At 53.9% G+C, this 69,304-nt stretch overlaps 2 protein-coding genes across 4 annotated transcripts; both read left to right on the forward strand.

The window, feature by feature from the left end:
- The first annotated feature begins 11,802 nt into the window (after positions 1-11,802).
- On the forward strand, positions 11,803-18,668 carry Nudt14 (nudix hydrolase 14). Of its 2 annotated transcripts, none has more exons than XM_038337053.1 (5): positions 11,803-11,948; positions 14,564-14,607; positions 15,193-15,257; positions 15,463-15,700; positions 18,346-18,668. In XM_038337053.1, the coding sequence occupies exons 1-5, from the start codon at positions 11,868-11,870 to the stop codon at positions 18,584-18,586; spliced, it is 669 nt and encodes a 222-aa protein (XP_038192981.1). In that variant the 5' UTR covers positions 11,803-11,867; the 3' UTR covers positions 18,587-18,668. The 2 variants fall into 2 exon arrangements, with proteins under 2 accessions (XP_038192981.1, XP_038192983.1); XM_038337055.2 differs by having other exon boundaries at positions 15,499-15,700.
- Positions 18,669-23,480: 4,812 nt separating this feature from the next.
- Jag2 (jagged canonical Notch ligand 2) lies at positions 23,481-43,613 on the forward strand. Of its 2 annotated transcripts, XM_038337279.1 has the most exons (26): positions 23,481-23,546; positions 23,725-24,075; positions 30,517-30,574; positions 32,008-32,259; positions 32,349-32,409; positions 35,540-35,670; positions 35,752-35,871; positions 35,989-36,102; positions 36,430-36,543; positions 36,694-36,807; positions 36,893-36,939; positions 37,054-37,227; positions 37,952-38,102; positions 38,179-38,331; positions 38,407-38,520; positions 38,734-38,847; positions 38,947-39,060; positions 39,170-39,286; positions 39,715-39,742; positions 39,828-39,913; positions 40,348-40,461; positions 40,555-40,670; positions 41,012-41,260; positions 41,499-41,630; positions 42,803-42,959; positions 43,117-43,613. In XM_038337279.1, exons 1-26 carry the CDS (start codon positions 23,481-23,483, stop codon positions 43,611-43,613), a joined length of 3,744 nt encoding a protein of 1,247 aa, XP_038193207.1. The 2 variants fall into 2 exon arrangements, with proteins under 2 accessions (XP_038193207.1, XP_038193208.1); XM_038337280.1 differs by lacking the exon at positions 36,694-36,807.
- Positions 43,614-69,304: the final 25,691 nt, after the last annotated feature.

The raw sequence follows: 69,304 nt of genomic DNA on the forward strand, positions 1-69,304 counted from the left end.
CATCATTGAAGGAAGTCAGGGCGGGAACCATGAGGGAACACTGCTTACTATTTTGCTCTCCAAAGTTTGTTCATCTTGCTTGCTCAGACAATCCAGTACCATTTTCCCAGAGATGCTGTGGCCCACAGTGGTTTGGGCCTTCCCACATCAAACATCAATCAAGAAAATGCCCTACAGACACGCTCACAGGCCAAACCCGTGGCAGCAATTCCTCAGTTAAGTCAAATGATTTGTGTCACATCAACAACTAACCATCACACCTCCCCTCAGCATCAGCAGGCAGAGACAGAAAGCCCTGAGGGCTGGATTGTAGATCTCACAGGCAAGGGACTTGATGGTTAGCACAAGCCCTGTGCAAAGGAGAACAGTGTTTCCCTGTAAGCAAGAGCCCACCCAGACAGCCTTTCCTTCCCCCATTTTCCACCAGCCTTCTGGACGTAAGGGCCAAGGGCACTCTGGTCTCCCCGACTCCAGCTCCCATCTTTACACACAGCAGGTCCTGGAATGTGCTAGTAAAGGGTGCGCCGTGGTGAAGGTGAAGGGTCAGTTTTCCCTGGCGGGGGCAGGTAACATATCTCAGGGCTCTATTAACAGTCCACTAATGCTCAGAGACAAGCCCATGAAATGCAGGCACTCAGGGTGGAAAGGAACTTGGAGAGCCTTCCTGAGGCCCTAGGGTGGGAAATGTATACGAGTTACACTGGGACATCTTCCCAGAGCCATGCCCAATCAGGGCACAGTCTTGAGTATCTAGAAGAGGCAGGTCTCCACATACTTGGGGCCTGAGTGGCAACAGAGAGCATGTAGGGGTAAGACTGATGAAGACGTAGGGTGTGGGGAGGTGTAGGCAGGACCCATGACCAGGAATGGCATGGGTATGCTGTATCTGTGTGTAAGATGTGCACAGAGATTGGGGTGTCACGTTTTGCAGAGCGGAGCAACTCAGCAGAGGCAAGCTCATGGCCCAGAAGCAGAGGTGTGCCCTGTTGTGAGGCTCTCGGAGAAGAAGCCAGCCTTGTTGTGAGACCTAATGGCTAGGCACAAGTGCTGTGAAGGTAGGCAGAAGGACATAGGGCCAAGGCGTCCTCATGCTGGGCGCTGGGTGAGTCACCACTGACCCGACGTCCTGGCGCCAAGGTGGGGGAGCAGGCCACTTTTACAGCAGGAAGCCATGAAGGCTGATAAAGGGCAGGGTTGGAAGCCAAGGGCTTCCCACTTCCTGAAGACTGAGTGGTAGGGCCAGGAGACCTGCAGGCATCTGCCTTTGTAGGCCCAGGTGTCACAAAACAAGACACATTTGTCCCATGGCTTGTCTAACTGCACCTTTGGACAGTGTGACAAGAAATGACCTTGTGGGTATACGGTATCTCACGCAACTGCTCGGAGAAGGCCTTCGAGGTGGGGGAAGTGTGCTGACGGTGAGCAATGCTAGGCCAAGATGCAAAGAAGAGTGGGGCAGGTGTATCGGCCTAAGCAGGCTGCGTCAGGAGGGCACAGGCACCCAGGAGATGGGGCACTCCCGGGAAGGACACACTCACTGAGTCTTTGATGTGACTCCAGATGATGCTTACTGAGAGCCTCACCCAAAAGCCTGTGGTGGTGTCCCAGTGCTGCCCAATGAGTGCAGCACTCTGCCATGCTATGGCGACGACCTCAGCCTGTCCACCAACAGAGCCACAGAGGGACTGCTTAGCCTGACCCTTGTGTTAGCAGGGCCACACACCTGGTTGTCTTCCAGGCACTACAGTCTTAGTCACTTGCACCCAACTCTTGGGGCCCTGGCAAGTGGTCACCACATACATGGGCATGCTCCCTCATAGGGCTGGCCTCACCAGGGCTGCCAACATAATGATCTCAAACAGTGCAAGAAGTAGTGCAGATGGGCTAAGGGCATCCTATCAAGCCCACTAGCACTCTGACACCCTGTGCCACTCCCGTGTGCCACCCTTTCCCCAATGCCTAGTTCTTCCCTGGCCCTAGTCTACGTTGCTGCTGCTGTTGCATCTCTTCTGCAAAAAGCCTTCCTTACTCTCTTCCACCAGAGCTGAGGGCTTCAGCAGTCTTTGAGGGTCCCTCTGTCCCCACCCGCTGCATTCTGCCCTCCCAGTTTAGGGTTGGGATAGGGGAAAAACCCGCCCGTAGGCCTGAACCTGTTGGGGGAGGGGCTGCTTGGTCATGGAACCTAAGCAGGAAGTGCTGTGAGCAGTACAGTGCCAAGGGAAGCAGACCCTTCCCTGCGCCATCTGCCCAGGGTCTGCCAAGACTAGAAATGACCTGGGCCATCTCACTCTGACCAGGAATAGAAAGATCTGTCTCAGTTTCCACAGACTTACAGACTCTGCCCCTACTCCTGCCAGTTCCTGTCCTTCCCCCATGGCTCTGTCATTCTGACAGCTACAACAGATGTCTGCCTCAAACTAATCACAACTCTGTGGGCTCCCGCAGAGCCGCCCCAGGTTAGGGTGGGGACTTAGGGACTTGGGAAAAGGTTGTCTCAACTTTCCTCCTCTCTGGAGTTGGCTCCAGTGTGAGCCATCCAGGCCTCCAGAGCTGGAGACCCAAGGAGTTTTCTAGATATGGTCCCAGAGGGTGCACAACGTCTATCTGTTGGATAATCCTCAATGTCACCAGTAGGAGGAATCTGGCTTGGCTTATGATATGTCCCTATCTTCACGTTGAGGGTAAAGGGCAAGACAAAGGGGGTGTCTGTCTGGAGCAGATGTTCTCCTGCTGTGCGTCGTATATCGGTGGAGTCTAGGCAGTCCGCACAGTCAGAAAACCAGACGATTCTTACATGCCTGCCACGCAGGCACCCATGCCACCCAAAATAATGCGAGGGAAGCGTAGCCTTGCGAGGACGTTTCCCAGCACCAACACGGATTTCTTCTGAGGCTTTGGGAGGAAAAAAAAATCAAAACGTCCCACCTGCTCTTAAGAGCCGCACAGGACCGCTGCTTAGCGGTCTTAGGCAGCACCGGAGGAGTAGCGCCCTAGCTGCCCTAGGGGCGGAGCCAGAAGGGGCGGTTCCGAGCTGTGAGCTGTGCCGGGCTCTGTTGCCTCGCGCGCTCCCGAGATTGGTCTGCAAGTGGGGCTCGCCGACTCCCCATTGGTCCCCAGCCAACCACCCACGCGCAGGCCTCCGCGAGCCTTGGGCTTCTCGCCGCGCTCGGCTTCTGAGGGTTACGGTGGAGGTGCACGGAGGAGACGGACGCGCGCGCCGCTCCGTGTCCTGCTGGGCCCGGCGTGCAGGGTCTTATCAGCGCAGGCAGCTGGCGGCCTGTCTCCGCACGAGCTCCCCAGCCCAATTCAATGGCCATTGTCCGCCGGCCCCTTTGTTCAGGAGGCGGCCACTTCCTGCAGGACCGAGCAGGGTGCGGGTGGCAGGAAACCAAGATTCGGAGGCCAGCCTGGCCTGGGGTCCTGTCTCGGGGGCTCGTCTCCGTCCGAGGCGTGTTGGGTGGATGAGAGAGCCGGAATGTCTCCTGGTGAAGCGGTTGTGGGGGCTGGGTTTGTGAGATCAGATCCTATAGAGCTGGGGGAGGGGCCGAGGAAGGTCCCCAGACTGCGGTGCCCTTTCCAGGTCTGTGCCTCCTCCTGATGCCGGCCACAGGGTCACCGGCTTAGAGAAGAACCGCCATTTTGGATGGAACTCATGTCCGGACGTGTAAAATCCATTCCCATTGCCTCCCCTCAGGAATAATCATTGGGACTCAACTGTGGCATGGACTGTGTGAGTCCTCTTGTTGCTCACCTGAGCATTGTGGGGATCCGCCCTCTGGTCCACAGTCCACCGTGGTGCTTACCCAGCTACCCAGGACCACCTAATACAGAGCAAAACAGTTCTTGCCCTCCCCAGTCAACAACTGGGGTCTCATGCTGATACTATAGATGCTGATACTACAAGGAGTTGGCAATAAAAGGCTTAGGCAAGTGGGCAGAGCTGCCCTTCTGTCCAGAAAGTCAGAGTACCTGAACCTGTCCTGGATGCTATGCTATCACAAACTAAGTGGCTAGGGATATCAGGCATCCCTGGGTTGAGAAGAGATTCCCTGCACTCTCCTCAGTGCAGAGTGGGGCCAAGAATGTTAGAGGTGAGTTGGTGGACATCCAACCAGCTCCTTGCCTCTTGGGCATGTCTTGTTGTCTGTTGAGTCTTCTCTAGGCATGATGTGAAGTCAGAAGGCATGGGCGGACAGCATCCCACAGGACAGAGCCTAGTGGCCCTTCAAAAGCAGCAGGCGCTCTCAGAGGCTGGGGTCCTCTAGGGATGGAAGCCTGTGAGCAGCCAGAGGTCACAAGGGAGAGGGAAGCAGTTAGGCCTGAGCTTGAACCTTCTGTGTTCCTTCAGGTTAAGTCAAGATGTGCATTTAGGAGAGGGTAGGGTGAACCCTGCTTGAATCAGGGACCTTAGAAATGAGAGTGGCAATAGCATGACATGGGACCACAGTCAGCCCAGAAGAGGCTGGAACCTTCATTTCTGAGTATTGTGGTGCCCCTAGGAGAAGGCAAGAATTGAAAGAAAGGGAGGACTGGGCTGGAGAGATGGCTCAGAGCAGTCCTGAGTTCAATTCCCAGCAACCACATAGTGGTTCACAACCATCTATAATTTCAAAAAAAAATCTGGTGCCCTCTTCTGGTGTGCAGGTATGTGTTCCGGTAGAACACTGTATACTTAATAAATAAATTTAAAAAAAAAAAAAAGGAAGAAAGAGAGGGCTACGTGAGGTTCCAGAGGACCTAAGAGATAGGTGGTCAGGTAGAACTGGCCAGACAGGGACAATAGGCTAGAAGTGAGCAGTATGGGTCCCTTACCCTCCTGCAGACCACACCACATTAGAAACAGACCTGGAAAGGCAGCCTGGTGGGCTAAAGACTGAACCAGGAGAGTGGTCTCCTGGAGCATATTGGTATGCCGGGAGGTAAGGTGTGCTGCCCAGTGTCAGCTGTAGGCTGGAAGAACCAAGTACCCTGACATGCTGTCTTCACAGTTCTGGTCTGAAAAGACTCCCCTGCATGGCCCCAGGTTGGAGTATCTGCCAGCTCTCCTGAAGCTGTACTCACTATACCTACGTCTCCCAGGGCTACATGCCACTCACAGTGACTTGACCCTTCATGGGATCCTACCTGGCTGCTACTGTTCACCCTTCTCATGTCCAGGGATGTCCACACCCCTATGACCCTCCTTATTCTCTCTCACGCAGACAGTGGCCAGTCCTCATCACAGGGCCCCATCCAAAGAACAGTGCCCTTATCAGGATCAAGAGCCACTGGCCTCTCTTCCTCTGGTCCCTGGTAATCTATCTGCATCTCCCTCACTGGTTCCAGTAGGAATCTAGGCTTCCAGTAGGAAGCTCCCATGTCCTCTGCTAGCCCAGGTGATGCCTGGTGCTGGGATGGAACCCAAAGCCCAAGAGGGCAGGGGCTGCAGGGAAAGAGAGCTGGGGGTGGGGAGGGGCTCTGGGGCCATCTCTTTATGGGAGGTCTAAGCATGAGTCACCCTTAAGACCCAGGCACAAATGCAGGAAACTGCCATTCTATGGAACTATTTTCTCTCACAGAGGGAAAGCCCGTCACACGCAGGCATTGTTCACGACCAGGGCTTTCCGGGTGGGCTCCTGCAGAAACCAGGAGGCTAGGGCTCTGGGCTGAACTGCTTCCCTTTGAGACCCAGGGGCGCCTGGAGGTTAAGAATGTGGGGCCCTGGTCCAGCCACTAGTCTGAGGTGACAGGAGCACATCCACAAGAGGGGTGCCCTGGGCAGGGGGGCTGGATCAGCTAGGGCATTTTGCTGCTTACACATGGGAGTGGAGGTCAGGAGTGAAGGGGAAGCAAGGGCTGACCGCTGTCCCCCACACCATGTAGCTCGTCCAGCAGCTGCCCACTCCAGCAAGTCTTGCAGACCCCAGCCCTCTGATTGCTTTGGTTCTGAGTCTGAGTGGCCCCGTAATAGCTGGGGGTCGGGGTTGGGCACAAAGGTGGAGAGGGGCAGGGTAGAGTAGTGTCCTCTGGTCCTCAGATGCTCACCTGTGACTGAGGACTGCACTTCCTGACAGAGGGCCTAAGACACAAGGCCCTTCATAGGAAGGTGGGTATGCTGGCGCCCCCTGTCAACACCTTTAGGATACTGCAGTATAGAAGTAGCAAGTGAGCCAGGTGGGCTGGTCCTTTGCCCCCACACCTCTTCTCTGGCTGGACATGCTCTGGAGTGTCTGGACAGCCCAGCCGGATGAGGGATCAATCTTTTTTTAAATTTTATCCCCCAAGCTTCACTTGCAGCCCAGATCCTGGCCACCTCTACAGTATCCATGCTATCCTTGTCCATGTACGGACTGTCGGACGCTGGCTAGGGGGAGCTGGGAAACCCTGTCTCGAAAAACCTAAAAAAAAAAAAAAAAAAGATGTCAGTAGCACAAGAGCTCCTGCTCATTTTCAGCACCATACACAGACTCACAGGCTTGGCCTACCTTGTGTAGGCCTGTATATGGGCACACACGTACTCTTAGACCGCTCGGTGTCACCACATTTCCTTGGACAGAGCAACAGAGCCAATGAGAGCAGGTGAGAACTGTCCTCAGCCTGATAGCATGCAGGGAGACCTGAGGCTCCTGGTTCCCCATCTACAACACAGCTGTCTCCTAGAGACCCAGTCTACAGTGGCATGTGGGGAGATCAACTCACAGGAACAGGCGGTCACTGGACAGAGCCCAGTCCTAGTGAAGAAAGCAGGAGCATGTCCTGTGTACTGGAGGGGCCTGAAAGGGATCCTGGGGCAGCAGCATGCATTAGAAGATTAGATATCTAGGGAAAGATCCAACATGAGAGGTGGCTCTGAGGAGTGACTCAGAGCTAAGTACCTGCCCAAAGAGAGCCTTCTGGCACACACTAGGAGAATGTCCCACAGATATGATGGGGAGGCCTTAGCAGCCTCACTGTACCTCTTGAGAGCAGAGGACACAGCCAAGGGGCCACAAACAAAGGCTGTGAGATATGTTGCTCATGCCCCTTGCCGGCCACCTCTCCCTACATCTATCTCTCTGAGCTCTTCCCCCTCTCACCTCTGACACAGAACCCACCCTGCCACACACATCTCACATCCTCAATGTTGCAACGGGAGTAAAATACATGAAATACAACATTTACCATCTTAACCATTTTAAATGATTCTTAATTGAAAAAGTAACACATGCCCAGCAAAGTCAAAGGAGTGCTCTATGTGTACAGAAAAAGCACAGCTGGGGGCTCCTTCAGTCACTTCCCCACTGGTGATGAGGTCTGTGTGGTGTATACCTGTTATCCCAGCACTTGAATTTGGAAGTCTGAGGCAGGAGGATTGGTGAAAGTTCAAGGCTAACTTTGAGAGTTTTTTTTTCTTAAAGTATACCCAACATTTACTGTTGTAACCATTTTTTTTAGTTTGTTTTAAGACAGTGTCTTGTGGCAGATGGGGGCTTTGAACTCCTGCCTCCTCCACCCCTTCAGTGCTGGGGTTACAGGCTCCATTGTAACCACTTTGTTTGTTGTTTGTTTTCAAGACAGGGCTTCTCTGTGTAGCCCTGGGTGTCCTGGAACTCCCTTTGTAGACCAGGCTGGCCTGAACTCACAGAGATCCGCCTGCTTCTGTCTCCCAAGTGCTAGGATTAAAGGTTAGTACCACCACTGCTGGCCATTGTAACAATTGTATTAAGTGTATAGTCCATTGGCATTAAACTTGCTGTCATTATGCTCATTCCAGAACATTGTCATCATCCCAAGGTAAAATCTTGTCCCCACTATGCAACTCCCCAACTCCTCCCCAGGCACTCATTCTATCTCCTGCATCTATGAGTCTGACCACTCCAGAACCTCACATGAGTGGAAGCACATGGTTCTTTTGACTGGTTTATCAATAATCCACGGCATGACAAAGTATACATCTATATATTCATTCATCTATCCACAGTCATATTCTGATGCACAAAGATTTTATATTCTTCTTCGTCGTCTTCTTCTTCTTCTTCTTCTTCTTCTTCTTCTTCTTCCTTCTTCCTTCTTCATGGACAGGTTTTCTCTGTGTAGCCCTGGCTAACCTGGAACTCGCTCTGCAGTTCAGTTCAGGCTGGCCTTGAACTCAGAGATTCACTTGCCTCTGCCTCACAAGTGCTGGGATTAAAGATGTGCACCACCACTGGCCCGACAAGACTTCACATTTCATGAAGTCCATCTGACTGCTTCTCTTTGGCTGTCACAGACAAGTTAAGCGTCATGAGTCTCTGCCCCCTTTTCCACCCTTGGAGTTTTAAACTTTGGTTCTTATATCCAAGCCTCTGGTCCATTTGAATTAATTTTGTGTTTGGTACCTGGCAAGGCTCCAACTTCATTCTTTTGCTGTAGACACCCATGTCCCCTGAGATGCCTCACAGAAGAGGCCCAAACCCAATCTCCACCCCACAGCAAAATGCCACAACCTGCTTTTGCTCGTCTGGCCTCCTTCCAGCTGCTTGGGCCAGAAAACCTGGGCAATATCCTGACTCTGTGTCCTCTCCTTTTAACTCCACAGAAGCCTGCCACAACTCTCCACAGAGCCTGGCAGAGAATATGCATGCATGCCCAAGATGTGCTCAGGATGGCTGAGGTCACAGCCGCTAGTGTGGGACCTGTTCCTCTGGAAATCTGTTCTGAGGGGCTAAAGAGAAGGTTCCGTGGGCAAAGCACATGCTACACAAGTGTTAGGACCTGAATTCAGATCCCAGCACCCAAAAAAGACCAGGGTGCATGTCTGTAATCTCAGCTCTCGGAGAAGTAGACAGTGGGAGAGGAAGACGCCTAGCAACTATGAGTGGCATGTATATTCATACACACAGTGTGTATGATGGTGGCTGCAGGGGTGCTGGTGTCGTCACATAGACGACAACTATTGAGAGTCAGTTCTTACCTACTGTGATGTGAGTTCGGAGACTTAGCTCAGGTCATCAGGCTTGCAGCATTGAACAGTAAACAACTTTCTCTGCTCCGAGTCCAGTGTGGTGACTCACAACTGTAATCCCAACACTTGAGAGGCCGCAGTCAGGTGACGTGGGGTTGGGCTACACAGTAAGACCCTCAGAATCACTGAGAAGTGGGGGTGGGGTGGAATCTGATTTGGAACAAAATCAAATGCAGAAAAAGGCAGACATGTAGAGAACTTCACTAGCCTTAGTCCCACCCACCGGGGCCAGCACTGCTTTGTCTCTCTCTATCCTAGAAGTCACTTTGACTTTGGCCTATATCCCCAGCTCCTTGGCAACTCTAGCCTAGCCTCCCCAAGCAAATACACAGGCACTTGGAAGGTCTGGCCAACACAGCACACAGGCTCTTGTCCAGCAGGCAGAAGTGAGGCCCCACAAAGGCCTCAGCAGCCTATAGGTGGCTGGAATTAGCCCCTGGAGATCATCAGACAGCAAACAACCCTAGTGCTGGAAGAAGCTAATCCCAGCTAGGTTTTTTTTTTTTTTTTTTTTTTTTTTTTTTTTTTTTTGGTTTTTCGAGACAGGGTTTCTCTGTGGCTTTGGAGCCTGTCCTGGAACTAGCTCTTGTAGACCAGGCTGGTCTCGAACTCACAGAGATCCGCCTGCCTCTGCCTCCCGAGTGCTGGGATTAAAGGCGTGCGCCACCACCGCCCGGCCCAGCTAGGGTTTGTACCCGACTACAGACACCCTTCTATGTGGAATAAGCACATTCCAACAAGGGGTGCTGGGTGTGACTTCTGCTTGGAATGGGGGTGGCATGGAGAGAGCTGAGGGTGAATATTTCTCCCAGATCTGTCTGTTCTGCCACAGCTGACAAAGGAAGATAGGGGCAGGGCCTCAGCTCTGTCAGGTTACCGGAAATAAAAGGCCTTTGTGTTCCACAGTTACCTGGTCTCCCAGCCTTGACATAGTCCTTCCAGCCACTCTGTCTCTTAGAATCCTTACATTGTATGGGATTCTTACATCTCCAGAGCTATAGGCTACCTGTCACCCCATTAGAAAAACACAGAACCCTGGTAGAACCCAGCACCTACCTAGACATATCCAGGTGATGGGAACTGTCCAAGAGCAGCTCCCATCCTCAAGCCAGCAGTGGGCAGACCATCTGTGTCCTACAGCTCCCTGGGCACAGGACCTGTCCTACTGTGTGCCCGCTTTGTGTTCACATGGGGCTTAAAGTGGCAAAGAGAACTTTGTATGTGTGGCTGCTTCAAGACCCTGAGGTGAGAGTGGCCTCAGTTACCAGGGGCCCCAGATATGACTGTATTGTCCTGAGAAGCTGGGAACGCAGGGGTTAGAATGCAGAGACCAGGGGCAGAAATGGAAAGGAGGACACATACTACATACCACAGTGTGGGCCTTTTTAGGACCTGAGACACCTGAACCTTGGCCAGGGGCATCCTGAGACGACCTTGTAGAAGTCTGTCTTGCTGAAAGCCAGCAGATGTAAGGGCACGACACTGGCTCGTGATCTTGTGTCTTGTGCTATCTGCACTGTCTGGGCATGCGCTCAATGGGAGCTTTGGAACTCTTGGAAGAGGCTTGCCAGATTCAGAGGTGGCTTCTCTTGTCTTGGGACACAGGTGGCATGGTGTCTTCTCATGTCCCCCCCCCCCCCCCGACAAACCCCTCTTCATCCAGGTTCCTGCATTGCTCCCGAGGAGACTATGACCACCCATCTATCAGCAGCACTCTGGGCCCTGGCCAAAATCCCATGGACAGATGTGTTTCTTGCTCCTCCACACAGGTAACCATTTGCTGTGACCCAGGGATCTCAGAAACCCTAGCCACCTCAGTCTATACTAACAGGAAAGAGTGATTTCCCCACCAGGAGCGACAGAAGGCTCTGTGGAGTTGCAGGGTCTTCCTATTTTCCTGCAGGGCAGGCCTACGTAGCCAGGGTGAGTGCCCCCAGCCAGTGACACTAGGCCCTAACTTCCACCTTTGCCTGAACTGCTGGTGACACCGGTGAGAGTTTGTGACTGATCCTTACACACTCTAGGGAGGACGATCTGCAAGGAGGCCTCTGAAGCAGGAAGACACCTTTGGCTGGGGCGGGCTTCTAGAGGGACTCCTGGTTAGTGGTCACTCAGAGCTCCAGGGTGCTTTGTGGACAGGCTAACTCTGGAAAGGACAGTGCTTTCTTTAGAAGAGGTGTGTGTGTGTGTGTGCTCGTGTGTTGGCTAGTCTTCAAGAATGGCTCCTGTGAACCATGTACTCCATACTGTGAATTCCCTTGAATCTGGAGGAGCCTGGGACTTTGGCTCCGTCTAGATTGACATTGCGATGGAGTAGGTCTGAAGCCCTGGCTGGCTGGGTGAATGTGTGCAGTGTGGTAAGGATCAGCATGGCATCTGTGAAGAGCAACAGTCAGAGATAAGTCTCACTTTCTCTCAAACAGACGGGGTCACGGGGTCGGGGGAGCAAAGGGGGCAGTCCAGGCCATGTCAAGCCTCTGCCTGGGCTGGGGCCCTTCCTCTGGCCTTCCTTCACCAGCCTTTTCTCTGCTGACTTTTTCTGAGATAAGTCTTCTTACTGTCCCCAGTGACCGCCCTGGTTCCCAAGGCTTGAGGAGAAGGGGGTTGTTACTAACCAGGAACAGACAGGCACCCACTCATCTACCGCGTGATCCCCTTTGATTCCTACCCGTTGGAGGCTTCATGTACCACGAAGCCCTCCTCTACCCTACCCAGTTTTCACCCCCTTTATTCAGGCTTGGAGACCAGTCTGACAGCTCCTCCTTTGCGCACTGCACTCTGCAGGTACTACCTGGGCACGGCGGCCCGCCCTCCGGCCCGCCCTCAGCGCGAACTGGGCATGCCCAGAAGTGCGTAGACGAACCCGACAGCTCGGGTTTGCGGAAGACTCTCCCCTACGCCACCCATGGAGCGCATCGAGGGGGTGACCGTGGGCCTCTGTTCCCGCTCGCCCTACCTGCGGCCTCTCACGCTGCATTACCACCAGGTGATCCGCCCTGGGCGCGTATTTCCGCGCTCACTCCCTCCAAGGCCCCCACCCCGCCCCGGGCCCGCAGTGCGATCCCGCCCCCCCCGGATTAGGCTCCGCCCCCCGAGCTCACGCCTCTGCCCCGAGTGGGTTCTCTGAGCACGAGCTCCGCCTCTCTGCTGTCCGGACCGCCGGTTTTCAGACTCAGTCAACCCGGAATGACCAGGGAAGGACATTCGAGGATAACCTCTCTTCCCTCCAAGGCAGATTGACTGACCTTCCATTTCTGACCGCCCATCGATGCTTTTATGCAGTTGGACCTATTGATTACCCTGGATTTCGGGGCAGGAAGGACTCTGGGAAACCCACCTTGGGACACCCTCCTTTACGCCTTTCTTTCAGCTTCTCCTTCAAGCCTTAGCGGAAAAGCTTCTGTCTCCCAGAAGCCTCCCAGCTCGGTCAACCTTTCCCAGCTTTCAGAGCAACAGGGACAGTAGATAGCTGTCTCACTTGTAGGCCCACAGAAAACATTTGTTGAGTTTAGTCGCTGCCATCTCTCTCTTCTCCTACCCTGTGATCTTCCAGCGAGGTGGTCCTTTTCCTCTGCTCTGCCTGGCCCTGTCTAACAGACCTCTGCTTTTGGCACACTGCCTGTTTCCGTTCTCTGCGCTGTCCGATACACACTAATCAATGTAACCCTGCCTGGGGTTTCAGCCCAGGTCAAACGACCCAGGGCTTGGTGTTTGCCCAGCACCCCAACCCCAAACCTCCCTGTTACACCTGTCCCTCTCACCAGCGTGGTGGCTTTCAGCCTGAAGATCCTCTTGGCCCTCTCGTGTTTGCTGTGCACGGGTACCCCCCACCAATCCATCCCAGGACACAGAATTCCTCTCCCAGGGTGCAGCCAAGGGCAGTACAGGCTTGGAGAAGCAGTTGGGTTCAGTTGAGGGACATGGGGTCACTTTCCTTTTCCTTTTCACCGGCTGGTGACATGGAATGGGCATTGTAGCTGTTCGCACCCAGGCCCTGGGGCTCTGGTGGGCAGTTGGTGGGAGCAGGGTAGTTCCAACTAGTTCTGCAATGACTAGTGACTATGGTGCTTCCCTCACTTCCTGGGAAGTGCTGTGGGGTGGTTTTGCAGCCTTGGCTGGCAGCCCACCGGCACATTTCCGCTGATGGCGTTGGTAACCAGAGCTCAGCTGAGCAGCAGCAGCAGCAGCGGTACTCAGGGCTGGGGGCTGGGTAGCATTTCCTCAGGAGCCGAGGGATACTGAGGCTGGGCCATGGGTAGGGAACTGCAGCCTTTAACAGACTGCTGCTTCCGGCCAAAAGAGGTCTGGTAGACAGTGAGACCAAAAGCAGGGGCCCAGTGGCCCTACACAGCAGATGTCCACCGCTACATTCTAGGCCTGTCTCTCTCTCCTGGCACCAGTGTCAACTTCTCTGGCTCCCCCACGGCTCTAACAAAATGTTTGACCTTGAGTCTGTAGGGTCCTTTGGAGTGAGACTTTTCGAGGAGAATGGGGGGCGGGGGGAGTAGGCAAGACCAATTGACTGCATGCAGCCTGGGCGAGTAGCCTTCTTTGGAGCCTGCCTGGGTGGCTGGATGTCAGGCAGGCCTGGGCTCGCCTCGTGGGGTGGTGCTTCAACGGCCTCCTGGGCAGCCTGACCTGCCTAGGACATTGGCTCTCTTCTCCCCCTGGAAACCAGGCTGCTGCCACCCTCCCAGGATCTCTCTGCAGGCTCAAGTCAGTCTTTCTGATTGGGACTCTCACCCGTGAGGCTCTCCCATGATAGCAGTACCCTTCTCCACCTGTAGGCCAACAGGAGGAAGCCCTTGTGGCTGTTCCTCAGCATCCCCCCTCTTCGTTGCCGGGCCACACTCTGTCTCTGGGACCCAGGCCCCTGTCTATTTTGCAACTTGGATGGAGCCCCAGTATGTGTGGTGGGCTGGCTAGGGCTCACTGAATGACCCAAAGGTGGGCTAAACAGACAGGTTTGGGGTCTCCAGACCCCAGACAGCCTGTCTTACCAAATGACATCTTGATGATGGAATGGTGGGGCCTTCCTAATCTTGTATACAGAGCACCTTTGGCATCCATTCTGGCTGCACTATTTAGGGAGCCTGCCCCAGATGCAGGATCCACAGGACTATGAGATGTGTAAGAGATAGTCTGAGCCTGAAACAGGGTGGAGCAAGTAGCCTCCGTCCATCTGATATCACCAGACCCACAACTGCAGTGTAAACTGTCCAATGGCCCAAGGGAGCTTCAGCAGTGAACAGCTGACTTCAGCTCTGCCCATCTGGGATCCTCTCTGCCCTGCCTAAGGGTGTCACATCTGCCCTTCCTGGATCTTCCTAGTTCCTTCCCACGCTTGGTGGCAGCATAGGTCTCTGTAGTACTTTGTGCTCATGAAATGCCTTTCCTGCCCTTTGCCTAGGGTTTCTTTCTTATTCTTTCCAGAACACCAGGCTATCCTGACCTCTGAGGAAAGCTCACCCACCCCCACCTGCTGCACGGCCCCATTCCTGATGGCTATAGGCCGGCGTCGGGCCTCCCTACTGGGGTCTGTCTGGCCCATGTGCCTCCATCTGTTGCTGGCAGCCATTCACCCTACCCCGTCTCTTTCAGGATGGTGTCCAGAAGTCCTGGGACTTCATAAAGACACATGACAGGTAAGAGGGGCTCTTCTGGTCATTATGGAACCCCCCAGTTTCTGCTCTCCTTGGTGCCTTCAGTCATCCCCCACCTCAACCTAGTCTCTGGTTCTCATGTCCCTGAGGTCTGGTGGCTAAGTCATGTAGTAGCTGGGGACACCAGGGGCCTGGTGGCAGGCTAGCCCTTCTAGGGCTGAAGAGATCTCCTGATCTTACTCCTCAGGATCCAGAGAATGGGCTAATGTGGTCTGAGGGGTGTGACAGTTGGGAAACTGACCAGCAGGGGCCTCCACTTTCCCAGCTGCCCAATACATTGTCTCCCCCTGCCCCTATTCTGTGAACTTGAACTTAACAGGTCAGGCCCCTGGCCTGACTGTGACCTTCCTATCTGAGCACTGGACTGGCTGTGTGTCCCATCTGAGCATTGAACTGACTGTGTGTCCTATCTGAGCAATGGACTGACTGTGTGTCCCATCTAAGCAAGGTACCACCTTTTCTGTGTTGTCAAGGAAAGAGAGGAGGCACCATAGGAACAGGAGGATGGGAACTGGGGCTCTGGAGAGAGGGGAACAAGTCCTTACTGAACTCCGTTCTCCTGTGCAGTGTGACCATTCTCATGTTCAACTCCTCCCGGAGAAGCCTTGTGTTAGTGAAGCAGTTCCGGCCAGGTGAGACCAGCTGGCTGGGAAGGAGTTGGGAAGGGGGAATTATAGTGTGCCCTTGAAGTGTGCCTGAAAAGGCCCTTGAGCCTGAGCATCTGAATGCTGATGCTGTGGTGGCTTTAGGGGAAACTGAGGCTCTGCAAGAGGTGCTTGGCCCAGAGTAGATTACCCTGGGGTGAGCACCATGTGGCTGTCCTTCCTCCCATACCAGCTGTATATGCAGGCGAGGTGGAACGCCTCTTCCCAGGGTCTCTGGCAGCTGTGAACGGGGACCAGCCTCAAGAACTCCAGCCAGCACTGTCTGGCTCAGTGGGAGTCATGATGGAACTCTGTGCTGGCATCGTGGACCAGCCTGGGCTCTCACTGGAAGAAATAGCCTGCAAGGAGGCTTGGGAAGAATGTGGCTATCGCCTGGACCCCACCGATCTGCGCCAAATTGCCACGTACATGTAAGGAGGCTTGGCAGGGTTGGGTGCTACCAAGTGGTGTAAGGGATAAGACAGGCTGCCATCGAGTGGGTGAGAACCCTGTCCCTGAGGGTGTACAAGCATGGGACTGGAAAAGGATTGATGGACCATGCCTCAGCTCCTAGGCTAGGGTGCTTTGGGGCTGGTTCTGGAGCATGCTCAACCCTGTGCCCCTACCCTGCAGTCCCAGACATGTGGGGTTGGGCTCCGGGTGGCAGCTGCTGCCGACAGATGCCCCACTTCCTGTGGGATTAAGCACCGGGCGCTGGGGGTGGGGTGAGTCACAGCTCTGTTCTCAGCCGGTGGCTCAGGAATGAGAGGGAAGGACAAGTCCCCGAGGAGGGGGTAGGAGGAGGGGACTAACCCCTGCTGAAGCCCAGGTGCCAGAGGCCATTCAGGCTTCCCTCAGGCAGCCAACCAGGACTACCTTCCTCAAATGAGAGGCCACTCCTTGCCTCAGGATGTTGTGTGGGTCCTTGACAGCTGAGCTCTTAGGGCAGAAAGAGGGTCTTATGGTGCCTGTCACCCCAAAAGGTTGAGCACCACGTTCTGACCACCTTTACAGGGGCCTGAGTCCTCCTTCAACCATGAAGGACTAGAGTCCTTGTCCCCTCTCTTCTGGCACACTCTACACAGCCAGGGCTGGACCTCACCCTGTAGCACCTAGCTGTGGTTGGACCATGTTGGATCCAGTGTTGACCATCTTGCCTCTGAAGAGTTGGTCTGTCCCCTTTTCTGTGTCCTCTCCATATGGACAGCCAACGATGCCTGGATCCTTCAACTTCCAACATGGCAGTGTTTAGGACAAGGGAATCTAAGGAACCTGATCTTCATAGGAGTTTGGCTAGTGTGTGGAGCTGACAGGGATGGAAGGCAGGAAGGAAGTTAGCTTTGGGGGTGGGGTGGGGTCCTGGAAGATGTTTGGGGACAAGGGAACCATGTCTTGAGAGGTTTCATAGGCAGGACCTCTGGACTGTGTCCTGACTGAAGGTACTAGAGAGCCAGGGACAGTTCCAGACAGTGATTGTTCTACTCAGACTTATATTTTGAAGAGGAGGGTGTGGCTGTGAGGAAGCATGACTGAGGGTAAGGCTTAAGTAAAAGTCAGAACATCTGTCTCTATGGGCCTTACTGGGATGGAACAGACCGGAGCCTACCCATGGTTCCCTGCCCAAGACCAGAAGTAAGCCAGTTCACTCCCTTGATAGCCATACATGACTAGACCCAGGGAAGGAAGCTAAGGGGTTTCTCTATTGTTGCTTTGTTGTGTGAATGACATTAGAGCCTGCTAAGGCTGGAGGCAGCCTCTGGCCTGACCAGACCACAGGCTGGAGCTGGCTCCCTCATAAGGTAGGGAAACTGAGGCTGGAGGCTGCAAGGCTGCACAGATTGGCTGATTCCAATCATAGGTATAAGCCATGACTACCAGGAAAATGGACCATCAGGTAGGGGTCTGTGGAGATAAAGAGATATCTGGGCATGGTCAGTCTTGGGGGAGGTCCTCCTCTTGGGGGTTGGCATCCTTGAGTATTTCCCAGTTCTGCTCCTGCCTCCATGAAGTGTCCTGCTGAGAGTTCCCACCTCTACCTGTCTAGAACTGTGCTGGATTTGGTCTTTATATGAAGAGGCCTGTGAACCCCACCACCATACCCAGTCCCTGGTTTCTCCATGGCTCCCCAGCTAATCAGGAGCCCCTGATGTGGGTCAGGCTGACTTGGGTCTGAACAGTTATGGAAGTCAGAGGTCCTGGGTACCCAGCAGGAGTCGTAGGCAGGGAGGGGCCTAGGGAACAGAGTCTAAGGGGCTATCACAGATTTTAGTACTACTTGCTTAGGACCTCATGGCTTCTGCGTATCTAGTCTCCAGCCAGGGTCCTTGATCTTCCACACAGGGTCTCAAAAGCTGTACCCAGGGCTGCCAGCCACATCCACGATCCATCCAGGTGCAAAGATAGCAGACTCCAACTCCTGTGGCTGTGGGGTAGAGGCCACTTCCTGGCTGGCTGTTGCCCTGGAACTCTCTCGGATCTCAGTGATGCCTGCAGGCTCCTGCCATTTGCCCCCTTACAACACAGCAGCTTGTTCTGGTCTCTGTTAGCAGAGAGTTTCAGACTTCCTCAAATTTTGAGCTTGAAGCTGTCTTGTGTGTTCACTTCATTAGGCCAGGCCTACACAGGTATCTCCTTTGGGATGAATTCAGTCAGGTAGCCAAGTAGGCTCCTGGGTTCATGATCTTTGTAAGATGCCTCTGACATTTTTTGTTTCCTCCAAATGTCAGTTATCATATTCGTCTTGACAGTTTGATGGCAAGCCTCGCCATTTGGTGACTGAGCCACCTCCAGCCCACTTATCAAATTTGTCTTCAAAATCATTTCAGTGCTCTTTGCATTGGCATGAGACCCCTCCTCTGCCATATGATAGCCTACTGACAGAAGGCATGCCCAACATGCATCGGGTGCCCCCGCTCTAGAGGCATAAATTACATGGATGCACCCACCAGGAGTGGCATTTGGGAAGGGTGAAGCCACTCAGAGTTCTGCCCATCAGAAAGCCAGAGAAAGAAGCATGGAAGCAGGGTGGCTGGCAGGGTCACCATGGTGTCTCAGCCTTCCCTGTTCTACCCGACAGGTCTGGAGTAGGACTGACTAGCTCCAGGCAGACCATGTTCTACGCGGAGGTGACAGATGCCCAGCGAAGTGGGCCTGGTGGAGGCCTAGCTGAGGAAGGAGAACTCATCGAGGTGGTACATCTGAACTTGGATGATGCCCAGGCCTTTGCAGACAACCCCAATATCCCCAAGACTCTCGGTGTCATCTTTGCCATTTCTTGGTTCTTTAGCCAGGTGGTTCCCCACCTGAGTCTCCAATGAGACCCTGGGACTGGACAGGCTGATCCCATCCACTTGTCCTTGTGCTCTGTACACTCAATAAAGCCTGTATAATTTCCACTGATGGCCACTGGCCTTGAGCACAATGACCTGGGGTGAGGAGCAGCGTCTTGAGGGGTAGCAAAACCTCCTCATCTCCTTACAAACCCCTCTGTTCCTCCTCAGACTGTGCAGGTGGATGCTCTGGGAGGCAGGGGGCTGTAGGTGGGCTGGTGCAACAAGCCTGGGATACTGTCAGGTGGAGTAGCCAACTCAGAAGGGGACCAGGGGGCCACCATTCACTGTGCACAATGTGAGTTTGTATCTGCAGTAGAGACTGAGCCTGGCCTCAGTTGAGAGGAAATGGGCACAGTGCTGCCCATTCCAAAGAGTGTGTACTGCCCGATCTGGACAGATACAGGGTCCCTGCTGTGCCTGGGCTGGAACTGCACTGCCGCTGTTCAGGAACTCACTGCCAGGGATACTCTGTATCTGGTGTCTCCAGGGCCCTCTCTGTGACTTATGGGCCATGTGACCTCACTTGCCCTGCAGGACATAAGTAATGTCTGCGGTCATCTTGGTGTGGGTGGCCTGGTCTTGCGTGGAACTGCCTTAGGAATGTGACGGCTTACCATGCTGCTGGCTTTGCTCTGTGGCCTGAGGTTGGGGCTACATGAGAGGCATGCAGGTGCACAGTCTTCCTCCAGGTCCCCAGGGTGCCTAACATGGACAAAGGGCATGCTGTCCCACCTAGCCAGCTGCTTGGACCACAGGCACATACATTACCCCCCACCCCCTGCGAAAGGTACAACATCTAAGGGTTCTGTAAGTTGGCTTGTCTTGGGAGTCAGCATCTTCTATGATGTCCTGTGGGGTCAGCCAAGGTCATGGCCCTGGAAGGATACCCCCTTCCCCTCTGTAACTCAGTACAATGAAGCTCAGGTAATGACCTGTCTGTGAGCAAGTCCTGGGGCTCTGTGTCCCAGTGTCCCCTTGTATGAGGCCAGGAGCTGAAGTGTTGGAATCCTGATTGTAGACATTGAGATAGGGATGCTGAGGTGGATGAGGGGCCCTTTGTCTTCTTACAGCCCTATCCTGCCCTGGAGGATGGAGGGCACGGGCTTCACCCCGCCCCTATGCCCCAGGTGGGTGTGACATTGAGGCACCACCCTGAGGAGGTTGTGACATGTGGACTGCTCAGATAGCACCACCTGTATGCAAATGTTTGTAGCAATTTAGGTGGGACCCAGCCAGACAAGCAGCCACAGCTTTTTTTTTTTTTTAATTTGGGAAGGGTTCTTAGGTGTTTATCCAGGAGCTAAATACAGGGGGGTGGAGGGTACAGTGACCTAGGTTCACCCTGATGGTCCCAGGACAGAAGTATATCCAGCCACGGCCATGCCTGATGCCCACCATCAGAATCCTGTGACCCTCAGGATTGCCCTTGGATGTGCACTCTCTGACGGGCAGAGTGGGGGAGGGCTCTGGCAGTCTGGAAGATGGGTTAGGAGTCAGGGCACCTGGGCTTGGGTAAAGTCCAGTCCCTCACTCTGATCTGCAGGCTGGCGGGCAGGTCAGCAGGCACCATTGCTGACTCTAATGGAGCTGGCATTGATTTCCCAGCTTGGGGTGGGGGGACTGTAACCGGAAACTCCCCTCCCTGGCCGCTATATTTAGCATCACAGGACATAGGCGGAAGCATAGCTCACTCCCAAGCCCAGCCAGCTCTGTCCAAATCCTGGGTTGCCTCATCCTTCAGCCAGCTCCTGAGGCCCCTCTCTGCCTCTCCAGCTCAAGCTAAGCACCCATTCAGAACATGCCCAGACCCCTTAGTGCTAGAGATCTCGGAGAGAGCCACCAGGTGGGAGACCAAAGGGTATCATGCCCAATGGGTGATGAAGGCCTTCCCGAACAGGCAGAGCAGCTGACCCTGCAGGGTCAGGTCAGGGTTCCCTAAGTATGCTGGGAGCAGCATGAATGCAAGCGTAAGGTTTTTAGGGTATGTGAGGGAACAGTTCTCCACACGCAGGTTCCCTGCCCTTGGCAATTCTGCCCGAGGGCTGCAGAAATCTGTGTAGGGAGGGGACTTCAGTGCGAGTGACCACCTTTCATACCTTCAGCATCTCCTGGTCACTATCAGGTAAGGTTGTGGCACCCAGGAGGTCGTCACCACTATGGTGATGACACCTGGTCACGGCAGGTGTCACCCAGGTATTGAATATACCTAATATTCACCAGCTGTTCTTCTAACCAAGGAGACCCAGGTCTCACTCACAAAGGGCCTGGATAGACGGGGAGGGGGAGGAGGGAGAGCGGGGCCAGGGCTGATCCACATCTCCCTGCTTCCCAAGGCATGTTGTGTTCTTACAAGGTGAGTCCTGTCCTGTGTCTTAGCCTGATGAAGAATCTTTCCCTGGGCCATTGCACCCTCAGTTCTGAGCAGGAGTGGTGGGGACGGGGGTAGGTAGGCTGAGTCAGGCAGTCACCCAGAAATCCATATTAGCATACAGTGGCTCTGCCTGCTGGCCTGTCCTCCCACAGCTGCCTGATAGCAGGAAATAGGGAGGCACACAGGGATGGGCTGCAGGGCTGTCCCTGGGTTCTAGTTCATGCTGAACTCCCTCTCTTTACCCCTGCACTGCCTAGATACCCTAGATACTGTCCTAGACATCTGTGCCTCTCAACAGCACCATGGCGTCCCCCTGACCTCCCCTTGCATCCTCCATGCCACAACCAGGAATCTTGTTGAGTAAGTCATGTGGGATACAGCCCAGCCAGGCTCTCTGTGACTTCCCACCGGTGTCTGCAGGAAGTCTGCAGCATTGCCATCCACTTTGGTTTGGGTATTTGGTCCCCACAAGCCCTTGTAAGGTTCTTTTCAGCCCCAGGACATTGGCATGTCATTCCTTCTCCTTACCTTGCTGCCCCAACCTCTGGGTCTCATGGCAATGGCAGGTGTGGGGAGGTGGAGGCACTTGGTTTTACACTCTTATGGTTTGCTGGTCACAATTTATGTCTAAGCTCTCATCCACCTTTAGACAGAGAGGTCCCTGTAGTAAGGCCAGGGCTGTGGCTGCCTAGCTCACAGCCTGGCTGGGTGCCCCAGAGAGATGGTGAACACAGGCAAACTGGAAGCTAAGGCTCCTGTGTCCCCTGTGGCTTCCAGGTCAGAGGGAAGATGAGGATGAATCCGCAAAGAGAGTGTCTCTTGAAGGATGCAAACATCAGGAAGATTCTTAACACACTCCAATCCCCTTATTTGGGGTCTCTGTGTAGCCAGGCCTGGCTAGTGTCTCCCCCGGCACACTAGCCTACCTGCCTGTGGGCTCCCTGGGCTCAGGTTGGGGTGGGAGCACTGTCAGTATGGGAGATGCTGGCCCATCCTTTCTGGCCTGCTGCGTCCGCAGATCTTGGAGAGCCAGCCGTTAGATAGTGGTCGGGCAGGTGAACTGGAGCTTGGCTCCCTGTGTGGGCCACCAGGCAATGCCCAGGAAGGAGGCTACTACCCCTGGCCCGCTTCTACTGCGCCTCTGGTTCACCTGTATCAGAATTTCCCCTTTCCCCAGGAAGTCCTCTGGCAGTGACTTGGTCCAATAGGGGAAACTTGGGAGAGCAGCCTTGGAGAGAGGCCAACCCAGCTATTGTGGGGTTTTGAAGGGCAGGGATTTCTAATCACTAGGGTTACCATTGACACTGGAAAGGGCTCCGCTGAGTGGAATAGAGGCGGTTTGTAGACTAAGAACCCTTGGTATTGACATGTGGAGGAGGTGCTCACCTAGGAACAGGCTCAAGAGATGGTAGTGGAAGGGTGAGATACCCAGGCCCTGTGACCTAGACTCCCAAACTGCTGGAAAATCCTCTTTGGGTAGCTCTCTTGACATGGACCACTGTCTTTCTTCTCGTTTCCTTCCCCCCAAATTTGGACCTCTGGCGGGCGAGTTCTTGAAGATAAGAGTCTGACGATGTCCACCTTCATCTCAGCTCCGAGCTGGAAACAGCCTGCAGGAAGGACATTTGTTGACTGACTACTCAACCCGTGCGCTTGGAGGAGGGGACGGCTGGGCGTCGGAGGGGAGCAGCGCCCCCTGTAGCCGGCATGGAGGCCGTAGGAGGCTGAGGAGTGGAGGAGATTCCTCGGGGAAGGGGGCGCACCAGGAGTTGGGCTTACTAGGGTCCCACGCCCTGCGTGGGGGCAAAATCCTGATGCGTTCAGCAGGCAGCATCTCCTTTGGGACCAAGAGTAGAGCGAGACTGGCTGCGTTCTGATGGGAGGGGACCATGACGGTGACCTCAGGGAGCGCCCCACTCCTAGGCTGCTAACCCGAGCATGAATTCTGGAGCAGAAAAGGCCACACCTCAGCGAGCCTGGGCGCAGGAGAAGCCACAGCTCAGTTGCCCCGCGCGCCCCGCCGCGCCGCGCGCAGACCGCGCCCTCGCCTCCTTTAAAGCCCAGGGAGCCCCCATCACCCCCCCACAGCCCCACCCCACGGCGAGGCCCCGCCCCCTCATGAATATGCAGGTACGCGGGTGACGAATGGGCGAGCGAGCTGTCAGTCTCGTCCCGAACTTGTTGGCTGCGGTGCCTGGAGCGCGGGCGCGCAGAGCCGAGGCCGGGACCCGCCGCCGCCGCCGCCGCCGTCGCCGCCGCCGCCGGGTGGGAGCCGGGCCGGCCGCCGGAGCGCGGCCGCAGCGAGCCGTAGCCGCCGCCTCCCCTGCACGCCCGCCGCGCAGCCCGCGCGCACTGCTCGACCCCGCCCGCGCCGCCTGTGCGGCCGCTGCCGCCTGTGCGCCGCCGGGCTCGGAGGGCGGGCGGGCACTGGAGGCCGGCGCGGCGGCCGTAGCGGGCGCGGGCGGCGGCGGCGGCGGCGGCGGGGCCGCGGGCGGGGTCGAGGCGGCGATGCGGGCACGCGGCTGGGGGCGCCTGCCTGGGCGGCTGCTACTACTGCTTCTTCTGTGCGTGCAGGTGAGCGGGGCGCGCGGCGGCGACGGGCGCGGACGGGGCGCACCGGGCCGCTCCTCGGGGCCGGGCGACGCGCAAGCGGCCGCCCGGATCCCTAGGAACTGCGCGAGGGTGGGGGCGGGGCGGAGGCTCGGCGACCCCGGCCCGTGCCTCCCTGCACTCTCCGCTGCCTTATTTTTAGGCGGCGCGGCCCATGGGCTATTTCGAGCTGCAGCTGAGCGCTTTGCGGAACGTGAACGGGGAGCTGCTGAGCGGCGCCTGCTGTGACGGTGACGGCCGGACGACGCGCGCGGGGGGCTGCGGCCGCGACGAGTGCGACACGTACGTGCGCGTGTGCCTTAAGGAGTACCAGGCCAAGGTGACGCCCACGGGGCCCTGCAGCTACGGCTACGGCGCCACGCCCGTGCTGGGTGGCAACTCCTTCTACCTGCCGCCGGCGGGCGCTGCGGGGGACCGAGCGCGGGCGCGGTCTCGGACCGGCGGCCACCAGGACCCGGGGCTCGTCGTCATTCCCTTTCAGTTCGCCTGGCCGGTACGTGCGCCCCTCCCCCGCACTCAGCTTCCCTGCGCGCCTCGGCGCCCGCCGCGGTCCCTTCAGCACCTGCGGCCGCGCGGGTGCGGGCGGCGCGCGCCCAGACGGGGCGGGGCCGGCAGGGGGCGCCGCGCAACGGGCGGGCCTGGGGTGCGTGCTATTGCGGACAGGTTCGCGCCTAGCCACGTGGGCGCGCGGGGTACCCGGGAGTGGGGGCGAAGGACTTGGGGTCGCGGCGAGACGGGGTGGCCAGGGTCTGCGTGCTCGGCTGTCTTCGGAGTGTGCCTACGTTGCCTTGCGCGTGTCTGTGCGTGGGGAGGTGCGAGGCGCCTGCGGCCCGGCAGGCTGCGCAGGCATGTGCGCTGCGCGTGCTGGGGCTGGTCTGGGGCAGGCCCTGGCGGAGCCGTCCGGGCCCGCGGCCAGCCTGCTCCTGCCCTGCAGTTTCCTGGATGCCCGGGGGCACGGACAGGCGCCTGGGACCTGTGCAAGGATGACCTGATGTGTGTGTGTTGGCAAAGGCTGCTACAGATGGAAAGACCACCCCTTCCAAAGGGAAGAGACACTAACTAGGCTCCCAGTTGTAACCCTCTGTGGCACCTCGGTTTGTGGATCTTTTATTTTGCTTGTTAGTTTCAGCTTAGGGGTGGCCAGGTCAGGCAGGAACCCAAGCCTGGGCATGCTAAGAAGAAGGGTGATGGGGATCCAGCAACAGGGGGAGACAGGCCCCGTGCCTGTGGCAGAAAGGCCTGGGAGCCAGGAGCCTTATGGTGCTTGCTTTTGTTCACTTTCTGGTCCCAGCTCATACCCTTACCTGATTGTCTGCAGGTGTGGAATTAGGTAGGGGCGGTGAATGTGGACATGGCTTGGAGAACCAGGTCAAGAACAACTGGCGTGGGTAGAGCTGCAGATCTGTGACTAGGGAATGGAGTGGGCTATCAGGCAGTGATCCAAGAGCTTTCCTGGGTGTCCAGCTTCCAAGAGCCATGGGAATGGGTCTGCCTAGTGACGTGGTCCTGAAAGAGACTTGGAGCTGGGGGCCAGGAATGGCCAAGATTGGGTGGGCAGGGTTTTCCTTGCTCTGCCCTTCTCTGAGCCCTGGACATCCCTTTCATCCGAGGCCACCCAGCGTGTGCCTCCATCTTTATTTTTTCCTGGGCTCCTGCTCCATATGCAGGGTATCCTCCATTCCCATGCCTAGTCAGGTATCCTTGACCCTGGGGGCTTGCGATAGGAAATGTGTCCCTGAAATCAAAAAGGCACGGGCGGGCATGGGAGGGGCCCTAGGCAGTTACTATTGCCCTGCCCCCCTCACCCCCACAGCAGCACAGCAGGCAGGTCTGAGCAGGGCCGACAGCCTGTCATCTGCACTTGGGCCCAAGCCAGCGTGGCTCCAAATCGCTACCTGAGGATGTGTTTTCTGCTCGAGTTGGCAGTAGTGGGTGTGGGGGCAGGGAGGGCCTGGAGGAATGTGGCGGGCCAACGCGTGTCCCTTGTGGCTCTTTGCCCTGCTGTCCAGCCGGTTGGTGTGGTACGGGATGGGACAGGCCCTTGCCTCCTTTAGAGTCTGGGTACCTGGTGTTGAGGATATTTTAACTTCCTTCATTCTGTCCCCAGCTGGTTCCCTCAAATGCCCCAGGAGTGGGCAGGTTTCTACCCTGGATGGACGGTTGGGGTTAAAGGGTATCCCGTGTTTGAGGGACAGTTCTGGTTCCCCTTCTTCCCTCTCGCTGCATGACCTGATGCCAGGCATGGAGGTGGTGCTGTGATGCCAGTTCCTTGGTATTTCCGCTCTTCAGCAACAGCCCCGAGGCCATGCTGTTTGGTTTGCCACGAGTTCAGCTCTGTCCTGTAAGCCAGGGTGCATTTGGATCGCAGGAACAGCAAGGGCCGGCTGGGAACCGGGTTCCTTGGTGCCAGGAGGCCCTCGTGGAAAGATGGGACGGTGTGGAAGGTGAACCGGAGCAAGCACCGGCGTCTCACAAGTCCCCCTCTGTCCTGGGTGTAACCGTGGCTCTGTAATGAACGGAGCATACCTGCGGTGGCGCCTCTTTGAGTGGATTCTTAGGTGTGAAGAGGTGCGGCAACCCCCATCAGGTTGTGCATGTTGTAGATGGCCCCAGGAGATGTGTTTTCCCCGGAGTGGCTCTGGTGCCTGCCTATACCTAGCAGCGGGGAGGCCGTGTTCACCACACACGCTTAGGCTCTGTGGGTTGAGCAGGTGGCAATAGAAGGTTCTGAGAGGATAGCGAGCTTTCTTTGGGGGGGGGGGTCTGGTGGATGGCCCTTCCAGGATGACTGATGAGGAGCAAGGTGGTTGCTAGCCCGTATGGTGGGGCTCTGCTCGTGAAGGCTGCCGGAAGAGGAGACGTCTCTGCTCAGGCCTTCTGCCTGACCACCTTGCCTTCTGAGCCCAGGGGTGTGACCTGTTCCAGTCTGCTTCCTCGACAGCAGACCAGTGATGTATGCACTGTCACATCTACCAGCTGGAAGACTGGCAGCATGGGAGAATGTGGGCTCCATGGCCCATCTGGGGGGTCATGCGTGAACATGAGGTGGGGGTCTGTGGCTCAGAAGTGCTGAGATGGTAGTAGTTCTATAGCCTGGCTCCCCTCCCTTGAGATGGATGGGATGCCTTTTTGACTGGGACTCCTGAAGCTAGACGAGGCTGTAGGATGCCCAGCCTGTTTTCTTCCGAAGTTTCCAATGCGGCTCCGTCCTGCCCAAGTCCTTCCTCTCCCCCTACTGGCTGTCTAGCACATGGCCAAACACATCCTAGATGTGTGAGGGCCATGGTGCACTTGAGGGTGGTAAGACAAGGTGATCAGAGGAGGGCTGCCCCAGGAGGATGGAGGCATGGAGGTTTTGGGACTAGTCAGAACTGAGGTGTGGACACAGGGCTGTTCTGGAATCTGTGTCTTGTATACCAGAGGTCCATGCTGCCTTCCATGTCTTCTGGAGCTGGGATGGACACTGGCCTCTCATTATACCCATTCTAAGGTCCATCGCCTCCCATATCATTCCCATGAGACCCAGAATCCTCCTTGAGTGGAGCTAGAGGCAGGTGGTTCTTTGTTCTATACCCGACCTTCCCCCTTGTGGGTTGGGGGGGGGGTCTTGTTCAAGGCTGTATAGTACACACTGAGGTAGGGTTCTCAGCCAGCGACGAGGGGCCCAGGAGGCAGAAAGAGTTAACTTGGCCAGTGGAGGATTTAGATGTGGAAGTGGATGGGGCCTTTGGCCCTGGGCCCACAGGAGTGGTTGGAAAACAGGCCTATAGTGTGATGGGTGGAGGAGGATGGATGCCGTGCATCTGGGTTGGCAGGAAAGGCACTGTGGTTTTCAGGAGTCCTTGTGCTATCTGGATGGAATGAGAAGTGGGCTGGGGCAGAGAGAGGTCCTGGGGGAGCCCAGCAAGGGCTTGAGCTGGAGGTAGTTGGCCATGAGGAGATGAGGGACTTTAATTCCAACAACCAGAAAGAATTGTTATTAGCAGACCAAAGGCTTGAACTGGCCCCTGTTCACACGCCCCATCCTGACCCTGGGCTAGCTGCGATCCCAGATGACTGTGAGGAGTGAGTGGACTCACTGACTTTTCCCTCTTCACAGTGGAGCCTGGGGCATCCAGCAGTGGGCGGGTGGGCACTGGTGGCAACGCCTCGGCTGCGGTCTGATGGTGTCGAAGCTTCGGCATGGGGTAGCCTACTGTCTCTTCTTGTGATCCTGAGACCTGGAAGAGATTGCCCCTCCCCACAACTCCTTGGGTGACAATGGTGACAGAGGCCTAGGCCTCTCCAAAAAAGCTCTGGTTTTTAGGAAATATGGCTGTGCTTCGGGCTTCTGTCATTTGGCCCAATTTGGATGCTGGGTAGAACAAGCCTTGTACCTTGCTATGGGGTATGGCACAGCTGGTCTTGGGCCTACCTTTCCTGTGTTTCTCTGCTGACCCCTTAGCTCTGTCTGAGGGCTAGGTGAGGGGCTTGCAGTCTTGGAGCTTGACCACTGTGATGGATTGTGATCAAGGGCATGGCAGGTGGCCCAGGAGGAGCGGCCTAGAAGGAGGGGCCTGGATTTTCTCTCTGCTTCTAGAGAACCTGGGCAGGTGGTGGCTCTCTGTCTTTCCCATAGCCCCCCAGCTTTCCCAGCCCCCACTCACTCCGAGGCCCCAAGCTCCCACAGGCTTCCAGCCCAGGCGCTGTTGTTCCTCTGTCAACCGCAGGGTTTGACTTCCCAGGCAGGGATGCACACTGCCGTTTGTAACAAGGGATGTGGTGCTACAGGCTGGGGGAAGGGAAGAGCTGGGGGGGGGCACTGTGGCAGGTGGGGAGAAGCCAAAGGTGCCGCCTGCCTGCTGGCTCAGGTTCTCCCTGGATGACTTCCTGCCACGCAGGTGTAGGGAGCCCAGCTGGCGGGCGATGGGCCCTCTTGGGTGGCGGGCCGGCTGTGTCCCTGCGGGAGCAGGTAACTGGAGCCCTGGGCTTAGGCTGAGGTGGTGGTAACCCTACCTGTGTGGCTGGCCTGGGTTTCCTGGGAGTGCTCCTGGTGCATCTGAAACCCAGGTGTGTGCAGGGAATCCAGACCCAGGCTTTTCGGCCTGCCTTGTGGCTAGAGCCTCTAGTCGGTGGGCTTGACCTGTAGTCGTGATGACAGTGATCTCAGGCCCAGCCTGGCCTCGCCCTCTCTCAGCCCATCAGCTCCTCGCTCCTACCCAGGAACAGAATAAACCTGTTAGCCTCCGATCTCACTGGCCACCTGTTTTGAGGGAATCAGTGACGATTCCACAGTGGGGTCTGTGGTGCCCTGTGCTGTGGTCCTCCCTGTTCCACATTCCTCGCTGCCTTGCCTCCCCTCCATTTAGCCCCCTTTCTAGCCCTCATTCTTCTTCCTTGCTGTGCTTCCTCCCTTGGGTTGTATTTCTCTTGGGGCTGTATGATCTGGCCTGCCGCTTATGTTCTCTGGCTCTGTCTGTAGGAAATGTCTACACTGTGCTCTGCACTCGAATGAGTAGGTGGGTAAAGGAAACTGGAGGAACGGTGTAGGGAAGGCCTGGGAGCTAGACGTGGATAAATGGCGGCCCTGAGGATGGGTTTCCAGGCAGTTAGGGTTGTGTGCTGCAGTGAAGGGAGAAGGCTCTGCATCCTGGCAGAGGAGAGTAGCGCGTGGGGGGTTCTTAGGATTCTGTGGGTAGCACTGGGAGGCCCTGTGGTTGCCGAGAGACCAGTGGAAAGAGCAGTTAGGATGGGAATCACAGTGGGAATGGGGAAGGGGGGTTAAGGGAAACTTACTGGATAACATTGAAAAACTTGGTAGTGGCTTCACGGAACCAAGGAGATTTCTAGGGGGGACCACTGGCACTCTGATTTTGGCCTTGCTCACAGTGGCATGGGCCCTATGTCTAGACAGGTGCTCAGAGGAGGTGCCAGAATAGGAAAGAAGGGTGCCCATGTTGAGGTTCCAGCAGACAGGGAACAGGACAGGTTCTCCTGTCTGTCCAGTAGGCTGGGTCTGGTAGGCTGAATGGGGAGTTCTAGAAAGCCTAGGGCCTAGACCAGGTTAGGTGGGGGGCTCCAATGGGTCTGAGGGGAGGGTCTGGGAGCCAAGGAATGACCAGTGGGATTCTCGGCCATCCAGAAAAACATGAATTTCTTCAGCGTAGCCCGGCTGCAGAGGAAGGGTTGCCCGAGGGACAAGGCATGGTGGGCTCAGGCCACTCTCACAGGGGCAGGTCTTATGTTGCCAAGGCGACAGCTAACAGCAGCACTCATCATCGTGGCCTGGGGCAGGAGGGACAGATTGTGGGGCTGGCCATGATTATGGGGCTGAGGCTGAACCCAGCACAGCATCTCTTGAGCCTCAGTATCCCCCACCTGTACAGCGAGGAACAGCCCCTCATCTCTGTCCTGGGGTGATAGTTATGGGTCTCACTGAATGCACTCTGCTGATTTTGTTGTTGGGCCTTTGGGTAAGCACCTCCATGTGCCTGGTGAGAGGACTGTTGCATACTGTCCTCTCAAATGGGCTTGTAATACACATATTTCCCACCTCAGGGTAGACCTCAGTGATGCATTCTCAATGGGAGTGCTCTCCCCACAGGTGCTTGAGCCCCTCCCTTCACCCTTTGCTGACTTTAGGAGCTTGCACAGGTCTGGCTGAGCTGGGCTGTGGGGGCCCAAGATCAAGGAGCCAAAGGTTCCCGAGAGGTGCAGCCAGGAAGACTCTTCTGCCTTTGAGCTGGGATATCTGGGATCTGTAGAGGAGATGAGCTAGCGTTGGTGGACGGGGATAGGGATGGAAGGGAACCACAGAGCCATGGGACAAGACCCTCTCTCTGCTAGGCCTGAGCAGCCCAGAGCCTCATGGGTCTGGGGTGTGCACCCTGCCCCCAGAACTGCAGCAGGTGGGAAGGAGCCTCAGGCACCTGACCAGTTACCCTTATGTCTGCAGCGTTCTTTCACCCTCATCGTGGAGGCCTGGGACTGGGACAATGACACCACTCCAGATGGTGAGTGTGCCCTGTACTGGGGGGAGTAGGTTGGTGGAGGGAAGCTGTCAACAAGACTTTCCCCAAGATGCCAGGAAATTGGTCCGCTGGGCCAGAGTGCCTGTGGCCAGCTCCATGCTTCTCTGTCTGTTGGAGGCAATGGCTCATACAATGGTTTTGGTGTAAGGAGCTTTGCAGAGCTGTGTGTACAGTCCCTTTATTCCCGGTATCTTACGTGTACTCTTTTGGTGCCCATGTTGGTTGATGCAGTGGAATGGGATAGCCTCAAATGCTTCTCTGCCTTTGTGGCGACTGACTGTCGCGTGATGGTGTGTGGTGGGGGTCATCTCAGACCTCGGTGATAAGGTAGAGATTGTCAGTGGACAGATAGGGAAGCATCTCAGGCAGAGAGTAAACAGACTGCAAAGGCCCAGAGGCAGGATCTGAAGATCTGGGTGGAGTTCCTGTAGTTGTGGGGCAAGGGGATCAGATCAAGCAGACCTTGAGGCCAGTGAGGATGCTGTCCTCTTGCTGGGGATGGATTGTTCAGGCTGCAATGTAGACAGAGTCTGCAAGGCCAAAGTTGAGTCCAGCAAAGAGGATGCTGTGTGTATCAAGACAAGGAGGTTGAAACAGGCAGCTTGAGGGGCTAAGGGCCTCTGGCTATTCTCAAATGTGGAGGCCCAGGGTGACTGATGGCTTGGACCTGCAGTTATGGTCAAATGTACCCCTTGAGACCTTCCACAGCAATGCATGATGATCGGGATGAAACCCAGGCCCACCAGGGATGTTGCCAAGGATATGTGAACAGGGAGATGAGGAGCTCAGGATCAGCCAAGGCCCAAGGAAGGCAACCAGGGGCCATAACAAGCATAGAGCAGTGGGCCCACTAGGAGAGCTCTCGCTTAAGGCATGAGTGCCCAGCTGGACCTGTACTAATGAAACAGGGAAAAGTGGAACAGGAGCGCTGTGTGAGCAGCTGCCATAGAAATCCCAGGCAACAGCGAAGGTGCTTTCTAGCCTGCTCAGTGCTTCAGTGCATTGGGAGGTCCAGCTGCGAGGCAGTTCAGGACCTGTGAATGGGTCCCAGAATCCTGCTTAAGATGGATCACTAGGGTGTTTCTGGAAGCTGGATGCAGTACAGGAAGGAAGAGAGAATGGTAACCCATGACTGGTGTGGTGCTCAGTGGGCTTGCAGCCCTTCTGACCCTACCTTTGTGATGGTAGAACAGGAGTGCTAGCTTCCCCAGCCCTTGGTTAGAGCTTCTGGCCCAGCCTTCCCATGGGGGCCTGGACAGTGTCTCCACTGCCCTCTGTTCCTGGCTCCTGCAGGGGTGGCAGCCTTCCTCTGCCTGGCTGCCCCATTGCCCCTAAAGCTGCCTGGTAGGCCTATGCTGTGTTCCTGGGGACTGACGGGTAGCCGATGCTGCTGGCTGACTCTGCTGCTCCCAAAGAGGAGCTGCTGATTGAGCGGGTGTCCCACGCCGGCATGATCAACCCTGAGGACCGTTGGAAGAGCCTGCACTTCAGCGGCCACGTGGCCCATCTGGAGCTGCAGATCCGAGTGCGCTGTGACGAAAACTACTACAGCGCCACCTGCAACAAGTTCTGCCGGCCCCGCAACGACTTCTTCGGCCACTACACCTGCGACCAGTATGGAAACAAGGCCTGCATGGATGGCTGGATGGGCAAGGAGTGCAAAGAAGGTGAGGGTCACCCCGTGTGGGGTGGAAGTGGGCATGCACAGGGCATGACTGGCTGCAGCTGTGCCTCTCTCTCTGCCCCTCTCTTCCAGCCGTGTGTAAACAAGGGTGTAATTTGCTCCACGGGGGATGCACCGTGCCTGGGGAGTGCAGGTGAGCACCACGCCTGCCCTTCTTTACCTGAGTTGCTGTTGAGCCTGCAGCAGCTGGGGCATCCTACAGGCATTAGCGGGCCATGGAGGATGGTGCTTCGTGTAGGAAGTCAGATACTGTGGAGCAGAACTAGAACCCTGCTCTTACGGAGCTTGTGGCCATGAAGGGGGCAGTGTTGTCCTGAGCGTGTGGTGTGTAGAGTGACATTTTCCCCATAGGGCAGCTAGAAGGGGACAGAGGATGATCAGGTGGTCCCACCACCAGAAGGCAGAGGTGTATGTGTGGATGGACGTGGTGTGAGTGTGAGGAGTCCCAGTGGCATGTCAGTGAGAGAGACTGACACAGCGCTGCAGAGGGAGGGCTGCAGGCTTAGGAGACCACACAGCCACCGTGTGGGGAGAACCTCATAGGTGCCAGTGAGGAAGAAGACGCACGGGAGGCCACAACGGGAGAGTGCTGGGCAAGCGGGGTGGACATGCTCAGGGGCTGGGATTTGGTGGAGGGGTCAGAGGACCTGAAACTTGCTAGCTTGAGCTACTGAGGTGGTGGCTGAGGTAGGGATGGCTGTGGGGGAGGCAGCCCAGTGTGTGTAAAACAGGGTGTTTTGGACAGGGCAGGGTGGCCCTTTATTCCCAGCTCTCAGGAGTCAGAGACAGGTAGATCTCTTTGAGTTTGAGGCCAGCCTGGTCTACAGAGTAAGTTCCAGGACAGCCAGAGCTGTCAATCAAAAAAAAAAAAGTGTTCTAGATAGACCTGGCTTTAATGCAGTGGAGCGTGTGGATTCTAGGTTATACTTGCAGCCCAGTGGTCAGGTGGAGGGGAGAGGCTGGGAACGTAGACGGGCACTGGCAAGAGGTCTGACAAGGGACTTAGAGTCAAAGAAAGGCCATAAGGGGGTCCTGCAGCCTTGACAGTAGAAGCCCTCTGAGGCTTGTGAAGCAGTGTGAGGGTGAGGAGGTCAAATTAGAGGGCAGAGAGTAAAGCAAAAGTTGGCATTCTCAGGTGTTGAGTTGGGGAGGTGATCCAGGGTATTGTAGGATGTAGGAAAAGGGGGCGATGAGGAGCTCTCAGGCTGGTGGAGCCATGATAGTAGGCCTGCCCGGCCCTCCTACTGTCCTGGTCTCATCCCTGGCTACCTCTGAGGGATGGGTATTCGTCATGTGCTGTTCAGATGAGGGCAGTGAAGCATGTGGAATTAAGGGACGTATGCAGGCCTATGCTGTCTAGTCTGGACAAGATGACCAGGGAGTGGGAGTCGAGATGGACTGGGGAGGGGCGTGGTGGCGTTGTCTTGGGTGGTGATGCAAACAGCAGCCAGGCTGGTCCCGGGACAAAAGATTGATGTGCAATGGAGTGTCCCCCAGTGTCACTTGTGCGTGCTGTGCTTTCAGTGTTAGCAACATCTGAGGCACTGTACGGAGCACCCCACCCAGGATGGACCGGTACCTCTCTCTAGGAACTTCATCCTAGGAGGGAGGTAGGGTGGGATGGGCCGCAGAAATTGTCCATAGGGATAGCTCTCTGCCTGGTGTAGTCTTTTCCAGCCTGTCTCTGAGCAGTGTGCTGGAGGTGGGCATGAGTTCTAGGCAGATGTGGCCCGCTGGTGGTAGACAAAGGGCCTGCCCTCAACCCCACACCCACTTCTTGGCCCAAGGTGTATTATATTACCTCGACGGCTGTACCAGCATCCCTGTGTGGTCAGTGCCGGGTGGGAGGACATGAAAGATAAGCCAATTTCCCTACAATGCAGAAAGGCTGTGGGTAGCACATAGACAGGAACACTGGGATAGAAAGCCAGGGTAGGGGGCAGTAGATGAGTGCCACCCGCCTCTCCCTGGGCCAGAGGGTGAGGCCAAATGGCCTCCTGCTGTCCAGGGCTCAGGTTTCAGCAGAGGACACCCCTCCCCAACCGGATGCTACTGCGGAGATGGCTGCGCTTTCCTGCCACCCTCCCCAGGCCCTGGAACTGCTGGCAGGAAAGCCACAAGGTGGGGTCTGGTGTGGGATGGCCCGCCCAGGGTGGAGAACTCGCCCTTGGGACTCCACAGGGTCTGGGCTCTGAACTAGCTGTGGTGCTCCCTGGTGGATGACCCAAGGCTGGTCACAGCCCCACCCTGCCTTCCAACTCCACCTTATCACCTGGAGAGAAGATTCCAAGTAGAGATGGGTGGCCTACAGTGGACCTGCCTTGGACATTCTGGGCTGGATCCTGGAGCCAGCCTCAGTTTCCCTATGTGAGCCTGGGTGAGCTGAGCTGATAACTGCTTGTGTGCGTGGCTCCAGGGCAGCTCAGGAAGGGCTGTGGTTTTTCCTTCTATAAAAATAGCTCCTGTGGCGGGTGTCAGCGTGGAAGTGACGTGGCCTCCACGTCATTCCTGCCCCACAGGACCTTAGCCTTCAAGGAAGGAGCCCCCAGAGTCTTGCCCAGGGCCCAGAGGGCAGCCTACTGGAGCCCTATCCTCTCACCCGTGGCTCTGTGTTGGCCACCTACTTACGTCCTGAGGGCCTGCCCTAGAGGGAACCTAACCCACAGTGTGGGCAGAGTCAGGTCTTAAGATTCTGGCCTCATCTGAGATCTTCAGCTCCACACTTTGGACTCTACCCTGCTCAGTATGGCCCTGCCATAGGGCTGGCTAGGCAACCCATGGGTTGGACTTTCCTGGGAATAAGAGAAACCTCTGCCTTTGAGTACCAGTGAGGATATGGGCATCACTAAGGTCACACAGCCCTTGGACCAGGGTCGCTAGGACCTCTCCTGATGTCACCTCATCCTTCTCAGACCCTGGTTGCTGCTGTGGCCCCAGCAGCACCTAGTGAGCAGGACCTGGCACTATATCCCTGGGCCTCCCCCAGCTGGGCCTTCCTTCCCGGCGCCTGCTTGTGGGGCCTGGCCCAGGGTTGAGTCCTAGAATAGCTCGGGGAGGAATGACGGGACAGCTGGGCTGACCGTCTCGGCCAGTGGCCGGGAATGCCCGTGACGGTGAGGCTGGCCGGCGGGCCGTAACCCCTGCTTGGCTCAGGACTGTTCAGTAAGGCCAAGGCCCAGCAGGGGTGGCCTGCACTTCTGTGCTTGCCTCCCAAACCGCGTACTCATCTGCCTAGCTGATAGCTTCACTGCTCGGTCCTCCAGGTGCAGCTATGGCTGGCAGGGCAAGTTCTGTGACGAGTGTGTCCCCTACCCTGGCTGCGTGCATGGCAGCTGTGTGGAGCCCTGGCACTGTGACTGTGAGACCAACTGGGGTGGCCTGCTCTGTGACAAAGGTAGATGGTGGGCAGTGGGCAGGGCCAGGCCTTAAGCTCTGAAGCTGGGCCCATTCCTGAGAGCCCTCCCCTTGTGCCCAGACCTGAACTACTGTGGCAGCCACCACCCCTGTGTCAATGGGGGTACCTGTATCAACGCTGAGCCTGACCAATACCTCTGCGCCTGCCCAGACGGCTACTTGGGCAAGAACTGCGAGCGGGGTACGTTGGAATGCTGCTCCTCAGGGAGCCTGGCTGAGCGGGCTGTGCCCTGTGAACTCTGGGTCTTGTGGGCTTGGGTGTGATGGGTACCACGCTACTTACACTCTGACTCTGCAGCTGAGCACGCCTGTGCCTCCAACCCGTGCGCCAACGGGGGCTCTTGCCATGAAGTGCCATCTGGCTTTGAATGTCACTGTCCATCAGGCTGGAGTGGACCCACCTGTGCACTTGGTGAGTGTCTGGGGACTCCACTTAGAGAGTGGGCAGCACTCAAGGGGTTGGGATGGAGTGGTTGAATCCACTGTACTGTGGACACTGGCCAAACAACAGGTTCCTGCTCCTTTACATGGGACCAAGCTTCCCTACTGTGGGCTGAGCCCCCACAGGCTATGCTCCTACTCATTGGCCAGGCCACCATACCCCACACCCACTGTCCAGTATCTACACTAACTAGACATGATCCCACATTCACTGCCCATTCTATACCCATTCACTACGCCCTCCCACTTGCTGGCCACACCCCTTCATCTCTCTCTCTCCCTGTCTTTACCCCTACAGACATTGATGAGTGTGCCTCTAATCCATGTGCAGCAGGCGGCACCTGTGTGGATCAGGTGGACGGCTTTGAGTGCATCTGCCCAGAGCAGTGGGTGGGGGCTACTTGCCAGCTGGGTAAGGGCTCCCTGGGGGCCATCTATGCATGAACTGTGTGCTGTGCATGCGGCGGCTGCTGCTGGTACTGCTAGGGCTGCGGGTGCCAGGTGCAGGGCACAGTGGGTAAGTGGGGCCTGAGCCCCACAGCTCCCCTTGTCTCATTCACAGACGCCAATGAGTGTGAAGGGAAGCCGTGCCTTAATGCTTTTTCTTGCAAAAACCTGATTGGCGGCTATTACTGTGATTGCCTCCCGGGCTGGAAGGGCATCAACTGCCACATCAGTCAGTATGGGTGGGTGGCACAGTGGGTGGGGCTGGGGCACACCGAGGGCCCCTCTGACCCTGCCACGTGCCTTTCTGTCCCTAGACATCAACGATTGTCACGGGCAGTGTCAGCACGGTGGCACCTGCAAGGTAAGGAGGCTGCCATATGCCCTACCGAGACTGGGAAGAGCGGAATGTGGCTGGGGGGGGGCAGGGTGGGGACGCATGAAGCTCAGCCGCCCACTGTTCTGTCCACGCACCTAGGACCTGGTGAATGGGTACCAGTGTGTATGCCCACGGGGCTTCGGAGGCCGGCACTGCGAACTAGAGTACGGCACGTGTGCCAGCAGCCCCTGCCGTCGGGGTGGCATCTGCGAGGACCTGGTGGATGGCTTCCGCTGTCACTGCCCACGGGGCCTCTCTGGGCCGTTCTGTGAGGTAGTGGCCTAGAGGGGCTTTGGTGGGAGCTACCTCATGGTGTGCAGGGAGTGTCGCCCACGCCGTCCTCCAGAAGCCAGGCTGGGATGGGGCTCGTAGCATCACCAAAGTCAGACTCGTCCTTTGTCATGGTCTCATGGGGCGACACAAGGAAGTGGCCTGAAAGAAGGTCCCCAAAGGTAGAATCAAGGATTTGATTATGTGGAGTCCTCATGGTCAAGGGTGGGTGCCTAGGAAGGACTGGGTGCCTTTCTCCTATTGGGTGGTCTCTCTTGTCCTGAGCTATACATGGTTTCGCTCTGACCTTTGTGAAAAGAAGTCCTTCTCAGTGGACTTCTTAGGGGCCCGTGGCAGTGGCCTGGCTTCATGTCCAGGGAGCGTGGTGGTGCCGGCTGTGGGAAGGACCTCTCTTGGCTCTGAGGGCAGCCTGGCAACATGGGGGTCAGAAGCTGGTCTTCCTGCCAGCAGGAGGAGCCAAGGCCGGATGCTGCCTGTGGGAGGCAGAGGAAGCTTGGCTGCTGTGGAGGCAAGGGCGGCAGGAGGGGGCTGGAGGCCCACAGGTGTTTCCGTCCAGCTGATGGTGTTTGACTGTTCTCGGGTGGGCGGGAACTTCAAGCTCGGCCTGGCACCGTCTGGGGTGAGGCTGAGGCCTGGTTGTCCACACTGAAAAGTGCTTCCGTCTAGAGCTGGACTCTGACAGTTGGACACCCTCCTTTATCTCCAGGCGGATGTGGATCTCTGCGAGCCAAGCCCCTGCCTCAATGGTGCTCGCTGCTACAACCTCGAGGGTGACTACTACTGTGCCTGCCCAGAAGACTTTGGTGGGAAGAACTGCTCGGTGCCCAGGGAGACATGCCCTGGCGGGGCATGCAGAGGTGTGGGACGCAGCCCCAGGCAGGGTGGGAACCCAGACGGAGCTGGATCTGATCCCTGCCCATCTCCTTCCCACAGTGATTGATGGCTGCGGGTTCGAGGTAGGGTCCAGGGCACATGGTGTGGCGCCCTCTGGCATCTGCGGCCCTCACGGGCACTGTGTCAGCCTGCCCGGGGGAAACTTCTCTTGCATCTGTGACAGCGGCTTCACAGGCACCTACTGCCATGAGAGTGAGTGGTATGCAGAGTCGGTGGGGTGGGGCAAGCTGGCCAGCCACGGGGACAGCTCACCATCCTCTCCCACAGACATTGACGACTGCATGGGCCAGCCCTGCCGCAATGGGGGCACGTGCATTGATGAAGTGGACTCCTTCCGCTGCTTCTGCCCCAGTGGCTGGGAAGGCGAACTCTGTGACATCAGTGAGTGTGCACTCCTGCACGCCTGCCTTCCCCGGACTGCCCCACTGGCTAAGGCCTGGCTCCACCCCTATGACCTACTCAGCATTGTATGCATGGGCCTGAAGTCATGGGGTGGAATCCCAGGCTCCCACGTGCTTGGGCCCAGCTCTTGCTCTTCTCCGTGAAGCCCTCCCCAGCGCCGGTGACCCCTGCTGACCGGCGTCCTCCCCCCAGATCCCAACGACTGCCTTCCCGACCCCTGCCACAGCCGCGGCCGCTGCTATGACCTGGTCAATGACTTCTACTGCGCCTGTGACGATGGCTGGAAGGGCAAGACCTGCCACTCCCGTGAGTGCCTGGGTCCCTGCAAATGAGTGGAGGGGGCTGTCTGCCGGGACCCTGCTGTGTTCAGTGTGACCTGCCCACTGAGCGGCCATGCGCTTGCAGGCGAGTTCCAGTGCGACGCCTACACTTGCAGCAACGGCGGCACGTGTTATGACAGTGGTGACACCTTCCGTTGCGCCTGCCCTCCAGGCTGGAAGGGGAGCACCTGCACCATCGGTGAGGTTCCTGCCCAGCCTGGCATGACCTGGGGGGCCCCAGGCTGCCTGTCTCACCTGTCTTGGGGTCCGCCCAGGCATCACAAGAAGCCCTTTCTCCCTCCCTGCAGCCAAGAACAGCAGTTGTTTGCCCAATCCCTGTGTGAATGGAGGCACCTGTGTGGGCAGTGGAGACTCTTTCTCCTGTATTTGCCGGGATGGCTGGGAGGGCCGCACCTGCACACACAGTGAGCTGGAGGGGTTTCAGGTGGGGGAGGCCAGTGGGTCCTGCTTAGCTTCCCCCAGCTCCTCATCCCTTCTTACAACTGCCTGGAAGACATACCCCTCCACCTGTCCACCTCACCCATTCACACTCTGAGACCTGTTCTACCATTCTTAAGTCAGCTCCTACCCCAGATCTTCAATGTCCATATACCTCCCCCGATCTGCCACTGTGCAGCATGAGGCTTATGCTGAGAAATAGATCCCATTCCAACTATAGGGCCCTCTCCTGGTGGCTTGCCCGGGGCTTGTTGGCACTTCTCTGCTGGCTTTGCCAAGCTGGCATGGACAGGGTAGTGTCTATCCATGAGCCTCAGGCACACTGATCTGCTGCAGATGTGTACTGGGCAAATGTGTGCTGAACTAACCACACTGTCTTTCCTCTCAAATGCAGACACCAATGACTGCAACCCTCTGCCCTGGTGAGTAGCAGCCTGGAGGCTGGTGGGGGAGGGGTGCAGGGCCCAATTATGGGGATCCCCCTTATGACCACTCTCTCCCCTGCAGCTACAACGGAGGCATCTGTGTTGATGGTGTCAACTGGTTCCGCTGCGAGTGTGCACCTGGCTTTGCGGGCCCCGACTGCCGTATCAGTAAGCAGTCTAGGTGGATAGAAGGAGTGAGCTGGGGGGATCTATCCTGGGGCCCCTCCAGCCAACCTCAGTATCAAGAGCTGGGAGACATGAACATCCTTACCCTGATAGACTACGCGGCCACGGCCCTGTCCTGTGGGTTCCTAGTTCCTCCCTGAAGAGCTGATTATACCTTGGGAGGAGGAGTATGGGCTACTACAGGCTAGAATGTTCGTGCTCACTCTTGACTGTGAGGATTTTCTGTGGGTGTGGCCACCTCTCAGAGTAGAGCACAGAGGCAGATGGAGGAGGGTAAGGGCCTGCCGGTTAGAAGGCGTCAGACTGGCAGAGTGACAATGACGAGCTGTGGGTCAGGTGGCCTGAGGCTCCCACATCCTGGTCCCTGTGTGGGGTGCTAGCCTGCCTTAGGAAACACATAGCCACTTTCCCTGCAGACATTGACGAGTGCCAGTCCTCGCCCTGTGCTTACGGAGCCACGTGTGTGGATGAGATCAACGGGTACCGCTGCAACTGCCCACCAGGTCGTTCTGGCCCTAGATGCCAGGAAGGTAGGCCGGCTGTCACTGTGGTGGTCAGGGCATGTACCAGGTCCTTTCTCCAGTGCTCGGATACTCTGTCGAGCCTCCTCCTTCTCACCACAGTGGTCGTAGTCAGGAGGCCCTGCTGGTCCCGGGGCATGCCCTTCCCACATGGCAGTTCCTGGACAGAAGACTGCAACAGCTGCCGCTGCCTGGACGGCCACCGGGACTGTAGCAAGGTGGGCCAGCCCCTCACCCACTCGCTCTCTGACCTACCAAGAGGCGGGGGCAGGAGTGGGAGTATAGGCAGATAAGGGGCATCCTAGGGGGATAAACTGGGGCGGGGGGGCATCTTGGGCTCACTTCTCTCTCTGTACACTTAGGGAAGTTGAGGCCCATACCAGGCTCTGCTTAGCTCTTTCTGCTTAGACAGAAAGTCATTTCTGGAGTGGAGTTTTGTCTGCCTCCCTAGGGCCCCTGAGTGGTGGAGACACTGGAGACGCACTGACTCAACCATATCTTACCTTCATGAGCTGCCTGTACCTGCCTGTGGTTCCACGTTCCCGTGTGTCTTTCCCAGGTGTGGTGTGGATGGAAACCTTGTCTGCTGTCTGGCCAGCCCAATGCTCTGAGTGCCCAGTGCCCACCAGGGCAGCAGTGCCAGGAGAAGACCCTGGGTCAGTGTTTGCAGCCACCCTGTGAGAACTGGGGGGAGTGTGCAGCTGAGGAACCCCCGCTACCCAGCACCCCCTGCCTGCCACGGACCACCCATCTGGACAACAATTGTGCGCGCCTCACACTGCACTTTAACCATGACCAAGTACCTAAGGTAAGTGGCGCTGGGGGACCCAGGATTCCAGAACTCACCTGGAGAGTGATTGCCTTGTCATAGCTTAGCTCCCATAAGTTCAGAACTCATGATGCCCATCCTGTCAACCCCTGCTTTTCCCCTAAGTATCTACCACTACCTACAGAGAAGACTGGGGTGGGGAGCCTCCACCAGCAGAGAGATGAGTGACCTCAGATCTTGGCCCTGGGCTCTGCTAACCTATTGCTTGTCTTCCCAGGGCACCACCGTGGGCGCCATCTGCTCTGGAATCCGAGCCCTGCCTGCCACGAGGGCGGTGGCACGCGACCGCCTCCTGCTGCTGCTCTGTGACCGTGCGTCCTCAGGGGCCAGTGCTGTGGAGGTGGCTGTGGTGAGTGTCTGGAGACCTGTCCTGAGCAGGCCTCTAAACCCTCAGTGGCTGTGACACTCTGGCGTTTTGTGGGACAGTGGCAAGCGTGAGGAGAAGAGGCGTTTACGTGGCAGAATGGAGACAAGGAGCAGGGGATCTGAGGGAGGACCCAGATCTGGCATCCCCCTGGGCGCCTCTGCAGCTGAGTGGGGCCGGGTAGGAAAGTGCATCTACTTGGACAGCAGCAGAAGGGCAGGGCCAGAGCTATAGGAGAGAAGAGCACCAGGGTGTAGAGGTGGTTTGTGGTCGGATGGTCCACGGGCTCAGCTGCTTGAAGGAAAGGCATCAGGAATGTGAGATGGGATTCTCTTAGGAGAAATGCTCTAGAGCCCAGTGGGGCCCACAGGGAGTTTGTCTAGGTGAGGCAGTGCAGACTTTGTGGTATGGAAGGCAGGGTTGGACAGAGGCCTTGACAGACCCAGGGCAGAGGCAGAGGCAGAAATGACAAGATGAGCACTAGACAAGTGAGAAATAGTTTCAGAAGTGGCATGATCGGTGACCTCCAGAGTTCATTTTGCCTGGCTTCCGAAGCTGGCGACATCGGCTCTCGGGTAGGATCCCTGGTTTGTAGAAGGAGGCTGCAGAAGATGCTCTGGAGCTATCCCTGAAAGAAGCAGTCTTGAGATGGCAGGGGTGCTTGTTAGCCATGGGGAGGGTGAGGCAGGAGATCAGAGTCGCCTTGTGGCGTGTGCTGATGAAGGGGCACAGTATTCAGGGAGAGAGGAGGAAAGAAATGCCTTGGGTACAGGTTGGTACCAGGGTGGGTGTGCAGCACACAGGTAGAGATAGAGGTGTGGGGCCCGCTTTGTTGTTGTAGCTCTTAGTAGCATGCAGATCTGGGAGCTGAATGACCGGAGTAAGGTCAGCTGTCCCCATGCAGGACACAGGCGTTTGACAGAAAGGGTTGGGCCACTCCCTAAATATGTCTGGTGGGTGCATCCTGCGTCAAGATCCGACCTCAGTGCATGTCCCATTTCTTGGTCTCCAGACTCTGAGGTCCTTGCCAGATTCAGTCCTCCCTATGGCAGCCCTCTGTGCATCTGGCTGGGAACTGGTCAGGGTTTGGGCAGTGGCCATGGCAGGGCCTGGGAGAATACCTTTGGGCTTATCCCCAGTGTTATTCTCTGCTACAGTCTTTCAGCCCTGCAAGGGACCTGCCTGACAGCAGCCTGATCCAGAGCACAGCCCATGCCATCGTGGCTGCCATCACTCAGCGAGGGAACAGCTCGCTGCTGCTGGCTGTCACCGAGGTCAAAGTGGAAACAGTTGTTTTGGGAGGCTCTTCCACAGGTGAGCCCGGGAAGTGGGGACTCCCAGACTCCAGGCCAGTGGGAATATGCCAGGTAGACACTTCTCAGAGGGATGAGGTACCTGCTGCCATCCAGCTCCATTCTAGAAACCAAACTGTAGGGACACTGGGGTGCTTACTGCCTCTCCTTCCACCTAGGTCTGTTGGTACCTGTTCTGTGCAGTGTGTTCAGTGTGCTGTGGCTTGCCTGTGTTGTTATCTGCGTGTGGTGGACACGAAAGCGCAGGAAAGAGCGTGAGAGGAGCCGGCTACCACGGGATGAGAGTGCCAACAACCAGTGGGCCCCGCTCAATCCCATCCGCAACCCCATTGAGCGGCCAGGCAGCAGTGGTCTGGGCACTGGGGGCCACAAGGACGTACTCTATCAGTGCAAGAACTTCACACCGCCACCCCGCAGGGCAGGCGAGGCACTGCCCGGGCCAGCTGGCCACGGGGCTGTTGGAGAGGACGAGGAGGATGAAGAGTTGGGCCGTGGAGATGGGGACTCTCCGGAGGCAGAGAAGTTCCTCTCACACAAATTCACCAAAGACCCCAGCTGCTCCCTGGGAAGGCCAGCCTGCTGGGCTCCAGGGCCCAAAGTGGACAACCGTGCAGTCAGAAGCACCAAGGATGTGCACTGTGCTGGCAGGGAGTAGGCCAGCTGCCAGGCTGGCACCCAGAACCCTTGCCGGCACCACGACGCCTGCCGGACCATAGGAGGCCAAGGCCGTGTGCATAGTTTCTTTATTTTGTGTAAAAAACAAAACCAAAAACAAAAAACAAATGTTTATTTTTTACGTTTCTTTAACCTTGTATAAATTATTCAATGGCTGTCAGGCAGAAACAACGGAGTATTCTCGGATCATCGCTATTTTTGTAACGTTTCCGTGTCCGCACGCACTGTGGCAGGAGAGCAGGGCGTGTTTGTGTTCTCACCAAATCGTATAATGTTTGTTACCACAGGCTGTTGCTGTTTACAGAATCTTCTCTTTTATTCCTCATTTGGGTTTCTCTCTGGCTTGAGGCCCAAAAGCCCACAAGATCTGTGGGCTGGGCTGTGGCTCTCAGTGAGATCTGTGGCTTTCAGTGTGACCCATGGCTCTCGGTGGGACCTGTGGCTGACAGTATGGCCTGAGGCTGTCGGCGGGACTGTGGCTGTTGTCTTAGCTGTAGCTCTCAGTGGGACCTGTGGCTGTCAGTGGTACCCGTGGCAATTGGCCTGGCCTATGGATGTCAGTGGGACCTGTGGCTGTTAGAAACATCTGTGGCCATTGGCTTGTGGTCGTGACACTCGTGGCTGTCAGTGGCTACTGGGCTGACCTGTAGCTGTCAGTGGGACCTGTGGTGGCCCGTGTGATGCTGGTTACCATAGCTGTTGGTGGCGCCTGTGGTTTCGTCAGCAGGGTTGGAGGTCACTGGCGTGGCCTAAGGCTGGCAAGCAAACCTGGCCCATGCCTTGGCTAGCCCCTCCAGCCTGCCGTCCTTGCTTCCTCCTGCCCAGAACTCTCCAGAGATCTCCAACTGTGCTTTCAGAAGTGCCCTTCCCAACTGCTCGGTCTCCCTCCCGGGATGGCGGCAGTATTGAAGCTTGTGACAAGTGCCTTCACACAGACCCCCTCCCAGCTGTCAGCGTTTGCCGTGGGCACCAGGCCACTGCCCACCTGCCGGCCCTGGCCACCCTCCTTGTGAAAGTGCATTTCTGTAAATATGTACATATTAAATGAATCACTCTGTATATTTGATTTAATAACTTAAACGTTTTGGCCTCCCTGTTCTTTGGGTGATGTTCCTTTTTTCTGCTTATAGTTGGGGCACAGGGAGAGGTGGGGCATGACGTGGGTGTTGGGCCATATTAATGTGGGATCTTTGAGGTCAGATGGTCCTGACCTCAGTGCAGTGGGTGAGTTGGCCCTCAAACATTGCTGGAGTCCTATAGTAGTTGACACCTGTTTACTGGTACCCTCCTGGGGGTAGGGTATGGAAGATGTGGGTGCCTGGCTTCCAACCTCTAAACATGGAGAGGGCTTTATGAAATAGGAGACTGCTCTCAGTGATGAGCTCACAAGGTCTAAGAAAATCCAGGTAAAGTTTGAGAGAAGGAAGCTATAGACTTCTCTGGCCAGTGCCCTCTCATCTTCATAGCTCATGGTAGGAACAAGGGAACTAGCTGTGGTGGCCTCGGGGCTGAGTGTGGGGAGCCAACCCTGGGGCCACCTGCCAGTTTATAGTTTATGCACAAGCTGTTTATCCCTCTGAGGGGCAGACCCTGGCACAAAGTGAAGAGAAAAGCCAGATTTCAGAGCTGTGAGGAGCAGAAAGATTGCTTAGTTCTGAAGAGGGAGGCCTCACCCTGCTCTTTGCTGGGTAAACAAACTAGCCTGGCTACTGCCGGTTGTTTTCCCAGGATACCTTGTGCCATTCCTCTGTACTGCAGTGCACATGATGAGTGTCTCCATGGTGCCTGCTTTGTCTTCCCACCATCTTCAAAGCACTTCTAGGCTGGCACTGGGCAATCCAGACGAAAGGCTACCCTGAGGGGTCATGGTCTGCCTCATGACTTGGGAAGACACGAGGCTTACACTCCTACCATTGTGCTGGCTAAAAAGTTCCCCAGGCTTCAAGTTTCTTCTTAAATGATAATACTTGAAGTCCTCAAGTGCATAGTAGAAATATAGACCACCCTCATCCTAGAATTTATCTACCTAGCTCATAAATGACTTTCCAAGGTCATTGAGCAGACTACAGCCAAGAAACCCAGGCTCACAGAAAAACTGGCCCTGTGATCAGCAGTCTGAAGAACAGACTGCAGAGACACCTGCGTGCACCATGCATGGGTTCTCGGCCATCAGCCACAGAGTGAGGCTGCTTACCGTGCTCAGAGACAATGGCTCAGAAGTACTAACAGGTCAGAAAACTTGTGACAGCTTTTATGGGCTTGGAAAAGCATTGAACCTATAGAAATGAACCCCAGATGAAAACCTTCAGGTGAGTTCAGCAGATACTACAGAACTAGATCCTCAGAAGTCCAGGGGTTGGGGAGAGCCTAGTGGGCAAAGTGCTTGCTGCATAAGCATGAGGAATTGAGTTCCATTGCTAGTGCCCACACAAAGAGTCAGGTGTGGTGGCACATGCTTGTAATCTCAGCCCTTGGGGGGGGGGGGGGGGGACAGGAAGATCCATGGGACTTCCTGGCCAGCCAGCTTAGTCTACTTTGCAAGTTCTGGGCCAAGAGACCGTGCCTCAAAGTAAAGGTGGATGGCTTTTGAGAAATGACACGCAAGGTTGACCTCTGTTCTATGTGTCTTCACAAACCCATGTGCGTGTGCACACACGCCATCTCCCTCCACATGAACATGAGCACGCATACACAGTCCAGATGCAGCTCGGGGACAAAGGATGGAAATGGCATCGGCAGCCAAGGGCCCTGGGAAGAGGGCCTGTGGTGGCAGTCCTGGTCCCAGGAGAGCCCCAGTCTCAGGAGGAGCAGGAGGGTGTGTGTCTCCCCTGCTGAGTCATTCCTAAAGGGTTTGCATGTCATGCTCACAACTGCTTGACTGGTGCCAGGGAAGGCCCCATAGACCAGAGGGGGCTCACAGGACGAAGTCTACCTCATGCCTGCCCAAGGTAAGGTGCTCCTGGAAGCTAAAGGGGAAGTGGCACGCATGCTGTGTGTGTCTCAACTGCATGAGTAGAGCTGGGCCTCCGTAGGGGTCCGCATGTGCGTGTGTACACAGGCCTGTTCCTCCTTCCTACTCTGCTGTCCAGTGTCCCAAACACATTTCAGATTCCAGATTCCTGCTTAGGCCTGTCTTGGTCAGTAGCTGAGAGTTGGCCTCCACTCAGGTAACCTGGTACCCAGCAGGGATGGGGACAGACTGGCTACAGCCAGCTCATGCTGATAGCTATACTCTACTGAAGTGGCCCAGGCCCAGATCTGGCTCACTCCTGATTCTTGATCTGGAGTCCCTGCTGGGTTCTAAGTTCCCTTAGCTTCTGGTGCTGGCCCATCTTAACATGGCCACTGACTATAGGGGAATAACCAGGGCCAGGCTGTGTCCGTATGGCCGTCCTGTCCCTACAATAGGTCATTCCCTTTGGAGAGCTGAATAATCAGCTCCGTAGTGGCGGATTCCTCAGCAAGTCCAGCCAAGGGGAAACTGACTCGTGCCCAGCTATCTGCTGTGCACTGTCACCCTAAGGTTGGTACCGCCTAGGTGTTGGGAGCAGTGAGACCCCAGATCCTGAATTTCTTGTAATCCCCTGATCTGAGTGCCTACAGCTGCTCTGAGCACGAGACCTTCAGGAGCTCCTGATGGCAGGAGAGTGGTTTCTGGTGGGTTTGGCTGGGGCGTGGCTATCTCTATATAATCTGCCCCTGAACACAATAAAGGGGGCATTCTTGGGGAATTCAAGGATGACCCGTCTCTCTCTCTCTCTCTCTCTCTCTCTCTCTCTCTCTCTCTCTCTCTCTCTCTCTCTCTCTCTCTCTCTCTCTCTCTCTCTCTCTCTCTCTCTCTCTCTGTGTGTGTGTGTGTGTGTGTGTGTGTGTGTGTATGTGTGTGTATTTTAACCTCCAGCCCCTTGCCCGAAGCTCGGTAACTGGGTGTCAGCGCACCAAACGCAGACACGGGGGCACAGTGCGTGGCACCTGGGTTTTCCCTGACTGACTGAGGAGAAACAGGTGGTCCTCTCTGGAACTGTCACAGCCTCCAGGCTGACCGTTTGACTGGGAAACTGCTCCTATTTCCCTACCTACAGATCTGCTGCCCAGATGGAGAAAGGCAAAAATCTGGGACTGGATTGTGGCCCTGCTGCAGATCTACCTGCTCTCTGCCCTAGAGCCAGCTTGTTGCCAGGAGCCTGCTGTGGCCTGTGCAACTGGGAAGCTGTAGGCCCCTCCTCTCTCCTATACTACATATTAGCAGTACTGGGAATATGGGGAAGATAGCTTTGATACTTGGGCAAGATGGGGGAAGGTGTGCTCCACAGTCCCACGCCAGGCAGACAGATGCCCTGGAGCCGACCCACAGTCTGTCTGTACCTCGCCTTTTAGACCTGCTTCCAACTGGGGTCTGGAGGTTATACACTCCAGCAGGGTATGACCCTCTCGTTCACCCTTAAAAACCGAATGCTGTGCAGTTAAGAGAAGATGGCCGTGGTCAGAACGGTCACCAGGAAGGGACACATGAGCCAGGCACAGTGTAGAAACAGGTGTGGGGCCAGGCAGCTGAACACACAAGGATTACTTTGAGGGGCTTCCTGTATCTGTACGGACTTCCTGTGTCCTAGCAGGTGTGCACTGTGTGGCTCCAGGGTTAAGGGAAAGCAAAACCCCAGAGGAGTTCCTGACTGGGGTGTAGGCAGTATAGGTGCTCACCTCTCCAGCTGAGGACATATAGCCTCATCCTTTCCCTCCACTGTTTCTAGGTGGGGTGACCTGTGCCCAGTGGCTGGCACTGCGGTCTAGACAGCAGGGGCAGGGCCTGAAGCCCAACACCTGAAACATAATCCTCCTTGGAGCCGGGGTCCTTATACTTCCCCACAGTCAGAACAGGGAGTGGTATCAGGATCCTGGATCCTGGGGCACATCCCTGCTGCCATCCTGACCCAGGGAACCAAGTCCCGGTTGGCAGGCTGATGTGGGTGCAGGACAGCTCCAAGGTGGTGAATCTATGCCTCTCATGCTTACTCTCACATCGCCATGAGCAGCTGGCAGCCTGCCCTCCTGGCTGCTGCTTTGGCGCGTGCCCCCAGGGACCGCACCAGTTGATTCTGCTTGACGACAGCCCTGACTGCTGTATCTCCAAAGAAACCAGCCTCAGGGAGCAGTGAGGAGAATCTACGTGGGAACCTAGTCCCAGAGTGGCTGAGCCCATTAACCCCTGAGGGCCAAGCTGTAGGCAGCTGGCTTGGCCCTGTAGTGGCTTCAGGGTGGACCTCATCTCTCCTAAATGCAGCTGGGCTCACATTTCCCCCATCAGCCCCTGGCCTAGGTCATCCAAGGAGTCCAGGTGAGCAGGGTCCTGGAGACCTCAGGTTGAAAGCATCTGGGACTTGGGTTATACCAGTAGACAACGGAGACACGGAAGGTCTGCCCTGCAATGTCCTTCCTGGCTTCTGACCCCGGAGGACTCAGAAGCTTGTGGCAGAGGTGGCTAGGGTACAGCCCAGGGAAGAGATGCTCCAATGGATGTGTTCTCCGAGGAAGGCAGCAGGCAGGGAGTGAACAGTACGAAACAGGGGCTATTCCAAGGGGCTGTAGGCTAGAAAAAAACCCAAGGTTCCTCTAGGAGGGGTTGCTTGGCTGTGCGGCACATGAGCTCGCCCATCAGATTAAGGGCTTTAGTTTTTAACTGGTGTTAGCCCAGAAGAGAAGAGTCTGCCTAGAAATAGCCCATGGAAGAGAGAACCCAGGATGGAGAGGCTAATTTAAAACAGGCCTAGAGCCTGGTCATGGTGTTTCACGCCTTTAATCCCAGCTCTTAAGAAGCCGAGGCATGTGGATCTCTGTGAGTTCAAAGCCAGTCTGGTCTACAGAGTGAATTCCAGGACAGCCAGGGTTACACACAGTGAGACCCTGTCTCAAAATCAAACATCCCCTACCCCCTAAATTAAATAAAACAATGAAAACAGGCCTGGAGGCTACCAAGAGAACTCTGGTGTGGTGGCATCCATCCAATGTCACTGTTTCTATGGATGACCCAGATCACTCTCTGGCTATCAACAAGTTTTCAGGTGCCCTGGGATCCCCAATCTGAAGACTAGGAAGGATATGGAGCCTCAATTTAAAAAAAAAAACTGAGCAAGGGCCTGGCTTAAAGAGCACACAGCTTAGACGTCCTCAGGTGGGTGGACTCATGGTGAAGCCTGTGGAGGCAGCATACCCAACCCATGGGCCACCAGAAATGTGTCCCTAACCACTGCTTAGCCCCAGCACCCAAATCGCCTCTCAGAGAATGATTGTCACCTGCAGTCAAAGTGACCCTCAGGCTCTTGGAAGCTCACCAACCCTTCCTGCCTCTTCCTAGTTCCTTGCAGCCTTCAGGAGAATGTGGTATCTTTCACCTCTGAAGTCTCTGGGCTCCTGGGTTAGATTGAGATGACGATGGTCCTTAGGTAGCTGGGTCAGGAGGCACCAGGTCTACTGCAGGTGACAGACTGCAGAGGAGAGGGCTGGCCAACCTAATTATCAAATGCACAGTGGAGAAGCCAGTGAGCCAGATAAGTAGCTTATCTCCCACCAAGCAGGAGAGAGGACCCCAGTGGCCAGGCCCAGACCCATATGAACTCCCTGTAGATGTTCCCAGCTGGGACCAGGGACCCATATCTATGCACTAGAGAAGGGTTTGGTAAAGTGATATGTGTGTTTATACACACACACACACACACACACACACACAGGGTCTTACCGCATATCCTCAGCTGGCCTGGAACTTATTATGTAGACCAGGCCAGCCTCAAACTCTTAGAGATCCACTTGCCTCTGCCTCTATAGCGCTGAGACTAAAGGTGTGCACCACCACACCTGGCTATAAAATGATATTTAGAAGACAATGAAACAATTCAGTGGCTGATTCACATGCAAGGCACACTGGGTGGCCTGGAAGAGCCTAGCATAGGTGGTAAATCTATGAGGAAAATGGAAGCCTAACTGTGAACTTCTGGCTGGTGCCAAATAAGTAAGTGCTGTGTGGTTATTTTGTTTGTTTGTTTACTCTTATGAATGTCCAGCCTTAGCTTGGCTTGTTTCTAGCCAGCTTTTATTAAATTATCCTGTCTATGTTTTGCCTCTGGGCTTTTACCTTTCTTTATTCTATATACCTTTCTTTCCTTCTTAGTCCGCAGCTGGCTTTGTGACTGGGGGCTGGGCCCTAGCATCCTCCTCTCCTTTTCCTTTTCTTGCTCCCCCTCTTCTCAAGCCTAGATTTTTCCTAACATTTATCCTTTCTGCCTGCCAGCTCCACCTATTTCTCACTCCTCCCTAGCTATTGGCCGTTCAGCTCTTTATCAGACCATCGGGTGTTTTAGGCAAGCAAAGTAACACAGCTTCAAAGAGAGTTAAACAAATGCAACATAAAAGAATGCAACACATCTTTGCATCATTAAAAAATATTCCACAGCATAAACAAATGTAACACATCCTAAAAACTAAATTCCACAACAATGCTGTGTCACCACATTTCAAATAATGACTCAAACCCTCTCATCTATGGTTCCTGGTACCCACGGTCCACCATGGCCTGAAGATAGTAAGTGGAAAACTTTAGAAAAAAACAACTGCTAAGTTTTAGATAGCTTTTAACCCGGTGCATCGTTACAGTGGTTCAACGCTGTTACTGTTGTCGTTAATCCTGAGTGTGCCTGACAAGTTAAACTTTATCATCGATACAGAGGTGTAAAACATCTGCACTGGAATCGATACCGTCTACAGTTGCTGGTGTCTTGGAAGATGTTCCTGCAAACAAGGAGGACATTGTGTATCCAGAAGTGGAATAAACCGGAAAGAGGAATGAAGATTTATGGTCACACTGCAGGGAGGCTGAAAGCTGTGCTTAGTGAAAGCAGCCAGAGAGAAGGGCTACGCGGGCAAGGATTCCTTTGTGCTGGTTTATTTTTGCCAACGTGACACGAAATGGAGTCACACAGACCAGAATCAACCTCTACTGAGGAACTGCCTCCATCAGATTGGCCTGCGGGGATGTTTGTGGGGTATTTTCTTGATTGATGTTGATGTGGGAAGGCCTAGCACAATGTGGACAGTGCCACCCCTGGGTAGGTTGTCCTGGGATGTATAATAAAGCAGGCTGAGCTAGGCGGTGGTAGCACATGCCTTTAATCCCAGCACTCAGAGACAAGAGACAGGCAGATCTCTGTGGTCTACAGAGCGAGTTCCAGAACAGGCTCCAAAGCTACACAGAGAAACCCTGTCTTGAATAACAACAACAACAACAAAAAACCCAAAAAACAAACAAACGAACAAAAGAAAAGAAAGAAAGGAAGGAAGGAAAGAAAGAAAAGCAAGCAAGCAAGTGAGCAGCTGAGTAAGTAGCATTTTGTGCTCTGCTTCAGTTCCTGCCTCCAAGTTACTACCTTGAGTTCTTGCCCTGGCCTCCCCCATGATGATGACAACTTGTAAGCCAAATAAAGCCTTTCTTCCCCAAGGCTGGTTTAATCAGTGTCTTATCACAGCATCAGAGAAGCAAACTACACACAACAACCTACAGCAAGAAGCAGACTAGATGGTCCTTCAAGAACTGCTTGGAGCGACCGGGTGGTGGTGGCGCACGCCTTTAATCCCAGCACTTGGGAGGCAGAGGCAGGCGGATCTCTGTGAGTTTGAGACCAGCCTGGTCTACAAGAGCTAGTTCCATGACAGGCTCCAAAGCCACAGAGAAACCCTGTCTCGAAAAACCAAAAAAAAAAAAAATAATAATAAAAGAACTGCTTGGAGCGATGTGTAAAGATAGGAAGTAAAAGAATAATGACAGGTGGTAAGGGTGGTAAGGGAGTAGCAGGGAATAGTAACTGGGTATAAGAATTCCTTCTCAGGCAGGGTGTGTGTGTGTGTGTGTGTGTGTGTGTGTAGAGCTCTTCTATAATCGAGGGTATTGCTCAACTCTGTGAACGCATGACAAACCTAGCCGATTTACACTCCATGCAGGCAAGAGCCTGGCATCTGCACATCCCCAAAGCTGTTACAATCAAACTCACAGCACAGCTTTCCTTGACACCATCTGAATGGGGTGTTCTGGCTCACACCTGTAATCTCAGCACTCTGGTTGCGTAGGCAGGAAGGAGGATGGCTGCAAATCCAAGGCCAGCATGAGCTACATAGTGAGTTTCAGGCCCAAACACCACCCCTCCACCAAACCTGGCGCCAAACAGTAACAACAAGCTATTTGAACATGGCATTGGCTTCCATAAGTTTATATGAAGATAAAACCATAAATACAGAAAACCACAGTCAGATCATTAAAATTATTTTTTTTCACAAACCACCTGCACATAATTTTCTTTTATCATTTCCTGGCAATCTACTTGTACAGCAGAGCTTAAATCATCTAGCAAGAGCAGAGGCATTTAAAACTTCATTTCCTCTCGCTTTTGCGTTAACTTCCAGAAAGAAAAAGAACAGGGGTACTGACTGCAGGAGAGGCATCCATGTGTCATGAGGGGCCAGAGCCACTCTGAGGTCCCCAAGTGCCACATGGCAGCCTAGAGGCTCTAGGGTGGCTACCTGGGACTCTGGAGTCTGCACCCCTCTGCTCTCTGATACTCTCCTGAACAGCCTTCAGGTCCCTGTGACACTTAAGAAGACCGTGCTGGGCAATGGAGGATCCCTTTCTCATACCATTCAGCCAGCAGAAACGTGAGCTGCGTGTAGCTGAGGAACCTGAAGGTAAATCATCCCAAGAGTCCATGGGTCTGGGGAACAGAAACATCCTGGTGACACTGTTTCTCTGGGACATTCCTGCTGTCAGAAGTGGGGCTTCTTCTAAGGAGTAGAGCACGCATGTGTGTGCGTGTGTGCATGCGTGCGTGCATGCGTGTGTGTGTGTGTTTATACACACAAATTGCCATCACATGTTCCTTTCTCCAAAGCTATTTTGATTTTAAAAATGTTTATTTAAGCCAGACGGTGGTAATACACGCCTTTAATCCCAACACTCAGGAGGCAGAGGGAGGAGGATCTCTGAGTTTGAGGCCAGCCTGCTCTACAGAGTGAGTTTCAGAACAGCAAGGACTACACAGAGAAATCTGTCTCAAAAAGTGCTTATTTATTTTATGTGTATGGATGTTTTCCCTGTACATATGTCTGTGCACCGTGTGCATGCCTGGTGTCTGAGGAGGCCAGAAGAGAATACTGAATCCGCTAGGACTGAAGTTAAGATGTGAACTCCCATATGGGTGCTGGGAGTTGAACCCAAGTCCTCTGGGAGAGCAGCACCACTGAGCCCCCTCTTCAGCCCTGAATTACAATTTTTTTGTTTTGTTTTTCAAGACAGGGTTTCTCTGTGTAGCCTTGGATGTCCTGGAACTCATTCTGTAGACCAGGTTGACCTTGAATTTACAGAGATCTGCTTGTCTCTGCCTCCCAAGTACTGGGATTAAGGTCACGTGCCACCATGCCCAGCTTCCCCTTTTTTATAATTAGGTTTTTTTTTTTTTTTTGGTAGCTTCTGATTAACCCTTAAGTCCATGATCCATTCTAAGTTTTGTATGTGACAAACAGTGGCTTGCCTGTTATTGTGTCTTTTGTTGAATACCCCTTTTCCACCGAATTGATTTTACACATCAGTGTTTCCCTTCTGTGCCAGAACCACGTGGTTTTGATGACCACAGCTTTACTGTAAGTCTTGGAATTGTTTTTTTGTTCCTTACAGTTGTTCTGGCCATTCTAGGTCCTTTAGATCTCTATAAGAGTATTCAGGTCAAGTTGCCATTTCCTATGCCTGAAAAACAACTGTCACTTTACAATTTTTTTTTTAAATAATTTATTTAACTTTATTTTATATACATTGGTATGAAGGTATCATATCCCCTGGAACTGGAGTTACAGACAGTTGTGAGCTGCCTTGTGGGTGCTGGGAATTGAACCTAGGTCCTCTGGAAGAACAGTGAGTGCTCTTTATCCACTGAGCCATCTCTCCAGCCCCTGACTTTACAATTTTTTCTAACAGATTTATTTATTTTATTTTATGTGTATGAGTGTTTTGCCTGTGTGGGTGTATGCACGCTATGTCTGTGCTGAGGTCAAGAGAGGACATTGGATCCCCTGGAACTGGAAATATAGATGGTTGGGAGACACCCTGGAAGTGCTGGGAACTGAAGAACAGAAAGCGCTCTTAACCAATGACCTGTTGCTCCAACTCCTTGTCATTCTTTTTAATTTTCAATTAAATAATTGAATTTCAATATTTCAATTAAATAATCATGTTTCATAAGAAGCCGCAGCAAAGCCTAAGTCTGGCATCCCCCGTGGAGGCGTCTTGTGCAGCTCTTGGGCGTCTCAAGCATAGGCCTGGCATCCTCCGTGGAGGTGTCTTGTGCAGCTTTTGGGCGTCTCAAGCATAACTGGCATCCTCTGTGAGGTGTCTTGGGCAGCTCTCGGGCCTCCGTAAAGCCAGGACTCAAACTGTCAAAAGTTGTCACTTGGGCTTCACTTGTGGACCAGTGTTTGCAGCTTGTCTCCTGGCCTGCATTTGTGTATTTCCATGACATTTCATCTTGAGTGTTGAGTCAGTCAGCCAATCCTGGGTCAGCGTGTTATCACAGCCCCCCCACAGGAGAACTCCACTGTTATCCCCTGAGTCACACTCTCCACCCCTTCATCAGACCCTGACAACCATTAATTCTTTCTTCATCTGCTATTGGTTGGACACGAAGTACCTACCCCAGTTGTGAGCTAACTGGCTCATGGGTGGGCTAAGGAACTGGAGAGCTCATACTGGAGCCATCAGGAGCTGGGGCAGCTGGAGGACGTGAGTCACAGGGGTGTGCATCTGCAGAGGACATTTGTCCCTGCCTGCCCCCTCAGCTTCCTGGCTGACAGGAGACTGGCTTTCCTCTGCCACATGCCCTTTTTACGCTACCGCTAAAAAGCAACAGAGCCTGCACGGGTGGAAACCTCTGGAATCCTGAGCCAAATTCCTCCTATAAGTCACAGTGACAGTTTCTATAATCTTGTCATTTTAGAGATATGTTGAATTATACAATAAAAAACCTTTGAGACTAGCTATCTTCCTTGAATCCTTAATAATCACCCAAATTACTGCACACACCAACAGCATGTCCCTTTTTTACTTCTGAATATTATGCCATTATGTGGACTTACTGAGGTTTGTTTAGCTGTTAAAGGACACAGATTATTTCCTCTTCCAGACACTTACAAATAAAGCACCTTTCTACCCCCGAGCAGACGTCTGTGCGCGTGTGCTTTCTCTCTGCTCGGGAACAAATGTCCAAGAGCAGAAACGCTGGGGTGGAAGGTAAGTGTACCCTTACGTTTTTCTTTAAATTAGTAAGATTTATTTTTATTGTGTCTTTTGTTGAATACCCCTTTTCCACCGAATTGACTTTACACATCAGTGTAAAGTAAAGCTTTAGGGTCGCAGTAAAATTAAGCTGAAAGTAGACTTCCTGTAGACTCCCTGACCCCCCAGCCTCTGGCACCTTCCATGCCCCGAGGCTCCTTTTCTGTGATTGACCTACCATCCGTAGACACCAGCTGTGTCTCACTGCACCACTTCCAGCTCTAGTCCCTGGGCTCCCCTCCTCACCCCGGAAGTCACTGATTTCATGAGTGTTTTCTGCCTTCACCAGGATATCATGTTGGGTAGCCACCGGGTCTAGGCTCTTCAGACTTTCTTCTACTTAGTCAAATACATTTCCCTCCCCCCATGTCTTTCCATGGACGGATGGTTCGTTTCTTCCCTGGACCATGCTTACTCATCCATTACACTGTAAGAATGCCTCAGCTGCTTTCAGGTTCTTGTAATTAAAAACTGGTTGCTATAAACATTCATGTTCGGGGTCTGGGTGAACATGTGTTCGGGAGTCAGCTGCCTCATTCTACAAAAGCATGTACCCCACGTTTTGCCAGCAGCAGTGATGGGAGCCCAGGATCCTTCCACATGCTGCTTGCCACCTGTCTTCTTCATACAAGTGGCTGCCCAGGTCTTTGGACAATTTATGTGTTATTATTGAGTGTGTGTGTGTGTGTGTGTGTGTGTGTGTGTGTGTGTGTGTGTGAGAGAGAGAGAGAGAGAGAGAGAGAGAGAGAGAGAGTTCTTCGTATATTTCAGACAATTCTTTATCAAACACGGCTTTTGCATACACCATCCCACCATCTGCCATGTCTTCCCACACTCTTAACATCGTCTTTCCCAGAGCAGGAGGCTTTAAGTTTAATTAAGGTGTTGTTTTTCTTGGCATTTGTGGTAGCTTGAATGAGAAGGGCCCTCAAAGGCTCACATGTTTGAATACTTGGTCTCCAGCTGGTAGAACTATTTGGGAAGGATTAGGAGGTGTGGCCTTGTTGGAGAAGGTGTGTCCTGGGAACAGGCTTTGAGGTTTCAAATCATCATCCCCAGTGTGCTCTCTCTGCTCCCTACTTACAGATCCAGATTTGAGCTCTCAGCTGTTCCTGCTGCCCTGCCTTTGCTCAGCCATCATGGACTCTAATTTCTGAAGCCATAGGCTAATTAAATGCTTTCTTTCATAAGGTGTATTAGTCGTGGTGTTTTGAGACTAAGACAGCACTTGTCCTGTTTGATGCTTTCTGAGCTTCCTGAAGGTGTGACCTGTTATTTGACATTGATTTTGGAGAAACTCTCAGTTACTGTTGCATCAGATATTTCCTCTGCTTCTTCCTTTATTTGTCTGTCTGTCCCTCATATGTGGGTGTTACACTTTTGGGGTGGGTAAAGTTCCTGGATGAACTGTTTATTGAGTTCTTTTCCTCTCTTTCTCTGTTTTAGTTAGGGTTTCTATTGCTACAATGAAAACACCATGACCAAAAAAGCAAGTTGGGGAGAAAAGGGTTTATATGGCTTACACTTCCATATTGCTCTTCATTATTGAAGGAAGTCAGGACAGGAACCTTAAGCAGGGCAGGATTCCAGAGGCAGGAACTGATGCTCAGTTATGGAGGAGTGCTGCTTACAGGCTTGCTCCTCATGGCTTGCTCAACCTGCTTTCTTAAGAACCCAGGACCACCAGTTCAGGGATGGCACCACCCACCATGGGCTGGACCCTTCCCCATTGATCACTAATTAAGAAAATGCCTTACAGCTGGATCTCATGGAGGCATTTTCTCAGCTGAGGCTCCTTCCTCTCTGATGGCTCTAACTTGTGTCAAGTTGGTATACAAAACCAGCCAGTACTCTCCTACATTTATTTATTTGTTCTTCTTTCTCTGTCTTCGTGGTGTGTGTGTGTGTGTGTGTGTGTGTGTGTGTGTGTGTGTAGGTAAGGAAGTCAGAGGATAACTTGGGGAAATTGGTTCCTTCTCTCTACTATGTGGGTCCCAGGGATGGAATTGAGGTCATCAGGGTTTGTGGTGAGCTCCTTCACTAAGCCATATCACAGGACCTCTCTCTCCCTCCTACCCTCCCTCCCTCCCTCCCTCCCTCCCTCCCTCCCTCCCTTCCTTCTTTCCTTCCTCCCTCCCTCCCTTCTCTCTTCTCTCCCTTCCTCCCTCCCTCCCTTCCTTCTTTCCTTCCTTCCTCCCTCCCTTCGCTCCCCTCTCCTCTCCTCTCCCCTCCCCTCCCCTTCCTCTCCTCTGTCCTCTCCTCTCCTCTTCCCCTTTCCCTCCCTCCACACCCCCATCCTGCTGTTTAGCCCAGTATGGCCAGAACTCTGGATCCCCCTGCCTCAGTGTCTCAAGCACTGGGGTGACTAGTACAACCACACATACTTCTTTTCAGTTTCTATTGTCATGACCCTGAGCTCAGAGAACCTTTGCTCAGCTGTGTTTGACCGCTGCACATGGTCATGGGTGTTTCCACTTCTGTTTGGTGGTTTTGGTTTCTTGGTTCCTTTGTACCCTTTCCTAAGACTCTACCTCTGTGTTTTCATTGCCTGATGGGTTCATTCATCATTTCCTCTATCAGAAGAGCCCTTAGCGCCCGTGTCAGAGCTGGGTTACATCTGCAGGAGCTCCTGTCTGATTCTCCAGCACTTCCATCACCCTTGACTAGGGTTCTGAGGCTGCCTCTGCAGACTTTGCTTTGCCTTTTGACATGCTTGTCAGTCTTGCTCAAAGTTGGCCATGATGAACAGGTAAGAGCAAGTGCAGTTAAGTAGCCTTGTCCTTGGTGACCAACATTTTAGCCTATGATCCTGGGCTAGGGGCTGAATTGGTACTTCTCTCCTGTTACCTACTTGGCAGCTGCCTCCTGAGGGAACTGCCAGGAAGGCCCAGTGCTCTGGGCTTTGTAAATGGCTCCTTTCCCTCCCCCACAGGGGTCTACAACAATGATTCCCCCAACCCCCAACATCACAAACAGGCTGATAACTTGGTGAATCTCAGGAGAAAAAAAAATCATGAAAATTGGATCTCCTGGTAGGTCCCAGGAAAGACCTGGCTGGGAACTGTTTTGGGGAGCGGCAACCTGCTTCCCTATTGCAATGGTCTGACGCCTCTGCTCCAGGAGTCCCGATTCTCAGGGTCCATCTCTCTGGCTTTGGAACCGTGGTTTTGCTTCTTTCTGGTTAGTGTCTTGCTGCTGGTAGGAGGAAGTTCCTGTTTGGCTTTGTGAGAAGCGTCTAGTTGATTTCCTGAGAAGCTGAAGCTCCTGCTGGGATCTTGTGGGCCAGCGTTCTGCACAGATCAACCCGAGTGTCTTCTGAGCCGTGAGTGAGCTTTGGTCAGTCCTTCACTCAGACACTTGTGCTTTCTCCCAGCAATGCCTTGCTGTCATCAATTTTAAAATCAGCTTGCTCATTTCCAATTATAAAGTGACACTTGTTCATTGGGGAGAATTGTGAAAAGACAGAAAAGTACAGAAACTGTTCTGAACGTTGGGGGTGGAACTCTCATCCCACCATACAGAAAGAAGAGCAGTTGGCACGGGCTTCCCCGATGCTTGGTTCTCTGTCCTCTTTACGTGTACTTGTTACCATGCAAAGTCACATGGTGTAGATCATGCAGTCCCACCCTTCGCCAAATGCTCGCCTCACGCTTTGTGGTTCCCATTGACAGGCAAGGCACATCCGTCACGTCCTCACTGTGCATGCTGAGCCCACTGCTGCCATGGGCATGGGACTCTCCCAGTTCCACTTCTTTCTCGGCATTGACCCTCCACCCCTCACCAACCTTGTGTCCTCAGCCTTGCTAGCTCTTCTTCTTGTTTCTGCTTTTGAGAAACGGCCTGGGTTTGGTTGATGGTGGAGGTGGGGACTGAGTCATCTGGCCAATTTGCTGTTTAAATTCCTAGACACTAAATTGCTGGGTTGCAGGTCACAGAGCATTTAGAATCTGTGCTGCCAAATTGCTTCCAAAAATGTTTTCTAATTTGCATACAGCAGAGCCCAGCTCTTCAGCCAGTCAGTCAGAACCCATTACAGGAGAGTTCCCAGACATGGAAGCCTCCTACACCTACTCCCCGGCAGTCCTGTGGGAGCCTAAGCATCAACAGTGCGGGGCATCAACAGGGCTGGGTACCAACAGAGCTGGGTATCAACAGGGCTGGGCATCAACAGTGCCGGGTATCAACAGGGCTGGGCATCAGCAGGGCTGGGCATCAACAGGGCTGGGCATCAACAGCACTGGGCATCAGCAGGGCTGGGCATCAATAGGGCTGGGCATCATCAACAGGGCTGAGCATCATCAACAGTGCTGGACATCAGCAGGGCTGGGTACCAACAGAGCTGGGCATCAACAGGGCTGGGCATCAACCAGGCTGGGCATCAACAGGACATCAACAGGACTGGGCATCAGCAGGGCTGGGCATCAACAGGGCTGGACATCAACAGGGATGGGTATCAGGAGGGCTGGGCATCAGCAGGGCTGGGCAGTGCCAGGAAAGCGTCCCCGTGGGCCCTGAGTACAGCCAGTTGTAGGCACACACACGAGCGCTGGGATGACTGGCAAGCCGGGAGACCACGGATTCCCTCTTCCCTTTACAGGGCCGGCCTGCCCATCCACATTCTTGTCCCCCTAACTTCCACAGCTAGGTGGCCTTAGGCCCTGTCAAGATGGACCATGTGAGACTTTGCTTCTCACTGTAACAGCCACCCAACAGGAATTCTGTGTGCCTTAGTCTACTTCAGTAGTTGAGCCAGCCTACATCCAGTTCCACTCAGCCCTTAGGGGCACCAAGCTGGGGAAGTCCATGGCTGGCAAATCAGTCAGGCCCTGCCCTCAGGTTTGAGGATACCACTTTCTCTTCTCCCCACTCCTCCTCTTCTAACCTTCACCTTCTCCAGAAATAACAAAATTCTCCAGTGGTTTTCCATACTAAGTCCTCCAGGAGTCCTGTATTAGCCTGAAGACCCTTACTTCTGTCCTCCCTAGCTCCTGTAGCTCTGGCAGAGCCTGGCCCAGGCAGCGTAAATGCAGCCCCATTCCACCCTTCACTCCCGACTTTCCCTGGCCTGCCACAGCCAAGCAGCTCCTTGGTTTGATGTCCCTCGCTGTTGACCTTCCTCCTGTGGACGCATGGTCCAGAATGTGTGGCCAGGCTGGGCCACCGTGCTCTGCCCAGGTGAGCGTGGGCCTGGACTCCCAGAAGGTACTCTCACACACGTCGAGGTCAGCCCTGTTTTGTTCGTGTCCTAAGGATGTGACCAATGCAACCCAGGATGTCTCAGAGCCAGACTACTTTAACTTTGTTAAGTTCATGCACTGACACCCCCTACTCCTCCCACCCACCCCTGCCAATCACAGACTGTTTAAGTAGGGTAACTTGAGGCAGCAAGTGCCTTAGCTCTGAATATTGCAGGGGAGAAATCTGGGGTCAGCCGTGCTCTCCCTCCTCTGCCTGTGCTCAGCCTGCCAGTGTCTCACTGGCGCTCACCTGCATCCAGGGTCTGGGAATCTGCAGATACCATCCAAGTGCCCTTCACCAAGGGTCCTGCTGGCCTCTGCGTACTAGTGCCCTTGTGTTGGACTGGAATTCAGGAGCTGGAAGAAGAGCTAGGCTCTGACTCACTTTTCACAGGACAAGGTGCTGTGACTCCCCTCTCCTTGCAGAAGCTGTGCATCGGTGGGCATAACTAGCTCAGTTAGTAGACCTTGTGCTACCGACAGTTCAAAGTCCCCAGGCAGCAAGTCCAGGCCTTCTGGACTTGGTGTCACTCTCTGGACCAGTCATTCCTGATCGCTCTACACCAGGCCGAGCAGGAAGGAGCACTGGTTATATATTGAGCAGAATCCAGCCAACATATTGGCTACCCTACATGTCATCGGTGTCAGTAGTGACACTGACCAGGGAGGACATGCCAAGACACACACAGTGGTTGATCAGCCTCATGATGCCTTTTACCAGGAAGCAGGCAGGCACGAGTCCAGAATGGCTCCAGCAGATAGATGGGCTGATGTCTGGAGGGTGGGGAGCTGATGCTGGAGTTCTCTCCGACTGGAGTCTGTATGGCTTTAACTTCCTGCTGAAGGCTCAACAGTTGGGATCTCTTGAATTAGCTTACTCAGGTTCCAGGCCAAAAGGGGAAGAGAGGGACCAGACATGGTCAGTAAACATCAGAAATGGAGTCAGACTCTGTTCTTCTCGGGAGTGGTTCTCATCAATTAGACCCCATGTAGTACCACCTGGCTAGCCTGCTTCACGCTGCAGTCACCAAAGCTATCATCTTCAAGTGTCTGGAATAAAGAGCTGCAATCAGCAGTCAGGGTGGTACATCTGTCCTGTGGTGCAGTGTAATACACTGCCTTATCAAAGTAGAAGATAAGCACATACGGTTGAGCACAGGGTTACGACTTGGCCAGGTGCTGCTGCTGATCTGGGCCAGGCTTGGCTGACCTTTGCCTCCTTATTTAGGATGACCCAATCTCAATTCTGGGAGTTGGTTGGCCTTTAGCTGCCTCAACCACCCTCCAGCCAATTGGCTTGGGTTTGCTCTTGTGGACTGAGCAAGGCAGGGAGGGGGAAATTTCAGGGTTGCTAGGTCCTCCATCATTCCCTCTTTCCCTCTCTTTCTCTCTTTTTCTTCCTTCCTTGCTTACTTCCTCAATTTTATTGATGTATATTTTACATACTACAAAATTATTTTGTTTTAGGTGTTCTCCACACGCCAGAGGCCATGCCTACTCATGGGCAGTCACTCCTGTGTCCATCTTCAGAATCACCAAATATTCTTCCTGACTGGAAATTCTGTAGAACTTTCACTCAGCATAATGATATGGTACCAGGACCAGAACCTTGTTGGATGCTGCTGTGTAGTGGACCAGACCTCGTCCATTCCCAGGAGAAGCAAAGAGGTATTTCTAGCTTGGGTGGTCATTGATAACAGTTATGAATGTTCATGAACAAAATTATGTCAGCGTAGAAGTTAATTTCTCCTTTCCCAACATCTAGGAGCGCAATCATGGGGCCATGGGAAAATCTGTGCATAGCCTTTGAAGGCTACAGATGGTCTCAGAGCAGCTTCTGTGCCTTCGCTTACCCACAAGCAACACAAGCGTCTCCACGCCACCTCTCTAATCCTCACTATCCACAGCCATTCCTCCTGTGTGCAATGTGTGTCCCACTGTGGGTTGGATCCGCATTCCTCTACTAAGGTTGCCACTGGAAAAGTATCTGCATGTGTACTTTGGAGAAATATCTGTTGGCCATTTTTATTTCATTATTTTGAGTCTCATTAAATAGTCCTGACAGGTCTGGAACTCATTCTGTAGACCAGGCTGGCCCTGAACTCACAGAGATCCACTTGGCTCTGTCTCCAAGAGCTGGGATTAGAGGAGTATACCACCACATCCAGTTTAGCCATTTAGAAACCCAAGATTTATTTATTCTTTATCTAATGTATACAAGTTTTTACCTTCATGTATGTCTGTGTACCGTGTGTGTGTGTGTGTGTGTGTGTGTGTGTGTGTGTGTGGTCTAGTGCTGAGGCCAGAAGAGGATGTTGGATGTCCTGGAACTGGAATTACAAATGGTTGTGAGCCACCATTTGAGTTCTGAGAAGTGAACCCAGATCCTCTGCAGGAGCAGCAAGTGTTCTGCTGAACCACCTCTCTAGCTCCTGGCCTTTTATCATTGAGTTGTATGGTATACACACAGTTATGGATACAAGTTCTTTATCAGACAGTGACTTGACTATTTCTCCCATTTTTGTGAGCTGGTACTCTTACCAGCAGACCATAAGTGTGTAGGATTATTCCAGACTCTTAATTCTAGTCCATGGATCTATATTTGACAAAGATCACATTGTATTTGATTACTGTAATTTACTATAGTAAATTTTGTGTATGTGTGTGGTATGCATGTATGTGTGTGTGTGTGCACATATTTGCACACGCATACAGAGGCCAGAGAAAGACATTCGGTGTCTTCCTCAATTGCTCTCCACCTTACTTTTTGAGACAAGGTCTTTAACTGATCCCAGAGCTCCCAGTTTGGCTGGACTGAAAGCCAGCGAGCTCTAGACTCCACCTGCCTCCCCGTTCCTGGGATTACAGTTGCATGCTGCCATGTCCAGATTTTTACATGGATGCTAGCTACCCAAACTCAGTCTTCACGCTTGCAAGGCAGGCACTTTACCAACCGAGTCATTCTCCAGCCCCTAGCATAGGAAGTTTTAACATCAGAAAGCTGTTTCATTTTTTATTTTGCATATTTTGGACACTTTCATATGAATTTTAGGATCAATGGCTAATTTATATAGGAATCAAAACAAATAAAAAGAGCCAGCGGGGACTGTTGGACTGCACTGAAGATGAATGCTGGGGGGGGGGGTATTCATGCTGCCTCATAGTACTGACCTGTCAATCCATGAACGTGGGGTCCCTTTTCGCCCACATCTTCCTTTGCCTCTGCTGTGTGGCCAAACTTTTCATGGGGAGATGGGGAACCACCGGTTTTCATGGGGTTACTTACGGGAATATATGTAATGATGTTACTTACATGAGCAGAAATGATACAAAGATAGCTACATCACCGAAGCACACCCTAGCATGGGTGACAGCTCACAATCTGGAGCACATTACAGAGTCTGCAGGTGGCTCAACCGGCTGAATGCCCTTTCCACGTCCCTCAGTGGGTCCGCAGCTCAACCAGTCTACACCTCTTCCAGGCAGCTCTGCTGGTTTCTGCTTCCTCTGGGTAGCCTGCTGTGGTCTGAGAGTCTTCTTTGAGGCTTTGCTTCGCTTAAATCTAAGGAGAACTCTCAGCTTTTATTGGTTACTCTGGTAGGGAAGGGCCCTAGGGATTCTGATCAATTTCAGGAACTTCCTGAAGCTATTTTGAGTTGTTGCCCTTCCTGCTTAAGGGACTTCCCTGCAAGTTGGAATGTTTCAGTATCTGAGGAAACTATTACATAACAACGGCCTATTCCATCAACATGTATTTCTCTGTCTGTGTATGTTCCTGCCTAAAGGGCCCAGGCTTGGGACTGGGGCATGACATGTCTACTGAAATTTGTTATGAAGTTCTGGGGTATACATACCCACTAGATTCAAGAAGTGGGGAACTGGGCTCACCTGATGGTGGGAGACAGTGCAAAGCCAAGAGTGTGGACCTGGGTGTGGTGAGATTGCACCCTTTCTGAAACCCTAGCACTGGTGGGGTGATGGTTGAAGACCAGGGCTTAGGCACCTTCAGATGCTCCTAGGGCTTACCTGAGGCTCACGGCCGCTTCTGCTGTCGACCAGTATGGCTGTGGGGTTGCGGCTGGTTCTTGCACTGGACTTACTGCCTTGGGGTTTCTGTCTGGGACTGGCTGGCGCTTGCTCACATGCCGCCAGCCCCTGCAAGCACCAAAGCAGCAGCTGCTTGGCTGTCCTTCCAATGCGTCTTTTTCACAAGGCTGGTCACAAGATTGGTTCCCATTCACGGGAGGTGAAATGGCTTGTGACTGGTCATTTCTGAGGGACAGCTGAAGCCCTATTCTTATGAAAAGCATGGTGCTCTTCATTTCCATCCTCCCTGTCTTAGCCTGGGCCCTTCTGTCCTGTGTAGCAGTCACGGGCCACTGGGAGACCAGGTGTTAGGCCCTATTGAAGCCTAACTGTTCCAGTGTGTGGAGTCAGAAGTGACTGCAGACACTCATGAGCTAGGTTCCGGCTGGTCATGGTTGCAGATGGCTGGGCTCCTGGAGCCTGCAGCACGCAGTGGTGAGGCAGTGACCTAAATGACCGTCTAGTGAACCTGACATGCCACGAAGCTGGTGATGAGAGCCCAGAACAGTGACAGAGCCCAGCTGGCTCTGCTGAGCTGCGCTGAGTATCCAGAAGTACAGTGATGCCATCGGGGTCTCGAACGCTTAGCTTGAGACATGACTGGTGCAGGCACGCTCCTGGTAGTCCACTGTAGCTCAAGGCTGCTGAGCCCCTGTGCCCCAGAGGCATATGCAGAAGGGATGCAGATTGATCACACACACACACACACACACACACACACACACACACACACACACACACACACACACATCTTCCCCAGTCCCTTGGGAGAGTTGGGGTACTGACTGGCAGAGTGGGATTCCAGAATTGTGATGCCAGAGGGAGGCATCAAAACCGCCCGCCTCCCTAGCCCCCAGCCTGCCCTGGCTTGTCAGACGACCTCATGATGACCTCACCTGATGCAGTTGCTTTGCAAGCAGGTGCTGCTGATCCTCCCCACACTTCCTCACTGCCACCCTCACTGCTTTCAAACCTGCAATTAGCATCAGATCCCAGCATGTCCCAGGGGGATAAGTACAAACCTAGTTCGGGAAAAGAAGCCTTCCACATCAAAAGTTTTGCAAGGCTTGCCATTTATAGGGTTAGAAGATGGGGCTGCGTGGGAGGGAAGAAGGAACACGTGGGCTCAGGGCCCTTCTGTACAGGAGTGCGTGCGTGCGCGCTCGCTAGCTCTCTCTCTCTCTCTCTCTCTCTCTCTCTCTCTCTCTCTCTCTCTCTCTCTCTCTCCCTTCCTTCCCCCTCTCTGTTCCCCCTCCCTCTCCCCCCTCAGTGATTTTAGCTGGAGTTACCAGAGGTGTTGCCATGTTTCTTCTTGGTTGCCAGTGACCTCCATGGGTGAGGGTGAGTTGCTAGGGATGTAGGGTTGCTATGGCCATTGGAGAAGGATGTCAGAAGCAGGAGAGAGGAGTCAGCCCAGCTTTGCTCCAAGAGGATTCCAGGGACATTGAGGAACATGTAGGGGTGTGGACGCCTGACATTCTGACAGCTAGGTAGCTGTCCTTCAGGTGGGAACAAACAGGAGTGGCGAGAGCTTGGGTATGGTCTATTCCCCAAAGGTTTATGAATTGGGAGACTGGTTATCAGGGACCATGTTAAAAGGTAGTGGGACTCAGTGGGAGGTCTTAGGTAATTTAGGATGTGACCTGTGAGGGGGTTGGCTCATGGGGCTCCAATCTCTCACTGTGGCTTTCTGTCTGACGATGTGATCTCCTCTCCTACCCCATTCTATGTCCCATTGCCCCCATGACACAGCACACTAAGTGAACCCTCACTAGAGGCCCAGTCAATGGCACTGCCTGACCTTGGACTTTCAGTTTCTGTCCTAGCTTCATTTCTGTTGCTGTGATAAAATACCAGACAAAAAGAAACTTGGGAGAGAAGATATTCATTCAGCATCTAGTCCCTTGCACAGCCTGTCATTGTGGGGAAGTCAAGGCAGCTTGTTACGTCTGGAGTCAGGAGCAGAGAGAGAACAAAAGCATGCGTGCCCTTAGCTCAGGACCCTTTTGTGGTTATCCAGGGTACGACCACTCAGTTTCAGCTCATCATCCCTGTATCATCAATACAACCAGACAGCTCCCAGACACTCTCATGGAAAACCTGAGCTAGACCCTCTTCCCAGGTGACCATCACACGAGGCTGCAGAGATGGCTCAGCAGTTAAGAACACCGGCTACTCTTCCAGAGGGCTCAGGTTCGATTCCCAGCACCCACATGTCTCACAGCTGTTTGTAACTCCAGTCCCAGGGCATCTAACTGCCTCTTCTGGCCTCTGTGGGCACCAGGCACACACATGGTTCAGGCATACATGATGAAACACACATACACACAAATAAAATTAATAAAAAAATAAAATGTCAGAAATTTATTTTAAAAACAAAAACAAACCACAACCTCCAGAACTATGAGCTAAATAATATTTTTTATAAAGTATGTAGCCTCAGGGGCTGAGTTATTAACACAGATGGTGGATCAATGCACCTGAGATACTGGTACCAAAGCAGGTAATGGGGACACTGGGAAGATTTTATTTTAAAAAGGTCAGTCAGTAGAGTTAAAAGAAAATGCATAGATTTGAAGACAAAAAGATATTTAGAACTGGTAAACAAATCTAAGAGCTAACTATTTGGAACAAAAATCAAAAAAAGGAAAGAGAACCCAATGAAGGAAAGAGGAATGTTAAAACACATAAAAGAAGAAAATAATCATAGATAGAGAAAAAGGTTAATTGGAAGAGAACATTTTGAATGCCAAGAAAATAAATAAAGCCTGGTTCAAACATAATTTTTCTAGAAACATATTACAATTAAAAATCATAATTCTATGACAACAGATGTATGAAGATACCTAAAAATATAAACATACCAATTAAGCAGGTCATTCGCACATAGCAACACCACAAAACTCATCAGACCAGACAATCTCACATGGATGTTGCATATTCTTATGGTATTTATTTTTATTTTTAAATGGTGTCAGTGCATTGTGTGTGTGTGTGTGTGTGTGTGTGTGTGTGCGCGCGTGTGTGCCTGGAGTGTGTAGGTGCCCACCAAGGCCAGAAGAAGACGCTGGTTGCCCCAGAAAATAGAATTACAGGGTGTTTGGGTGTTTATGAGCCCCTGACTTGGCCAATGGGAGATGAACTCGGGTCCTCTGTAGGAACAGAAACCTGCTCATAACCACTGAGCCATCTCTCTGGCTCCCAGAATGTTGTACATTGTAAAGGATGGCTAACCTTATCACAGTATGAAGTGTTACTATTTAGAATACACAGCAGTAAGGAGCTCTGCATAGTTTAAGCTTTTTTTTTTTAATAGGGTCTCTCTGCATTGTCCTTGCTGTTCTGGAACTCACTGTGTGGACCAGGCTGGCTTTGAATTCACAGAGATCCACTTTCCACTGTCTCCAGAGTGCCTTGATTAAAGGCATGTGCCATCATACTAAGCTTTTAAAGTATTTCTTGAAAAATAATGATTAAAACTTTTTTTTTTTAGAGCCTGTCCTGGACCTAGCTCTTGTAGACCAGGCTGGCCTCGAACTCACAGAGATCCGCCTGCCTCTGCCTCCCGAGTGCTGGGATTAAAGGTGTGCGCCACCACCGCCCGGCCAAAACTTTTAAAATGTAGAGCAATACTATAAAACTTTGCATTGATTAACTTCAATGCAAAAATATGAAATAACATAGGAGGAAGAAGGATCAAGTAACATGGGAGAGAAATCACCCCCGGGAGTGTGGACGAGTGGGACAGCTCCCAGGAGAGAAGGACACTGCTTCACTAAAAGAAAATATGCTTGGGGCTGGAGAGATGGCTCAATGGTTAAGAGCATTGGCTTGTCTTCCAGAGGTCCTGAGTTCAATTCCCAGCAACCACATGGTGGCTCACAACCATCTGTAATGAGGTCTGGCGCCCTCCTCTGGCGTGTGGGAATATATGGAGGCAGAATGTTGCATATATAATAAACAAACAAACAAATCTTTTTTTAAAAAAGA

This window comes from Arvicola amphibius, chromosome 7 (genome assembly GCF_903992535.2).
Source record: "Arvicola amphibius chromosome 7, mArvAmp1.2, whole genome shotgun sequence".
Taxonomy (NCBI): Eukaryota; Metazoa; Chordata; class Mammalia; order Rodentia; family Cricetidae; genus Arvicola; species Arvicola amphibius.

Bases quoted from the DNA above. Each gene is read 5' to 3' on its own strand.
- Jag2 (XM_038337279.1), top strand. From the start codon at position 23,481: ATGCGGGCACGCGGCTGGGGGCGCCTGCCTGGGCGGCTGCTACTACTG. The intron at 36,103-36,429 runs GTGAGTGTCTGG...TTACCCCTACAG, and splicing joins TGGACCCACCTGTGCACTTG to ACATTGATGAGTGTGCCTCT. The intron at 36,544-36,693 runs GTAAGGGCTCCC...TCTCATTCACAG, and splicing joins GGGGGCTACTTGCCAGCTGG to ACGCCAATGAGTGTGAAGGG.
- Nudt14 (XM_038337053.1), top strand. From the start codon at position 11,868: ATGGAGCGCATCGAGGGGGTGACCGTGGGCCTCTGTTCCCGCTCGCCC. The intron at 14,608-15,192 runs GTAAGAGGGGCT...TCTCCTGTGCAG, and splicing joins TTCATAAAGACACATGACAG to TGTGACCATTCTCATGTTCA. The intron at 15,701-18,345 runs GTAAGGAGGCTT...TCTACCCGACAG, and splicing joins CGCCAAATTGCCACGTACAT to GTCTGGAGTAGGACTGACTA.